Source organism: Manacus vitellinus, unplaced genomic scaffold, assembly GCF_001715985.3.
Source record: "Manacus vitellinus isolate BGI_N305 unplaced genomic scaffold, ASM171598v3 scaffold_13_pilon, whole genome shotgun sequence".
In the NCBI taxonomy this organism is placed as follows: domain Eukaryota; kingdom Metazoa; phylum Chordata; class Aves; order Passeriformes; family Pipridae; genus Manacus; species Manacus vitellinus.
In genome coordinates this window covers 13202841-13274929 of record NW_021938999.1, presented here as the reverse complement: position 1 = coordinate 13274929, position 72089 = coordinate 13202841, and the positions used below count along the sequence as shown (strand labels likewise).

The 72089-nt window shown below is 37.6% G+C and overlaps 1 protein-coding gene across 1 annotated transcript; it reads right to left on the bottom strand.

The window, feature by feature from the left end:
• Positions 1-17053: 17053 nt before the first annotated feature.
• LOC103760818 (guanine nucleotide-binding protein G(i) subunit alpha-1) lies at positions 17054-49625 on the bottom strand. Its single transcript, XM_008927357.3, has 9 exons — positions 49389-49625; positions 30812-30854; positions 30592-30733; positions 25922-26079; positions 24268-24396; positions 21463-21592; positions 20124-20277; positions 19015-19229; positions 17054-18913 (listed from the first exon to the last, which is right to left on the bottom strand). The coding sequence occupies exons 1-8, from the start codon at positions 49504-49506 to the stop codon at positions 19039-19041; spliced, it is 1065 nt and encodes a 354-aa protein (XP_008925605.1). The 5' UTR covers positions 49507-49625; the 3' UTR covers positions 17054-18913; positions 19015-19038.
• Between the last annotated feature and the right edge of the window lie 22464 nt (positions 49626-72089).

Genomic DNA, 72089 nt, shown 5'->3' with positions numbered 1-72089 from the left:
AGGCCATTTCCTCATTTTCTCCTCACCTCTATTACTGTTACAAATCGCAGCCCAAAGACACTGTCAAGTCTATATACAGCAAATCTGGGTAGTTCAAGATCTGTATGTTATTGAGCTGTTCTCTTTATAGCTTGTAGCACTTTGCCTGAGCTGCTAATGGAAGTGTCTCTGTACTGGCTCGGCCAGATCAAGAGCTGTCCACTGGTTGTCTTTCTCTCCCCGATAAATCATCTCCATTTTCTCAGAAAATAGAAGATGAAACATTCTCAAAGATCTGTCTGTGATTTAAAAGACTCATCTTCAAAAAAAAACATAACACCTCACAGATCTCAGTCATAATTAGCAGTTTGGAGGTTGTTTAGCTAGAATACTCCTTCACAGAAAATCTTGCAATATTTTAAAAAGTTTCAGGTTTTTTTAATTACTCCTGAGATGAAGAAAATATAATTTCTTTCCTCTCCCAACAGATAAGTGGTTTCATACTGATTTCAAGATAGTGCTGTCTTCAGAAAAGAGACAGTCAAAAGACCACCAGCTTGCACTGTTCAAGCAAAAGAAATACATTGTTGGGAACCCTTTCTGCTAGACTCTAGCTGTGATGACTATTTAATTATATGATTTAGTCATGCAGTATTTCCCCTTGGACTCATCTGAACACAACAATATAATCTTTTGAGGACAGAATTAAAAGCAAACCTACCTCAAAGTAGTAACGATGCCTGACAGTGAAGTGTACATGATTTACATCACCTTTGAATGTAGTTGAAAGTACTGGGTTGCAAAGAGTGAAGAAAGTTTCCAAAAGACTTGGTATATTCTTCATTTTGGGATTACTGGATCCCAAATCCCAAATGTTGAATCAGTCTTAAAGCACCCTGAAAGCACCCTGTGTTAGTGTGTGCAAGTCAGGTCTATCAGCAGAAAGGGGTCTTCATTGGATACTCGTTATTTCAGTGTTTAAGGTTTGGATACTGAAACCCTGTGAAATCCTTCATCTCTTTCATTCTTGCAGTTTCTAAAAGAGTAAATGTTCATTTGCTTTTGACATTCAGAAACTTATTAAATAGGATGAATCGAGTTGGCATCAGACATGCAGATACTCCGAGAGTCCTGGTGTGAGGTAGAACCAAGTCAGAGCTTCACTGTCTACTTCTTTCCAAGACAGAAAGGAAATACTATTACACCTGACCATGTGACAGGGCACAGACAGTTCATATGGAGAGTACAAGTATCTAAAATACAAAATACAGATGTAAGGCCTCCTGAAGAGGGAGTCATACACATATAGGAACTTAAGGGTTTGGCTTTTTGCTCTGCAAACTTGCCACAATCTACAGGATTTTTATCTTTTGAGTAGAACACTGACAACTCGATTTCTGAACACATTAATTTTGTCTATGGATGCTGGATTCACCTTATCTGGTAGGTCCATATACCACCTATGTGGATGATATGGGATACACTGACATTGAATTCTGAAAACAGTAAACACTTTCTGATTTTAACAGTGTGTATGTAACAGTACTACCCCAGTGACTCTTTTCACTCTTTTCTCCTTCAGCTTTCCACTCACAGGAAAGGAATAACTCTTAACTTCTTTTAATAAAGTCCCTTGAATGAATATTAATATATTCATAAGAATAAATTCTGTAGCACGAATAAGCTCTGTAACACCACACTATCAATAATTTCTATTACATAAGAATAGTAACATATTTATTTATGAAGAATTTAAGGATTCATGAGATTCATATGAATCTTGATTAAATATTTGCATTAAGGTAAACCCCTTCACAATAGTGTTAAAAAGCACACTGAAAAAGGTAGTTGAAAATTATCAATGCAACAAGGACAATCCCTCCTCTTAGAGCCAAAGTACACATGAATATCAAACTCCTCAAACACTAACAAAAATTTCCATCACTTGGAAAAAAGGAAATAAGAAAACAGATGGGATTCCTCAGGACTGAAATTTAGTAAATTCTGAGATTACACTTCTGTTAGGAGTCTAGTGTGCAACCATTATACATTTAAGCAGTTTAAGATTAATACAATCTACTCAGGGAAAAAAAAAAAAGAAAACACCTCCAGCAAAGCAGTAAAAGTAAGAAAACCCATTGAAATTTGGAATATAGGTTATAATTAATAATTAATTCTCCTAACACAAAAATACCATTGCTGTTAAAGTAACCTCCTTACAGGGGTTTATGGGTTGCAAATTTTATTTGAAACAAATACCTTTAGCTTGAGTCAAGGCACTTCAAAAGAAAATTTTTAATCTGTTAAAATTAAAATTATAATTTTCTACAAGATAGATTACATAATTAAAGAGATCCTGCACTTTTTTTATTGGGACAACAGAGTAATTTTTCATCTTTTTCTTCTTTTTTGTTGTTGTTTGCTTGGTTTTGTCATTTTTTAGCAACAAATAAGAATTCTGAAAGCCCAAAATTAGGTGTTTATTTGTCACTCACATTATCAGGATATTTCAGTAACTGGAGAACTGAAGGGAATAAGGACCTGAAAAAAAAAAAATTATTAACTGTTTTGATATAAGGAATGTAACATTAAATACATATGGTTTGCTACCAGCTTTATCACTTCAGGAAAAAGCATATATGGACAGTTATCCTTTTTTTTCCCCCCAAAATTACAAGAGTTGCCCATGAAGAAAGCTCAAATGACCCTGCCTTCCTATCCTTCACTGCCTCATAGCTAACCAGAGATCGTTTCTTTGAAACACAGGGTTGTGGAACAAAGATTACTCCTGTTCTCAGGGCCTAACCCTTGCTCTACAAGGATGACATCACTGCCAAGCACCAGTAAACTGAAATAAGACTGAGCTGATTTCCTGTTACTTTGTACACCCCCCTGAAAGGTACATTTCACAGTCTGAGGATGATGCTTATTTCTAGCAACACCCCTGAATGTTTCTATCGATGCACAGATACATAAGCAAACAGGACAATTGTTAAATCTCATTGCTCTGCTTTTCTGTTACTGAAGAACAAAGTTAAATAGAACACAGTGGTGGATTTATATAATACAATGAAACACCAAAGTCTGGAAAAGAACTATAATCACCCTATGTTCTTTTTTCATTAACTTTTTAATTAAAAAAAAAAAAGGCAGTAAGAAGACAAATTGAAGTCACAGCTTCTTTTTCCAAGGAGAATGATTCACATCTACAGTTATGAAAACATTACAAAATTTAGACCTTACAATCGAATCCTGTGGTAGAGATACAGATGGATAGAGACCAGCTTCAGAAGGATTTGACTTCAGAAATGCCCAGCAGCAAACCTGCCCTTTTCCTTTTCTTCCCAAGCCAACAGCACCTGTTCTGCCATGTTATTTACCATAAGATTCCTGACAGGAATTCTGCACTATTTTACCATAATTTTCTTCACCCTGTCAGGTTCAAAACAGTATTTCTTGAATTGAGACAAGGACAGAAGCTGCAGATCCTCAGGTTTGCCATTTGGCATCCCAGAATTTACATCTTTGCAGTAGCTTTCCTCTGATTTTGGGAAATCTTAAGTATTCCTTATTCTGTAACTGCATGGACTCACCACCTTTGAGGATGCTGACAGCTCCCCCCCAGACCTGTTATGGAAAGGCAAAGTGCAGAACCAGCCCTGCTGCTCTGCTTTGCTTTGATTGTGGTTGTGTGGGCAGAATGAAGAGCCAATACAGGTTGCCCACTGGGGACACATTGGATGGCATGAAAGCACGTAGTTATTGCCACCTAGGAGATGGACATCACAAAATCAGACCATCCAGTATGGAAGAAGCCCTGTCTACTTTCCCACTCACATCGTCGCTGGCCTCCACACTCCACCTTCTTCCCACAAGACCGCTCCAAGCTCCTAAGAGTGCTTGTCCTCTACCAGGACAGCCTGGATATATTATGGATCCAATGCTGCCTCCTCAGCAGAAGGAATACCTGAAAGTTTTCCTGCAGTGTCTACTCCAGGTATTTCACCACCACCAGGAAGAGCAGATCACGTAGTCCCAGATCTGGCTGAGAAGAGCAACTCCCAGCAGAAGGGATGTCTCCCCAAAGGATGATGTGGCTGTTGTGATTAATGATGGAGCAAATCCCTAGATCAGTGCAAAGGAAACAATCCAATCCCTTCAGAGCAGGCAGCAAGCTAAAAACAGGGATGGACCAGTAGTATCAAACCCAACACTCCCATCTCAACTCCTGTTTCTCCCAGTTACAGAAAAGCTCGTTCCAGGTTCTAATCTGTAGGTTATTATGAAAACAGGGAGATTTTTCAGACTGAACACAGGGCACTGCCATCCTCTTCCTCTCCACACTGGAGGATGTTTAGCAGAATTAGTATGTCTTCTGAGTAATGGCTCTTCTCCAACAAGTCATTTTTTGATATTGTCATCAAACTGAAGATTCTTACCAAAAACTCTGGTTTTGAGATCCCAGTAAGCTAAGCACAGATATCTGATATGGGCAACAACAGGCATCTTCAGACTTAAACAGTTCCTCACCACAAAAACATCTGGGAATTTAGCCTCACCTGTCCCTAGACTGGTACAACAATTCACTGTGGGTTATCCAACAGCAAGTGAAGCAGAGAAGGATCAACAGAAAAAGAAGCTGTTTCATGGGTGGCATTTGAAGGAAAGTCATGGATATGAAGAAAAGCACAGTTCCTCTGTTGTGTTTTCTAATCTGAGTCTCCAGCCCCAGAAGACCCCATGACAGGACACTTCCCTGGCTCCACAGTAGCAGGTGTCCAGGCAGAGGCCAATTAGGCTGCCAGCAAGACAGCTCCAATCTCTTCCCAGTCTCCTCCTCATAAAGGCTGGCTGGATCCTTAACGAAATTGTAAAAATAAACCTTAAAAAGTTATTTGTTTTGTTCGGAGCCTTATCTGCTCCTACACCTCTCCCAAATAGTAAGTTTTTTGCCAAAAGGGCAGCCCACATAGAAAGGTTGTTACAGAAATCCAGGCTGTTGGACAGGAGAGATATGACGGAGGAACACTTTGTCTCCTTAGATAATAGGTTGCCAGTGGTAAGGAGGAACACCCAGAACCTGCAGAGGTTTGGTCATAGCTAAGAGCAGCCTTCCAGCATGCATGCCTAAGAGCTTTCACAAAAATTTTTCCTACCCTTGTACAACAAGGATGACTTTTATGGGGATCAAATGGTCAATAAAAGCAACACATTGCTTATGCCTTGTATTATACAAGTGTCCTTATAATAAAGTGCCCTTATATGTTACAGGACATTTTGTGCACGCAGCAAGCTTTCACAGTGGAGAAAAGATCAGTGCTCCAGGCAGGGAAACAGAAACAATACAGATGAGTGCAATGTCTAGTTGTGCAAGAACGGGGGCAGGCATGTTTGGAAAAAGGCAGCCTGCGACAAGGCTGAGCCTGCTGAACAAGTCATCAGCGTGGTATGACACAGCTCACAGCTCTCTGATCCCTGAACAGTGATTTCAAGCACTTTACACTGCTGGCAGAAAGGCTGTCCCACAGCATTCTTCTCCTTACGGAGATGACAGAAAACACCCTGCATTTTAACAACGAATGGTTAGGAGCCTCTCAAAGCAAGTGCATGAGCCTCTCGGTGTCCTGGGAGAGCTGAATAGTAATGAAGAGTATGGATTGATATACTGGTACCCCAGAGAACAAGGTTTTCTTTGAGGAGAAGAAATGCATCTTCAGTGGAAAAAGGCTGAGGTATAAAAGCCAATTTGTGATGTAAGCTGTTGTTGCAGAGACTCAGAGAAACCACTGATCTTCAGCAATGGCTCACGGGGCCTGTAAAATGACAGAACAATAATTAATAGTTAATCACAAAATTATGAAAGCTGCATACAGAGATGTGTATTCCTTTTCATTTGAGAGATCCCTGATAACACCACCAGTACTGATCAACCTTGGGTACATACCTGTTATAGACCAAACTATACTGAAAGTGAAATATGGCATCACAGACTTAGGCCACCAGCAGATGGTCATCTTACTTTGAACTGATTCATCACTGACCAGTGCAAGTGAAGGATTTCCAAGATCCAGAAGGCAGTGGCAAGGCTCTCTTCCAGAGGGATCAGTTCTCAGGAGACCGACCTTTCAGCAGAAATAAGAGCATGGCCATGGTAACTGTAGACAGGTTGCTGCCTTCTCCTGTACAGTGATACATAGTGGCTGTGCATAGACTCTTCTTAGGGTGAATAACATAAGCTATGTCTACACTAGATATAGTTTTCATCAGGAATGTGCTTCCAAAGGAAACACATCCCAGGGTGGACAAGTTCTGCAAATCTGAGCCAGGAGTGCACTTACAGCAGCCAAGGGACATTTCACATCCCATGAAACACAGAGGCCTTGGGCACTGCACCCTTAGCCACAGGCATTTTACCTGCACAAATGTACTTCTCATGGTCTGACCTGATCAGGTATGGCCAAGGTGAGTGTGAGACATGTGATCCACGAAAAATCAAAAGTTTGTGTTGCAGCTGAACCATGGTACAGCCCAGGTAAGTCACTGCAGAGGACAAGGAAGAACAGTGTAGAGACAAGCCAATTGGCAGCACTTCAAAAAAAGACTTAAATACACTACATGATTATGCCTACCAAAGTTACCATAGACATAACTTTCCACAGATCCTTTCTATACTCAAGGTATGTTATAACTGTTCTGTTTTTCTCTAATGGATATAAAAGGCATGTCAGGCTGGAACAGGTCTGCAATTTCAGTTTCAGCTACAAGCTGGTTTTATTATCAGTTTTTATGAATACTTGAAAAGAGTTTCAATTTTACTTTAACAAGATTGCTGACAAATCATATTGTAAAGTGTTAGTACATAACATTTACTACCTTACACCTGGATTTGAAAAGCACGCTATATCTGAAGAGAAGCTATGAAATATATTTTTCGTAGAGAAGTTAACACCCCTCTGATCTCAGCTATTTTTTATTGCAGAGAAAACATGATAAAACAGACTAATATAAGATAAGGTTCAGATAAACACGCTTTTGAAAAGGACATAAACATACATTTTTCAAGAAAAAGGTTGTAGATCTAGTTTCTAAAGTAGTCTTTTACTTTGTCTCTTTAGAAAGTTTAGACTGTTTTTAACCTATGCCTTTAAAGAAAGGCTCAGTATTTTTCCAGGCCATGAGGATAATTAACTACTAAATAAATGGTCTGTATTTTATTACTGCAGCCAGAGAACCAGATCTCAGAAATGGCTGAGGGATAATAGTGCAGTTTTAGAGACATCATAAAGAGTAAGGCTCAATATGATTATCTCATATTCACTTGTTCTGCCTTCACGCACAACTTTGAGTAAGAAATTTACTATAATGAATGAGGTATGCCAAGAAATGGTCTTTGAGAAATCCTAAGAAGTCAGTTTTGGCCTCTGTTTTCAGTAATAGGGTAATACCCCATGCCATTCCCATCAGTGGAAAAGAAGTTCCAGGTTGTTCTTACAGAAAATATCTTAAACACAAGACAGCACATTACAACATGCAAAGGGTGTGTCTTACAGGTAGAGGAACCATATACAGTAGAACCACCTTTTCGTTCGTATTACACGATGTTATTGATTATGACAGCATTTGGATCTTATTGCATCACACTAAACAGAGACAACCTTATACGCCCACTGGACCAAATGCCATGTTAAAAAGTTGTGCTACCTAAACCATTATGCATTGGCCAACATCCACTAGAAGTTCTGCCATGTAAAAAGGTGGTTGCTCACCTGACTTACCAGCCTACACAGGGCTCTGCGGTCATCACAGGTAAGTCAGCACTACGTCAGCTGCTCATCCTCTAACCTTAGTGGAAGCAGAATTCAGTTGTGTGGGACAACAAGTTGAACACAAAAAAACTCCTGTCCATGTTGTCAGGAAAGCAATGAGCAGTGTTGCCAGATGCATTTCACTGCTGTATTCTAGTACTAGTACGTTCTGCTAGAGAAATTCCCTACCTCTGATACTGGTTTTGAGGGATGTGCTCTGATGTTAGTGAGTTTTTTTCCTGAGAAGGATTCATATCCCTCTCCAGACCAGGCTCACCTCTCAAGCTTGTTTACTACAGGAAAATCCTACCAGACTGGTAAATCATGATTATAGCTGCACAGGCTGCAGACTCCTTCAGCTGTGTTTCTCCTTGTGGAATGACTTCTTACATATTCCAAATAACTGTGGGGAATTGAATATTACCCATGTCTTATTCCCATTAAATGCTATTCCAGGTAATTCACCTCACATGATCATCTCTGGAAACAAAGACAAAAGGATTTTGCATTCATGGTCAGAGCAGGTATTTGTCTAGGAAATTAGGCAACTACCAATTCAGAATGAGTTTCTTCACTTTAAATGGGAAAGATTTAGAAAGTCTGGTTTTGGGAGCCCTCTAAATCCTCTTAGACCATCATGGCTTCATCCTCCATTCAGCATGGTTTCACACTTGGCACTCCAGTGACTTGGGTCAGACTGACCAACTGTCTTCCATCACTAAAACAGCAGCCAGCCAGTTCTCTTTTGATCAACAGGGTAAAAGTGACTGAAAACATAACTTTTAAAAGTACCAACCCCAATAAAGAAACGATTAGTTTATAGTTGGGCATAAAGCACTTAAAACCACAACACAGCAAGTGCTCAGAAACAGATGCCAAAACCTCCTTTGATCATACATACAACAAGGAGTTCAGGATTTGCATGGAAGACAGTCAGAGGCTGTGTGTGTGTCCATATGATCATCATATGGAGACTGCTACAGAAAAGACACCTACCCATAAGGATTATTTATTGCTTTAAAAGGGCTTATTTTTTATCTTTCCATGGTGTGCAGATTTGATAGCCTCTTTCCATCTGCATCCTCTCCAGAACATTAAAAACAGCATTCACAACAGGGATATTAAAATCTTATTTTTCAGTTATAACAAATCCTACAGGCACTGGCATCCCCAGCTGCTTCCTCTTCCCCAAGATCTACTCACTGCAGTTCCTGTTACCTCCCTCTGCTAATGAAAATTCCCCTAAATCAGTGCATTACTTGGCAAGTGCATTTAATGTAGCTCTAGATAATAAGTAAGGGGTAAAATCCCCTGTAAATAAGTAGGAAGGTGAACTTGTAACAGCTTCATAGAATGACCCAGCTTTCACCAGTGTGTTTCATGAGCTAATGGCCCAGGTTAGGCTACAGAGAGATTTCAGGCAGCTTACACTAAAAAGTAAATTTTGAAATGCACTCAGGGTTTCAAGCACAGTCCTAAAACAAAAAAAAAGAAAACATGTATGACATTTCTAAACTGTAGAAAAAGCAATTATTATGGTCCATAATAATCATTGTATCAGCAAGTCTATGAGTACTTAGGGGTTTCTTTATGAGTATCTTTAGCACAGCTGCAGTGCTATAGAACATGGAAAAGAGTGCAACAACAGAAGAAAAAAAAAAAACACAGAAGGAAAAAAAAGACCTAAATTAGACCCATGAAATACTTAAAATCATAGCAGGACAATGAGAAAGTTGTAGGATGGTTATTTAAGGCATTTTCCATATATTGCATAAGACTGTAGCTGAGAGGCAGAATTATGATGGAACACTTTGCAACAAAGACAGTATGAATTTATTTTAAAGCATTACAAACTACCAAGGCCACAGAACTACCCACCTGCCTCTCGAGCCTCCAATGAGCAGCAGCCAGCTCAGATCCATTGAGCAAAGACCCATTGAGCAAAACTATTCAAATATCCCACAGAAGTATTCAGTTCTCTCACTTGGCTCTTTCTCCTCCAGTATCTACAATTTTTGGCATCAGAAGCAAATTCATCATTGCGACTTAAAATATATTATGATTATGCTGTTTCACGATAACCATGCTCTGTGGTATGCCCTCCATGCTGTTTTACAGAAATAAAAAAAATAAATCAGATTTTAAATATTAATAGATATAGGAAGATAAATGATTGTACCTTCTCACCATACTTCTGATGTCATCTCTCTTTCATCAGCACACACACAGAATTCAGCAGCATTGGGCACCTAACTCAGAACAGTGTGAAGAGGTGTGCTGATACAATGGCTAACAAAGTACCTTATTTTGGTATAATGAAATGCTATAAGCATCAATTTGCTGTGTTTAAAGCACAGAAGCCTGCATAGACACATTAACTCTACTACTTTGCCTTCCAGAATAAAGCTCTTAAGAAAGATCCACCTCAGAAGTCCAGTTTATACCTCCTGGGCCACCAGAAAACTGATTTACTAAGAATCTCTTTCTGAAAGCAGCAAAGATTAATAATGGCTTTAAAGCAGAATACTGGTTGCCCATGAGGCAAAGAAATGCTTTCACAGCAGCCTTTAGTTAAAATCAATTCAGGCAAGGGACAAACACCTTGCAAGGAAGCTGCATACCTTCATTCAGGAATTTAAAAATGTTTTACTATCCAGTTAAACTTCTGCAGTCCTGTTTCACCATTCAGTCTTTCCTCAGTGTACTACCCGAATTCTTCCAGAATGAACACAGTAATCTGATTTTTGTCTGTCTCTCCCTCGTCTAATAGCATCATGAATTAGTGGAAGTCATCACTTAACCATTCTAGTATGACCAGAAACAGCACAGAGGCAGAAGAGGGTTTTGGTATTTGAGCCTATGATAATTATATTTCTGTCTTTCAATCTGCCTTTTTTTTTTTTTTTTTTTGGTAAAAAAGTGTATTAAATTGTCCATAAATCTACAGACCTCTTAAATATTTAAGCTTTGGGAATGGAAAATTTTGAGGCTTGTTGAGATGATTCAAACTGGTATTTTTTAGTAAAACACACATTTTGTATTCCATCCCCATCCATCATAGCAAAAGAAAAATTAAAAAAAAAAAAAAAAAGCTTTCCACTTTTAAACCCTTTTCATTTAAAAATAGCTTTGCAATTCAAGATACACAAGGAGAAATGGAAACTGATGCAAAAAAGAAGTACAAGAATGAATGGACTAAAAACACATGAATTGTACAGAAAGTCTCCTCAGGCCAAATCCATCCAGCTCAAAAAAGAGACAGCTAAAGGACGCTCATTCTTAAGTGAGCTCTGTAAGTTTTTCCTGTTTGCTGGTAGTTCAAAAAATAATTGATAAATTAATTTCAAATTGAATTAGACATTGCAAATGTCTAATAAATTATTATAAATAACAAGATATATTATATGTATATTATTTGGTATATTATATGTCATATTATAAATAAGATGGTATCTAGGGAAAAGGTCAGGTCTGAAAGGATGATTTTGTTACCATGTAAAAGCAAAGAGGAGGGACAGCTGTATTCTCACAACAGAGTCCTGCTGGTTTGGGTCCTTCAGGATACAAACAAACAAGTTCAGCATCTGCTTCAGTTCAGAGCAAGCAGCTGAGTAAGGGTCCTGCCCTGAGGACTTATTTTACTTAGTACAAGATACATTTGATTGATTAGGATTGGTACCTGTGATACATATTTTACCCCTTGTAGATAAGAGAAGTCAGTATTATATAAAGTGAAATTAAATTAACATGACAAGGTAAAAATAACAGTTTCAGAGTATTTACTAGTCCATTTGTTAGGGGACTTTTCTCAGATTTCAGTATTTCAAAAGTCATACTGACTTTGAACCTTAGTGTTCCAGCTGCCAGTCAAACATCCTTGCAATTGAACTACAGAAAATACTGTTAGTGCCATCATCCCCTCACTTTTGTGTATAGTATAGCAATGAGAAGCACTACCTGGCAGAGATCTACCTCATAAATGAGTTTCTGAAATGCTGGCATAATGTGATGATGTATATAAGTATTATTGGAAGAATGCAAGCTTTGGTTACCTAATATACAATTATAATTTTGCGAATTATTTTCTCGGGATCGTGTCTTCCATTCTTCTTAGATGTACAAGTTTTGTTGTTTTAAACAAACTGAGCTACACTGTCAAAGGCTAAGAAATCATATTGCCACACGCCAGCTGATAGTGATCACTTGACAAATTCTTTCATCTCACTTAAGATGTTGAACATTTAAGTGAAGCAAATTATGCATTTTTAGCAGAACTGCTCATTGCTTCCTACAGTCCTTTTGAAAATGATGGCACAACTAATTCCTTTCAAAGCTTTCTCTGAAAGTCAGTTTGTGTACAACCCTGCTACAGCACCTATCACAGTTTGGCCTCAAAGGACCTGAACACCTGTACTCCAGTAGTTTAGGATCCTGTATCACTGATACCACCCCAGTATTTCCTTCCTCTTTGCCAAAGATGGCAACTGTCAGTGTACTGGATTAAAACACCAGTGCTATGAGGAAGTGCTGTCAGTTCTTTGCTGCAATTCTACTGGAGACATGAATGCTTCATTCTGCTTCTCTTACAGCCTAAAGGAAGCATTTTATTTCAGCTCTGGTCTTGGGAAGGCTCATACAGAGCACTTGGAGTGCTCTATTCATCTTCATTTCGCACATTTACTGGGGAAAAATGAAATAACTTGTCCCTATCTCTGCACTTTAATATTTAAAACACTAAAAACCTCATTTGACAGCCTCGTAATTTATCTTTCAGATCATCTCTGAAATGCTACAATATAAAAATTTCCCATGTTGAAAAAAAAAACTCATTCAAGACTAGCAAACTATTACTCTGCAGCTATATTAGCATTTTATTCTTTCTCGAATGGCTTTTAACTAGGGGAAGATAGAGCTTGAAGGACTGAGAATCGGGATGTGACAACACACTTCAAGATTAAGTCTACAACGTACCAACAACTGTCTCCTAGCAGAATCCAAACACATAATCTCTACTTGTAAGATTGTATTAAACCCCAAGAACATTCAAGAACAAACTTAAGAGACATCAGAAAAGCAGCTGTCTCCCTCCTCCCCCCCTCTATTCACTCCGGTGGGAGAGCGCTCCCTCTCTCCTCTCCAGTTTCTTTTTGCCTCCTTTTTGCTGAGTAGCTCACAACCCTTTTCCTCAACATATATAAGATCAGGCTGCTTGGGCCTTTAACAGACAGACATCAAACAGCCTCACTTGGGAACAAGGTGAGTAGCTCAGCAACTGCACATACCTCTGTTACCTCCTCATCATTAGAGCTCCAGGCAACAAAAATAAGTAAGAACATACCAAAAAACAACCTTATGCCACAACGCTCTCCCTAAGCTGCTTTCTTCAAATGTTGGACAGAGTTGTGAAGTTCATCACTGAAAATTTTCTTTAAAGCTTTTCGAGAACATTAATCTCAAACATCTGACTGACTATAAACATCTTTTTTTGTCTCAGTAGATGATACAGTTTATGACTTTCCTCAATTTCTCAAGCAGAGTCAGAGGGCCAAAGACTGAGAACTTTACAAAGAATTAAGTTATAAGCAGAAAAACAAGGCAAACTAATGTCATTTCAGCCAAACCAACATAACTCGGCTATGAAAGATACTGGCAGAATCTCTAACCAACAACTTCAGAACTTGATCAAATGTACAAAAGTTCAACTTTTTTTTCAATAATCTTTCTAAAATTATGAAGGGTTAAAACCATATTTTTGTTAGAGATCAAAAATAGTACAAAGGTCATCATTAGAAATTGGATGTAATGAACTATCCTTGTTGATTTACAGGTACCTTAAGAAAACACAGGCCAAATTCACATCTTGAATGCATGTTCTAATGTTGGTTACAATAAAGTCATTGAATGCAATTTGGATTTTTTCTGGTTGTTGGTGTTCAGTTTTATATTCTAAATTACGCAGTTGATAACTTCAGATTTTTAGGTCTTTTAATAACTTCACCATTAATGCTTATTAATAAGAATAGAAATATAAGTTTTGGCAATTCACACCAAGTTAATACTATTCTCATGGGAAAATTCTGTGTTTTGATACCAAAGCTCTTGATCAAAGTTATACAAGGTATTATAACTTTGTGATTTATGGAATCAAAATGGGAATAGCGGCATCTTTGTTTTAATCTACCAAAAAAAACCCCAAAAAATAATCCTGGCATACAGGACAAGTATTAGCGTTTTTTTAGTCAAAACTACGTAACATTCTCAGGATGACAGTTGCATAGGATTTTTAGAACAGATTTTGTGTTTAAAAAAAAAAAATTACATTTCAAGAGAGCCACTACAGTGGAACAGAGGAAGAGTGAGAACTTGTGACCATACCTCAGCATATTTTTTTCACAGTAAGAGGTTATGGGTCCTGAGAAAAACTGTTATGAAATCATGCACAAAACTGATGGTTTATTCATTTGGTTTAGTTCCAGTAACTGCTACTTTATTTTGACAAATGGACAAACCCTTCTGGAAGTATGTTTGTATTTGAAATGTGTCTCCCACTCACTTATTTGTACTGTACTGTCTCTTAGTACATTCTGATTTTATCGACATGAGGACACTTGTTCATAAGAGGTATTTCATATGTGCTTGGTGTCACACTGTAAAGATTTCTGATCACACTGTGGATCACTATGGAACTCACTGAAAAGTTTTACCTGCTCAGGTTCCTGGTTTCCTAGACTTTTCTTCATGTTTTTCAATATAAACAAATGCAGCTTTAACTACACTTATTCTCTAATTAATCTGCATATTCTTACATTACCATATTAATAACAATCTCACATCAGACATCTGCAAGTTCTTTATCTGCAAAAGAATGAACAGATTAGCCTATTCTGCAAGGTACCCATTCCTCAGATGCCTGCACAACAGCACAACCTGTGAGGGAAAGCACAGTGACAGTGCCTCTCCCCAAACTTCTCTGTTAGTGGAAGGGCAGAAAAGGAAGGAGACTAAGGTAGCTGGGAACAGCTCGTTCTGTGAAGCTGCAGTGACTTCCAGTGACAACATATTTGGTCTTAAATGTCTTTTGTACCACTGCAATTAAAGAGAGTAAAATTTCAGATAGCACATTCTGATCGGTACATCCTTGCATACATAAATTTTTCTTTTGTAACAGATGCTCTGCCATTCCTTTCAGAATTGAGACATAGCATTTCAGAAACACAAATTGACTACAGAAGTGTATTTCTACACTATGGGCTCAACTCTTTTCTGTCCTAAAACCAGAAGGGAGTATAGCCAAAAATGGTACAGCAATACACTACCCCATACAGATCTCAACCCACTGATAGCACCTGTAAAGATAAGCCTAATTATGCCTTACTTCAAGTAAATTATTCATACAATAAAACTGCTCAATAACCCTGATCTCTGTCATGTCAGGTAACAGTCAAAGTCTTCTCACTACCACAAAAAAGAAACTACATGCAGAGCAAACCAGCCAGAAACATCTTGTCTAGAACTATAACCAACTTTGAAAAGCACTGCTTCTAAACAGACTATGGACAAATAGCTTGATAAATGCATTTTAACTCAGCCATTTTTAAATACAGCATATTTTAATGAGCTGGAAGTGTGACTAAGTGAAATTCTGCCCCTGGTTTCCTCTGTGTCAAGCCAGCTTCTTTGCAACTCCACAGAACTGAAAATGGTTGTTTTGCACCTATGCAGCTGAAATTTAATATTTCTGTTCATCAGAAACCCCTAAAGTTTTGCAAAAACTACAAGCACTAGTGTAGTCAATGACTGATAATTAATTAAGTTCCTCTTTCACCAGTCTCATCTTCCTCATTCATATGTGAGTGTACTCTCGCAAGCTATAAATTATTCAGGGATGAGCTGCTTTCAGCCTCTTGTTTCACCTTCTACACTTTTTTTTTTACAATTAAATAGTCAAGGATTTGGTGTTTACAACCCTGGCATTACTCTTTGACCCACAGGATCTTAGTTAGCAATACGAACTATAACAACTTCAAGAGATATCCACACAGTAGGACAGCCAGCATCTTGGTAGGGTTTCCTTTTTGCTTGATTTGGAACAGATACTTATCCTCTAATTTTCCCCAATTCTAGCACACTACCCACCACGCTGTTCATGCTGCAGATGGATCTCTTTTGCTCCTTAAGGTTTTATGTAGAATTTAAATCATGAAGCTGCTAATTGCATACATGGAAACAGAAACCGCAACCCAACGAATGCTACATTGTTCCCATTCTGCGATCCTGGACCCTGTTTTAGTTACTAAGGGGTTACTACATTTAACCTCAAGTTTCCTCCTAATTCCATAGGTAGCATCATGAAGTCAAATAGCAGATTTTTCAAACCATCCTTCTACAATGTTAAGCCCCTTAAAAACAGCTATTTTTTTGAAGATAGATGCATTTTAATGAGAGACTTCAACCACAGACGTGCACAAGACCACAAGGGCTGAAGAAGCCTCCGTAAAGCTCTGATTTTTTACATATACTAAATTTACAATATTTATGATAGCCTGAGGGAATACCTAAGCTAGTAGAGGGAGCTTTCCCGTGTAAGGCTAGAAAAAGCAGTTTGCCTGAACACTGCATGAAGAAATGAGATGAATAGGGAACTGGAAGAGAAGGGGGGCTCAGGTTGCTGAGGGACAAGACTGTCCTTCTCAGCCAGTGGTGCATCTGCAGCATTTCCCCACTTTTCTGCAGTGCTCTGACAGAGAAAGATGCTCCTGATGGAACAGAGATGGAGTGGAGCCTTATTGCAGCTGCAGTGAAAACTGTGTGGCTCCCCCCACAACAGAATGCAAGTCCTCTTGTAGCTTTTCCTAGAGCAGCAGCCTTGGCTGACAACTTTCATCTCTGGACAAAGACTGATCAACCAGCACAGCACATCTCCAAGGAAACACACCTGCTGGCCACCCAGCGGGTCAGAAAAAACAAGATTTTCTGTCTGGACTAGCGAGTAAAATTATTGCACCATTTTGTTCTGTATTAAGATGCAAATACTTCAGAAAGCACTAGTTATGAAATTCCAAAAATTCTTCAACTGAAGGTGTTGGAACAATAGTAAAGGAAATATATTAAGTCATTAATAAACATTATTTATTCTCATTTTTATGTTATTGTTTCTAGCAAAAGTTTTTGAATTTACTTTTGACTTCCTATCTTCTCATTTTTACTCCCTAGTTACCTCCACAGGATAGATGCAAAAAGATTTCCATCAGCACATTTAAAGAAAAACATTTCTTTCAAGCAAGGCACAAAATTTAGATTTATTTAATTTGATTAATCCCAATTTTTGTTTTACATTAAGTACAAAAACCAACTTGAACGTAGGTGTAAATACAATTCCACAAAGTAGTTCAGTGAGATTTAAAATCATATCCAGAACTGTAAAGCACAATTAAAAGCAGCCCAGGATATACAGATTGCTTACTATAACTGCTGAAAGAGCTCATAATGTATCAATGTATTTAACAACCTCCAGCATTAAGTTACCTCCTTTCTAATCTTACATTTAAAACACATTTAGCAAATCTGTACCTAACAAAGGAAACATTAAAGAATGAGAAGTGCAGGTAAGTCTTACTCAAGCTGAAGCCTAACTAAAACACACATACAATCAAAAATTAAACAACAGAACATAGACTTAAATATTTTGAACATTTCTAAGAACAAAAATGCTAATATAATATAGAAAAATAGCCACAGGTTCCAAGACTTATTTACTTCTCAAAGAACTTATGGTGTACTGTAGCTGCCTGAAATATTTTAACAATTATAGAAAATCGTATTTCCAAGTTTGGTAGGTTCGTATTTTCTAGATGACAGACATTTAAGACAACCATCAACTTATTTACAATTAGAAGCTTATTCCTTTTAAAATCTGTATTAATAAAAAAAGAAAAAAATAAATCAATTTTGGCACTATCCATAAGGCAATGGATGACATGTACCTAAGATAGCAAATCACATAATGAAAGCATAACCAGAAGAAAATGATATTCTTTAACTTATTATTGTAAGAAACTGTGAGACTTTAATTATAATTAAAGAGGAAATTAAAGGATCAGCACTTCTAAGTTACTTAAACACCCTATCCAAAAAACTGAAGAATCTTATTATATGCAACAGGAAATTGCTGAAATCTGTGAAGCAACTCTGCCATGTCTTGTGGGAGAACCCAGTATTTCTATGGTTATTAAATTATCAAACTAGTTTTATTATCAGAAAATAGCAAAATGTGTAAGGAGAACATGAATTTAGTTCTTAAGTAAACAGAAAAGACATTGCTCTGAAGTCCAGCCTTTGCTAACCATCTATCTAAAAAACCCCAAAGGTAGTTTTTCCATTCACTCCACTGAGTAAAGAACCACAGCTTCAAAAAAATATTTTATTGATATATCTAGTTTTAACAACTTCCTTTTTGCATTTCCATCAGCTCTTGTGATAGCTGAACCTTAAACTTCAATTCACCAGTGTCGCCACATTTCCACTGCAAAGACTACAAGCCCGGATTTCATAAAATGTGAATTTCATTTAAATTTAAAATAATCTTTGCATTTATCTTGAATTTATAAAAAGATTTTTTTCAAAACTTAAGGCAAAAAACAAGTTTTATTGGTTATGTTTGTTTAAGTCTGAGCAGGTGTATGAGGCTGTTTAAATATCAAAAAAAGCAAACGCCATATACAGTATTACCAACGAAAGTAAAGAATAAGGCAGCATGCACCCTTAAGATGAAAAGAAAATTTAATTTTACAAGATGTTTAAATAATTTCAAGGCAAAAAGTGTCTGTCTCCTCTAAGAGTATCTTCAGAAAACATGGAAATTTAGAGGAATGAGGAATGTTTTAGAGGACATCAACTTACTAAAATATTCCGTTCAACGTTTATACAAATACATTACTACAATTGTAAGTTTACATACAATCAACTGACATCTCAGTGTTAACTAATTACTTAAATTTACAAGACAAACATAAATAAAGCTGTTAAAACAGGCAAGTACAGTACTGATCTATCATTCAGCACAACGTATTTTGTACTTCTTTCACCTTGAAAAGAACCAGATTAGAATTGTGCGAAGTTGATCTTCAAACCTAAAAACAAAATAAAAGAGAATTAAGTATATCTATGCAGGTTTTACACAGCATGGGCATATTCCAAATGCCTAAGTCCTGTTTTCAGGCATGTAATTTACCATTTAACAACCTCTTGTCTGTTCTCAGAAGAGGCCACAGTCTTTAAGGTTATTTTTAATAATGACATCAGTTACAGCATCAAAAACAAACTGCACATTTTTTGTGTCTGTGGCACAAGTGAAGTGAGTGTAGATTTCCTTTGTGTCTTTTCTCTTGTTCAGATCCTCAAACTGACACTGAATGTATGCAGCTGCTTCTTCATAAGTGTTTGACCCTAGAAGAAAAAAAATTGCTCAGTAAGCAGGTTTCAAACTGCTAAAGAGTAACATGCATATTGTATCTTTGAAGGAAGTGGTTCTTTGGAAATTGTTAATCTAAACCTGAGGAGGAGTAATTCCACAGTCATTGCTTAAAGATACCATTAAAAAACTTCAAAGGAAACCTTCTGGATGCATTTGTAAGAATAAAACCTAAGTATTCAATTGCAGCTGTAGGAAGTCTTTCCATTTACTTCAGTGGCAGAGGAACAAGTCATTAATGACCCATCACTGATCCCTAGATTAGGATATTTTGTTTCCTGAATTCACTTTACTTGCGTTCAATTTTTATGTTTTTAAGAGGTTTGGGTTTTCCCCACACACAATTAAAAACATTTAGCATACGTATTTCTCCTAAGCTTCTTACCTCCAACATGCTATTTTCTGTACCAGAGCTTGAAGTTACAATGAAAGCGATACATAAAAAGGCTAAGATTGGTTCAAATGAATTCATCCTCATTTGCTTTGTATTTCCTGAGTAAGCCACCTACTTCAAAATGTATGTACATTCCCTGTTCAAATAAAACTCTCATGTGTCCTCAGGGTTTCCTACTCACGTCTAAGTACTAAAACAAGACAATATCAGAAATAAGAATGGGTTAAATAAATTAGCCTGAAGAGTTGTAGCAGTACCATGTAAATGCTATCAGTGGACCAGCATTATTTCACATGGTTAAAAAGACCTAGCCCTATTTTACTTGTGATCCATAAAAACAATTCCCCATCCTAAACTTCATTTCATAGAAATATTTTAGATGCCTAGAGTTATTCAACTCATGATTTGTCCATCAAAAACTATGTAATTTAACAAAAAAACCCAACAACTTAACACTTGCACCCCCCTCTACTACCTGCATATTCAGGGTAGCAAATAGTGAGAGGACTTCTTTTGATTTTTTCTTCAAAAAGATCCTTCTTGTTCAGGAATAGAATAATAGAAGTGTCTGTGAACCATTTATTGTTGCAGATACTGTCAAACAATTTCATGCTTTCATGCATCCGATTCTGTAATTGGAAAAAAACACATCTGTATTTTATCAAAGTTTGGTAGTAAAATCAGGATTCGTATTTTTGATTAGTTACAAATGAACCAGGTAAGTTACAAAACTAAGTTTTTAGCAAACAAAATCACATTTTACCACAGGGAAATACAGAGAAGCCAAAACCACCCCAAAGACCACTTCTACAAGCCCGGTTTAAGCAACTACTTTTTTTCATTTTCAGGTTTAAGTTTTTAGTGTTTACTGTGTTTTTACATTTTGCAGTACAGATATTCTGCAAGAATTGCTGAGTTACCTGAATTTTTCTTAATACTGATAAGATCTTCTGGAAATTGAAAATGAATTCTGCACCTAGCTGATATTCCAGAAGAAGAAAGAAAAGTTCTACAAGACTAGTGAATCAAGTAAGCAGGTTTTTTTCCTCTTACCATAATTCTTAACTCTGTAGAAAAATTATCCAATATGTAAGTACTTTGGCCAAGTTCCAGCCATTTAAGTAGCAGGATACTAGCTACGGCCTTCTCTAACTACATTTGACTTGAAAGGTTTTCTTATTTCTCTTTCCTCCCCAAATTATATTTTATAGGAGGTTGCAGAACACGAGGAAGAGCACAAAAGTCTGTTAATGATTCACACACAACAGACAAGCATCACTTCAGACCACTCAGACAGTAACATGCACCCTGTGCACAGTGACATGGAAGGAGTAAACCCTTGAAAGAGGAGAAAGGAGCAGAGGGGGGTGAAAGGGAGAAGGAAGAGAAAAATTTCTGCAACTGAGATCAGAGAAACATATTTAGAAAGATGCAAAAACTGAAGACTGAGGAAGGAAGGAAAAACAAAACAAAGTAGATACAGATAAGTCAAGAAAGTTCTTACTCTGTACTTCTAGCATCCCTAAAGAGATTAAAATGCGTATTACTGACAATGCATCCTCATTAACTTATGCATCCTTTAAAACATGAAAGTGTAGCTGCAAAGAATACTTGTCTCTTAGTATTCCTTCTGAGAATATGAGGAAATACTTTGAAACCTGAAGGCATGAATTCTATCACCATTCCTAGGACCTCTTGCACAAACCATACATCTTATAAAGCAGCAATACTCCAGACATTTTTATAGCTTTCCTTCCAAACTTATTCAGCTTCTATCCAACAACTGTTCCCTTCTTCAACATTGCAGTACTTGCCATTTCCTCATCTTCAGCCAAGACCAAGTCATAATCACTTAGTGCCACACAAAAAATAATTGCTGTAACACCCTCAAAACAATGAATCCACTTCTTCCGCTCTGATCTTTGGCCTCCAACATCAAACATTCTGTGAAACAGAAGCACAAAGCAGGGAATGAACTTTGGAATTTCTAGCTTTCTGCATATTAACCAATAAAATCTGAAAATATCAGATATGTAAGTCTGAGTACAACATTTTAAAAAGGACATAAAAATCTGCAACATTTATTACTATTTTTCTCAGTAAAAACCCCACTTTTAATAAAGCCTTAAAAGCCTTCCTATACATTTTAGAGAGCATGAGGAGGTATGAGATGAAAGCTGAACAAGATTAATTATTTACAATAATATATTCATTAACAAAGTTAATTGTAATCTATAAAAAACCAAAAATATACAGAGTTAGCTTTACTAAAAAGTCTAAAATAATAAAAGATACTGAACAACAATGTAAGATTCTTTAAGAGAAGAGTGGTGTCTTTTTCAATACTTGGAAATAATGCAGAACTAAGGAAGTTGAATACAGGCAACAGTGACTTTATTATTGATGTTTTCGTATTCTGAATATTAAAATATATAATTAAATTTGTAGAAAATAAATTTTAGATCTCAACTCTAAATACTGGTGAGGTTCAGCACCTCTCTCCTCTAAATCAAATTACAACTTAAATCCATTCTTCAACTGGCCATGTTTAAATGAGATTTTTTTTTTAAGACATGCTTTAATTATTTTCAAAATTATCTTAAAAGACAAAAAGAGGATTACAGAGTGAAAACAACTCTCATTTTCCCTCTAATAAATGCATTGTTTGGAAATGCAATTAAGTCTTTCATATGATACACTTACTAAAACTGACTTGTATTTTTTTTACCCACCTTTCCTGTTTTTCCCTGAGCTGTAAGATTGGAAGGTGGGGCACATGGATAAAACCTTACCAATTTAATGTTAGTGTACTACACAACTAGGTAAATTGCACTTGAAGGATTTTAATTACAGCTGTTATTTTTACAAATCGAGTGTTCCAAGTTGTTGGATTTTAATTTGAAAAAATAGAGTAAAAATAAGTAGAGAAGGAAACAAATTAGAAGGAAAACAAAGTCCCTTTGCTTTCTCATCAAAAAACTGTCAGAAACCTCGTAACCTCTAATAAGGTCTTCTACTGGGGTATACTATGGTGTGACAATGCTCATTGCCCATTTAATGTTCTACATTGGGACAATGCCATGTTAAAAATTCCTTGAAAGATTATTCCTGTTAGAATTTAAAAAGGAAAAAAGGATTCCTCAGAAGCGTTCCTTACCTTCAGAGATATCTTTGAGAGGATGCCTTTGGATATTACCCTATATAAATGCAAGGCAGCCACCTAGTCCTATTTCTCAAATAATTAATGATGGTTGTACCCCTAGGAAGATATTTTGTACCTGTATACCTTACTAATTAATACCTTACATTTTACTTGTTACTTCTGTCGTTCTAATGCTATGCTTTATAACCTCATACTAAGAGATGAATTTCTGTAAGAATTAACATTTCTACAAAAAAAAAAAGGTGTTCTTTGAAGACAAAAGTAGTAAGACATCAGACTCAACTTCTGGAATAGTCTATAGAAACAGGATGAAGACTAGCTATTTGCATTTTGCATTGAATCAATAATCAAAGTTATGCTAAGCACTTCATAGAGAAGGCTGAATTGAGGCTCAATCTCAAAGAATCTAAACACATACAGAAGAACAGGAAAGAAAAGATAATGAAAGAAATTGATACTGCACAGTTAGTCATGTTTATGTACCCTTGCCTTGCAATAATGAAGCCTTTCATGCCTTTGGTTCATCTTAGAAGTTCTTTTCAATGTTATGTCAGAGTATATTTCAAGCCCTTCCAATAACTCATTAAGCCTGTCTCCTAAAGCACAGCTACAGGTGTTTAAATGTACAACATTACAGCTAAATACTTCCACAGGCCCGTCTCAAAGTTACACATTTTACAGAAGCAGAATCCTATGGTCCTTGTAACAGCCCTGATAATCAGCACAGACTGGACCCATCAACAATAAGGAGCTGAACAAGAAACATTAGAAAGTGAGTGAGAAGATGAAGTGCTCCTAAATACTGAAGACCTCTTTTCAGGCTTGGCTGAGGACTACTCTCCTCAGGTTTTCAAGAGATACATTCCCATTTATCAGCTATTCTTTTATGGATTAATACAGATTTTGTACACTTAAACCCTAAAACAAGGAAACAAAACATATTTACACAGTATGATGGTCCTGCAGCATACCTATTACAGTACTTGATACACATTTCCATGAAAAAGAAATATTTTCCGTAAAGATACTAAAGAAACATATTATATAGATATGCTGACAACAATTTCTGCATAGTTTAAATGTGATTTCATGTAATTTAATGTGTGTTTTATTGAGTTTTCTTCTCATTCTTCCTCACCAGTAGGAGGTAGACTATTCTGACGCTTTCACCATGAATGTCAACACAGGCTGGGGGACGAATGGATTTAATTTACATAAAAAGCATCTTTACAAAATGCTTCCAATAAACCCAAAACATTTACTGAAGTTCCAACAACTATTATATCCCTTCAGAAAACTGAGTCCAGCATGAGGAATTTTTTTTTTAAAGAAGCAGAGGGAAAAATAATCTAACTTGTGGTTAGACAAATTTATTAAATTACACCATTGAAAGCCATATTCTAGAATTTTACAGGAACTGTAACAGATAGATGATCATGCTGCAAGATTTACATACTTAAAATGAAGATCTTTGAAAGTAAAGTGAGTTTCCACTATTCCTGTGGTTTTCACTCTAGTCCTGAGAACATCCTGTTGAGTTGGAATGTAGCTGGTTTGCGCTATCCTGTCCAAGTCGTTCAAGTAACTAAAGGTAAAAATAAATACTGTTTTCAGTTATTCATAAAATAGTAACAAAATAATTACAAAGAATTACAGAAGTTCTAGGTCCATCCATTACGTTGTCCTTGAATTTTATAAAATAGTTTTCTCTGATGTAAGACAAAAAATCTAGACACGTTATTCATTAAAATTTCCAAGTTTTTTTCCAAAATAAGCTTTAGAGACACAACAATATTTCATCCTAGATGAAAGAAAACTTATGCAATTTATTCCACTACAAACTGGAAATCCCAAAATGCAAACATGGTTCCACGTACATCAGTGTTGTTCGCACTAATTAGAAGAACACCTTCATCTTTGTAACCTAATGAACTACCAGTTACTTTGAACTGTAAACAAAGCCCCAAAATTACCCTAGATTTGATAATAGGTATGAAAAGAACAACTCAGTGTTTTGGCCAGAATTAATGTGTTTAAGAAAATGCCTTATACATAACAATTAACTTTCTATTGAGAATTTCTAATTACACATATTTTTTACAATAATATGCTTTCATTGCCAAAATTCTTGCAATGTAGGCCAAGACCAGTGTTTCTAAAAACCATACAAATCTTACTTGTGCTTACTTTTGCAGTTCCCATAGTAAATAGGGAAGGCATTATGTTCTACTTTCTGTGTAACAAGTTAGAAATTTTAAGGATACAACTGTATGGCTAAAAGAACAGTTTTCTTATGAAATTGGAGGTAGAGATATCTAAAACAACAAAACAGAACACCGGAGGGTACCAGAGGAGAGTAATTTAAACTCCAAATGAAGTGCTTCATATTGAATAAACTTTATACAAGAAAGTGAGAAATAACTTCAAACACTACAAATTACTTCAGAATTATAAAGCTTTAAAAAAATTGCACTATAAGCAGTGTCACTGCTATGCCATTCTTTATCATCTTAACTCTCCCTTGGTGGACTCTTTCCTTGACTGACTTACCATTACTTGCTGCCACACAATCTTATTTCTGCCACCCTTAGTTCCTTATTATTTTATTTTTTTACTGAAGTGCCCTAGCATAAAAGATACATCCTGATTGTTACCTTTCCTCAACACATTTCTAATAGAGACCATTAATTAACAAAGAAAATGCAGCAATGTTGAACTATAGGAGAAACTCTATTATGAACATGAAAGTAGTATCCTTGGTAATACAAATTCAGATCAAGTTTTCTGGACACATTCAGATACTGAAAAGGTAGTTGAGTCATGTTTTTGTAATAAAAATGCTATTAAAGCACCTTAAAGCAATTTCTGTCTTCTTTAAGAGGGTGAAACACATGGTCAGAGCATGACAAGTTCATAATTATACCACACTTCTTCCTTTCCCACCTCGAAGCCTAGTTGCAGCATTTTGACCCAAGCAGACAGTATCTTTGTCCAGATACTTCTGTGGTTTCCATCTATGGGGGAGCAGAACTTGTCAAAAGATGACACTTATACTTCTTTAACTACTGCTTAGAAGGCCAAGAGAATCTTGTCTGTCACACAGTACTTACTAGGCAGCAGAGTCATTAAGCTGGTACTCTCGAGATCTGTTGAAACAAGCTTGAACTCCACTGTCTTTCCACAGTCTCTTGATAACTCCAGCAAGCTCTGCAGTCATAAATCCTTCTTCTGCTGCTCCAGCCAACACAAAGAGCTGACGAGCATCATCCTTTAGGATGTAAACAGAGAGTGCAGAGACAAATATTGAGAAATACAACACATGTATTATCACCTAAGATATTCAGCAAATGAGTTACTTAACCTGGTAAATGTGAATGTAACCAAACAAAAAAAAAGTGAAATAAACAATCAGTTTTAGTTTTCTCAATAGGATATCAATTCCCACATTTTTCAACAACACAAAGTGTTTCAACACTAAAAATTTGTCATTGCTGATAAAGTTTCTTCTGATCAGTTTATAAATTGAATAAATTTTCATAAATAGGAGTAGTAACATATTTTGTGCTCAAGCCTAAAGTTAACTGTATTTGCTCATCAAATACCACATACTGGACAAAATGCTTACACTGCAGACTAGACCCTTCAGAAATGCAGATGTATATTGATTAACTGAAGATAACACATTAAACACTTAAGCTTCAAAAAACAGCTTTGAAAGTGACAAAACCACTTCCCAAATCTTGTATCAGGAATTAGAAAAACACTTCTTAAAACCTTTCCAGATAAACCAGCTACAAATATTCGTTACCTCTAATTATTCTACAGACACCGAATTTTCTTGGTAAAGCAATACCAAACAAACATCAAGATTTTTAAGAGCAAATGCTGGATTTTAAAACTATTTATAATGACAGGCTTTGAGAGTGAGGCTAATGGAGTACAGGATGTAAATCTACCATTCCCCTTTAACAGAATGTGACCAGTTTAGTACCTTCATCCAATTTTGACTGAGCAACAAAACTTAACATTAGACCTGTAAGGCACTGGGAAAAAGACAGCAGCTGGGTAGAGGGAAGATCTACACTAGTACCCTGCTGCAGGGAGCTGCTTGACCTTGGTTATCAGCAGTATGTGATCTAATGCCAAGGTACATCAGCCAGAAAAATCATCACACTCGAGGCTTGTCACTACTCCCCACGGCATGTACTGTTTGTCCCATAATTAAAAGAAAGAGAACAATGAACCTGAAAAGGAGAAAGGGAGAGACTTGGACACATCAGCTGGGAACTGAAAGTATTTCAAGAAAGAGGAGGATTTAAAAAAGCAACACATAAGGTTATTCCCACAAAGCAGTAAGTGAAGACACAGGTGCAAATCTGTAGAAAAATCTATTGCTCTGCTGTTCAAACACTAAGCTGTGGGAAAAAAATTTCCAGGATAAGCACATTAAGTAGTGATTGTTCTAAAGATACTGTCCACTGTAGACTTAAACAATCAAAGTTTATGCAAGCTAACAGAAAAATTGTTTACAGATAGATTAATACTGAATTTCACAGGCTGAAAACACAAAGCTTGTTCAGTCAACTCAAAGCAAACTTGAAGAGATTTAAATATATGTATATATATGCAGGTACTCATATGAAGAACCAGTATCTGATATATAGTTGAAAGTGTCTTTTGAAAGCTAGAGTTGGTAGAAATCTAAAAGAACAGTTGTTAAACAAAAATACTAATTACTGTACAAAGACAGGACAAACTGTGGACAAATAATAAAAATTCTATGGATTGCAATAATAATTATGCACAAAAACCAGAGCCCTAAAGATGAAAGGGTTGGATAGTCAGATCTCAGGGACTGTAATTTGAGCAATATGCCTGCATAAAAGAAACCTGAATGATAATTCTGGTCTTGAAAATTGTGGATGCAAAGGCAAGAACCTACAACTCACAGAAGCAGCGGATCTTGAAGAAGAGACAATATATACAACAATATGTACAACACATGATGGAAACAGCTTAGAAACTGATAGCCAATTTTGTCACGAAAAATGATGCCATTTTATGCCTAACATGGTCTGACTTTCAAATATACAAAATTTACTCTGTTTCAAATAGCTCTAATCTCTACATGCTCTCAAACAGGCAAGAGGGGAAAGGGAAGGTGAAACAAGGGAGTTGTTTTAGCTCTTTAAAAGCCCAAACATTAAGAAATGGTCTCTGTTATGCCTGTACTCCTTTTGCTAAGGATGGCAACTACCACAGACACCACAAGTGAGGCAGTATACAATGATCAAGTCCTACTTTCATTATTAACCAATGCTAGATATTTTTCTTTAATATCTTTAACTGGAATGAGGCAGTTTCCTCTCTAGGTATCACTCATATTATACCAGATTTCATAAATGAGGTAATGTAAAAAAACTGATTTAACCATCCCTCTAATTACCATAAATCTCACATTCAGAAAGTGGTCCACATTCACTAAATGTCTCTCAAAATACAGTTTCTATTTAAGTACTGTCCTGTAGCACAGACAAAGATACACCAGATTCCAGACTGATCATTATTGAAGCTGCTGGTGTAAGCTGCACTCCCTTGATTCAATAACTTGAAAAAAGAAAATGTTCAACTCACTGCTTTACCATTAGTCCTATGACAAAAATAAGAGTATATGATTTTCCAAACAGACTTATCCCATTTAGAGGAAAAACCTCATAAATTCACCCAAAAGAATCTTAATGTAATACTTTGCCCCGGAGTTACAATTTCAAGTTTTTCAAGCTTTTATTTTCCAAAACAAAATAGAATAACTGAGGTATGAATACACTTTTTTCTTTTTTTTTTTTTTTCAAGTGATACTGATATACAACAGAAGCTCTGTATTACTTTTCCCATTTCTGGCTTAATAAATGGCAAGAATCTAGTACTGACGTTCCACAGCCGTGATGCTCTGAAAAAAAAGAATTTGGACCACCAAGAATTGACTAAGTGCAATGGGATGGATGGCTATTTTAAGATTATTCCTGACAGACATTTGCTTCATCATTTATATAGCTCTCTGAAGTTGAGAAACTCAGATGACTTCAAACTGACATCATGTACAACATAGCCCTCAAAATCTTCTTGTTAGTCATTTTATCTGCTAACACCTAAATTTACTCCTCCTCCGTTTTCTCTTACTATGTATTTAGCAACATAAGTCTACCATCTGCCTCTTTGCAACATTAACTGCCAGACTCCAGAAAGAACTACACTGCAAAATACCAAACTAACAAGCACCGAGATACTCTTGCTGCCCTGGAAAACTTTGGTCTTAAAGGGTAGACTACAGCAAACATGAGAGCAAATGTAGAGAGGAATAACCAATGAAAATGAAGCTTTTCCTATTTATGTTTACAACTGAAGAGACATCATTAACATATGTACACAACAAAAATGGCTATAATTGGCTAACTGCCAACCAGATTTAGACTTCGGATACAACTTTATTACTCACTATATGTAATCTCACGAACGTTTGTCTTTCTTATGACAACCATACATACTGCATTTCACAAGATTACTAAAGGAATACTCTCTAACATTTATAAATTTTGCTTTTCAAGCAATCAATAAAATGAACACAAGACTGTCATGAATAAGGAATTTACATACTGTTTCTTAAAGGCCCTCCTCTCCTTCTGAACTGTAATTCCACATTAACATGACAGAAAAAACTTAAGTCAAAATATCCCTCTGACTACCTTACATACTTATTTCAATACATGAACAGCAAAACCCTTCCTCCATTTTTCCTGGGGGACAGCCACAACATAACAAGTTCCTGCATCGAAACCCTTACTGGTGAGCATTCCATGTTCTGACATTGATTTCTATGGAAAGGAGATAAAAGCACACATCCTGAACTAAACTCAACTATTCAGACTGACAGCTCTGGGGATCAGTTTCAGCACTGCAGTACAGACTGTACTCCGTCCTGCCACAAGAGGACAAGTAAAAACACCTAAGCTGAGCATTTTATAGAAATATTCTGAGCACCTCACCACCTGACCAGATGTGGGTGTAATCAGTCACCACAGATAAGAGCATAGGGGTAGGACTGGAGATATCAATTCTACAGACCAGTTTCAAACAGGTGGAACGGCAAATAAAACCATCAGAGGTTTGCATGTGGGACAAAAAATTAAATAAGATGGAAAAGGTGAAGAAAAGCTTAGAAAAAGGTCTCATTTCCTGGGAAAAATCCCAAGATTGGTATAATGAAAAACATGGGATACCAGCATCAGGTAGGTCCGTGTCTCTGCTTTGAGTAAAATAAAGTCCTCAACACTGGAAATCCGTATGACAGGCTTCAGTTCAGAGGTTGGAAATGTTTCAGGCACTGCTGTGCCTATGAACTAATAGAGACGTTCAGAGAGTAGCTACATGCCTCCCTATTTCAGCTGTGTTTTTTTAAGGAATGTGAAGATGTCTAACTGAAATGACCTACAGAATGTAGCAGCCCACAAATCTGTACAAATAGAGAAATGACTGCATAGTTTAACGTTTTTGAAAAACTCCCTAAGACTCAGATGTTTAGTTCTCCAAATTTAGACAGAATTTGGAAAATTGTATCTGAATCAATCCAATGCTGATTGCTCCACAGGTCACCTTGCCATGTAAAGTTTTCAATGAGACTTCGTATCTTACAAAGAAGATTTCTGGATATCAAAAGATTTTTTTCAGGAAATAGTATGGATATTTCAGCTGTATGTGTGTGTGTGTGTACTTCAATACTCACAGCCCTGATTGGATCACCAAAGTCTATCTTCAACCTCCCCATTGCTCTAATGATAGCAATAATGGACTGAATGGTGTTACTGTAGACAACAGCTTTGTATTGTTTACATTCTTCTTCTGAATAACCAGCTTCATGGATAATCCTACGGAAGAAAAAATAATAAATTCTCCGTTCAAATAAAGAGAAATATTTCTCTGTCATAGTATTTTACCATACTTACTTCATCTGCTTGACAATTGTGCTTTTCCCCGATTCACCAGCTCCTGAAAAATAAATGTGTAAAAATTCATTAGACTTTTATTAATCTTTGAAAATACATTTAGCTTCTACATTTCAATTGTCTAACCAATATAAAACCTTTCAATAGGTAAAAGGACACATTAAAAATTGATTTTTAATTAAAAAATGCATCTTAAGGTGGAAGTTTCAAAATCAAGCCATTTTAAAAACAAATAATTCAGTTCTAAAATGTCTTTTCTTTTTACAGAAGTGAACATAATCTTTACACAGTCTGCTGGTGTTTCTAATGCTAACAGATGATAAGACACTCAACTTCAAAGGGGTCTGAAGCTCAATTCCTCTAGCTGCCTTTTTAATCAAAACCTAAACAAAGTTTATAAGTTCTTCACACATTAACGGTCTTCCATATTGCAAATGAACATCTTAAAACTCTTCAGAGCTCTAGTCCTTATAACCCTCTTTTGATCCTTGCATGAATAAACCAACACAGCCAACCTACTTCTTGTTAGAACAGATGGCATAAGGTTTGTCAGTCATCCTGATACCATTCTTAGTGCTTAACAAATTAAAAAAAAAAAAAAAGACAATGCTATGTTAAAATACAAAGCTTACAAAAACAATTAGTATCTCTGTATACAGACGGGGGGGGGGGAATTGTAATTTTTGCTGTCTCAACAACGTATCTTTAGTCTGTTTCTTTCTCTAAAGATATATGAAACTCTTACAGCTGTGGTGGAGTCATCATCCCTGGAGGTATTTAAAAACTGTGTAGATGTGGCACTTGGGGTTTAGTGGTGGACTTGGCATTGCTGAGTTAACAGTTGGCCTTTTCCAACGCAAACAATTGTATGATTCTGTCCACATAACCATTATGCATGTCAAGGCCCTACTTTCCAGGAAGTGGTTTAATACCTGCCTCCCAGTGGGAAGCAGGGAATTAATTCTTCTTTTTGCTTTGCTAGTGTGTGCAAGCTCTGGCTTTTCCTATTAAAACATCATTATCTTGATCCATGAGTCTTCTTGCCTGCCTTCTATTTTTAATTTATCCCAAGGGAGAGGACAGTTATCACACAGTTGTGTGGGTGTTTGGGTTGACCCTGGCCAACAGCTTTCACGGTTGCACTGGCAAAACTGCAGACAAGTCAAAAGAAGTTGTTCTTCCCCAGCAGTCAGCATTCATTATGCTGCATCAAGTACAGTATCCAGTTCTCCTCCTCAGCAGCCAGTAAATGAGATACTGATAAACTAGACAAAAACCACTAGAAGGTCACTTAGTTGTTTAGAGGGCTGCTGCACATGGCATTCCAGGAAAAGCTACAAGGAAAGGGGTTTTTTAATCCTAGAAAGATTGGGAAGAAGGTTGGATGTGTGTACAACTGCTGCCCTCTCCACAAAACCTGTTTAAGACAGCTTAAAGCAGAAGTAAATTTGTTACTCATTACACATACGCAACAAAAAGATGTGAGGCAACCAAGAACCTGCAGCACAGGCAGTTTCACAGATATAAGGGGGGAAGGGGGAGACATGCAGGGGACCTATTCCCATGGAAGAGATTGTACTGGAACCAACTGCGCATGGAGGAAGTAGAAAGGCAGCCTTGGAGACCTACAAGATTCAACTGGCCAAGGCTCTGAGCAACCTTATCCAGTTTGACGTTAGCCTGGCTTTGAGCCAAGGGCTTAACTAGATGACTTGCAGAGGTTTCTTCTAACATCTATTATTTCATGCCAGTATAACAGAGTATTCTGTACTTGTACACTGTACAGTGATGCTTTTGAGATGCTCCTCCTACTGAACCAAATATGTAATTCAGGACAGACTCAGGCCAATTTAAGACTGCCAAAAGTTGTCCCGCCTCCCCCCCAGCACTGCTACTGATGTGGCTACACTTCCCTTCTTCCAGCATTGCAGAATGAGCACTGGTATCACGAGGAGCTGGTGAGCTCAGAGTTGAGTAGCTAAGGAATAGAGAAGGTCTGTCACATCCATCTAAGATTGCCTAATGCCATCGTTATCTAATGTCCAAGCAAAAAACTTATTTTTTTATAAATCTGCAAGTTTCTTTATAGAGTAGCAATAGCTCTCAGACTCTGAGCTGCCATGGAAATACATTGATATAAACAGAAATCAGAGGCACCAATAAAAAAGTCATTTGTTATTTAGACATCTGAAGCACTTATAAAACAAATTAACACCCAACCTCAAAATAGCTAATCATGTACTGATGCACAAATGAGTGACAAAAGTTTAAAGATTAGCTTTATTAACAAAATTACTATAATTTCCTTTGCAGTATTATTTTTATTCAAATAATTTGAAGACAGTATATTCCCCTGCATTCAACAGCAATTTTGGAGATATTAAGAAATATACTACAGCATTAAATTTATATAACCTCGTAAAGTGCTCTTTCTGTTAAAAATTTGTCACATTTGACTAACCAAGCAGGTCACTGTCAGGGCTAGTTACAGTATAAAAATGAAATTATTTTTATCTTACATGTTCTAGTCCATTTTTTTCTGAGTCAGATATGAGTGTTAGAATTCACACGTACCAAATACCTAGAATTATCACAAAAGCCCTGTCAGTAACATAACCACAAACACTCAGAATACATACGAAGAACAATTAAGTCATTTTTTATCGAGTACTCAACATCAACAGTGAGTTCCTGGAAGGTGCATTCCCCTACATCATTTAACGGAAAATAGAAGCGATTGTGTTTGGTTTGGGTTTTTCCTTTATTTGCACACTGAAATGCTTGCAGCTTTCCTAATAATCTTTGTAAAGTATATAGGAAAATTACACCTTACTCAGTGTCCCATAGTGAAAGGAAGTTCATTATTTTTGCACTCCTGAATGCAGACTTCTGTCAGGTTTTCTGACAGATGCACTTTTAACATATCTTCCTTTATCTCAGCGTACATAAATTGTCCATAAAGCAAAATGAGAACTAACCCTGTTTTAGAATGCTTTGGACAGGAGCAAGCAGTATTAAATATTACATGTGACAGCTGCATATAAAATGTCAGAGCTGACTGTATTGTCGCAACCAAATCCTACCCAAATTTAGACTGACTTGACTGTATATTCCTCAATCATCTAGTAAGGGATGTTATTTATTGCTTGCTAGTTAAGTGTGATACTTGATTTCAGCATCACTACTGTCAATAATTTGAACAGTCTTACAGGCTCTGCTACTATTTATGTATAACAAAAACATTAATAAAAAGACATGACAGTTCTGCTCAGACTAGAAAAACGGCAGCATATCAGTTCTGAATTTAAAAGAATAGTGGGCATTTTTTGTTTGCTTAGTTTTAAATGATGGTCTAAATTAACTGTTAGGTCAACACATAAAAAAATGTTTAATAACTGATGAGTATTTTCCTTTCTCTTGCACACTATGTCCTTCATGTGTTTCTCAAAAAAAAAAAAAATCAACATATCCTACGAAAATCTAATTTAAAGTGAAGAATTTTAAAACTTTTGTTCACATAGTTCATAAGAATATAACTTGAACTAAATCTAACACTCTTACTACACTTGCTTACCAGAAAGCAGGTAGATCCTTATGCTTCATTATGGAGACTGACAAAGTGTGGAAGCAAGGCACACCCAAGTTAATCAGCACAATTACATGTTTTCCCCATAGATCCTACTATAATCTGAAGGGTCTTCTGCATTAAAGTTTAGTACCTTCACATGTCAGTATTCCACAGCTAGTACTGTGCTATTCAAAGTAGACTTTTACTTTTTTTTGGATCCAGCCTGAGTTCTGACAGCACTTGGTGAATTCAGAGCCAGCACATAAACCCAGGCCCGTGACTGACCCAACTGTACCATCCACAGCTCAGGGAATCTGAATAAAGAGGGATTAAGCTTGTATTAGAACTTTTCTTTCAAAGTCATTTTCAGCTTTGGAAATAGAAAAATCAAAGCATCTTCATGTTCAAAAAACCCAATCAAAAAACCATTTAACAGATCCGCCTTGCATATAGCCCTCTGAAGGAACCAAGTAAAACTACCAAAGCTCAAATAAATTTAAGGAACAGCTAAAGCAGCATTTGATTCTCCAAGCTGTAATTTGTCCAATTACAGAAAAAACTTAAAAGACAGGGTTGGACTCGATCTGAAGGTTCTTTTCCAACCTAAATGATTTTATCACCCTATGACTCATTACTACGAAATTGTAGCAAATACCATCTTAGACAGATTGAATAATCTTTTACTTTTCAAATGGAGCAAATCTGTGTTTAAAAAGAATTAAGTATTTAATAATTTGATTAAAATTAACAGATCAGCAAAAATGGTACTTTAAACTACTCAGAGTGTCTCATGATTTATTATCCCACGCACTGCCTACATAGCAAGCATTCCAGAACTACAAATTTCTAGAACAAATGTTTTATGCACTCAGGCACAGAAACTGCTGCTTGTAAGTGCTGAGATTTTAATAGTAACATCTCTAACGTGTGACACATTTGCTAATTGGTTACTGAAGGAAACAGTCAAATACCAAAGTAAAAACAAAGGAAACTTCAAGTTCATAGTATCCCTCTTTGGAGGAAACCATTTGTCAAGTACAACAGTTTTTAATAGTATAAATATACTCCTTGTAACACTAACACAGTAAAAACCCTATAGATTTAATTTTTTTTGAGAAAAAAAAGATTAGAGCTAGAGAAAAAATGGGCTAACTTTGAACTACTGACTGAGACAAAGGAACAGAACCCACAAACAAGTAGAACAGCCCTGTATGTTGTCAGAAGAGAGATCAAGTATGGACAAGAGTAATTAATACAAAACTTTCTACAGATGCTTGCCAGCTTTTCAGCTTGTAGAACAGGACACTTAGACCAGACTAACTTAAGTACAGACACATGCAAAATTTAAAATAAAACACACTGACTCGTAAATTTTTGGATTCACCTCCTGTGAAGTTCTCTCCCCACAACTCTCCTATCCAATTCTGTCAGACACTGGAGTTTCATAGTAGTAGGCACAAGCTGAATGATGCCTGTTCCTCACTGCCACTGGTCACAGACAAGCTAAATGTCCATTGATTTCTACTCTTTCTGCTATGGAGTCAGTAATCTCTTACAAAAGCACACTGCTTTGTAGCTTGGAAGATCATGTGAAGTATAATCTCTTAAATTTATCACCTCATGACACATTACCAGACATGAGATCTAAATTAGAATGCAAGCTGCTGATCAGTGTTACTATATCCAAAACACATCAATTGTTGGGACAGGAAACCCACAGTGGAAACTTGTTGATACAACACACACCAGACTGAACACTAAATGAAACACTTTCTGACACCAGCATCCACACTCCTCTATCTCCCTGAATTTTTTTATTTTGCCCTGTGCTCCCAATCCCCCTTTTTGAAGCCACCCACACTTATCTACCACCATCCTGTATTCTAATGCTGGGGTAGCTGCTGACCCTAGCAGTTTATGTTCCTTTTCCCCTTCCCTGCTGTTTTCATATAATCAACCAAAATTGGACAGTATTCATTACTTCTAAGGTGGCATTAGTCTTGGAATTTCCATAGCTGCTGGAATTTGAATGTGTCAGGAAACTTTGAGCAAGTTAAGAATCTGTATGAATAGTATGTGGAAGAAAATATTTCAGTAACGTAGCCATGCAGTAATAGAGTGTGAATCCCAGATTACAGCACTGGTTCAAACCAGAGAAGTGACATATTCTAAAACTATTGACTGACTCAGATAAAAGATCTGAGATAATTCCCAAGGTTTCAATAGCTGCATGCTGGCTTAGTCCTACAGAAGCAGCACCATTTACACTAATAAGACACTGTCACATTTGTATATTCCCTAACAAATCAATAATTGATTACAACTAATTATATCTTTTCTAGGTCTTTAGTGTTGCTTCTAGATAGATGTTTTAAACCAATAGTACACAATAAAATAGTCAATATATTATATATAAGACATCATTTAACCAAACTGTTAAAACACTACCTCAAGAAGCAATCATGCACTAACTCATGGTAGCATTTTATGTGTTTATTGAGATCTACACATCTAAAAGACTGCTCTGAGTTTCTTAATTGTCTAGGCTGTTACTACAGCAAACAGATAAGCAAGTGATAAAGACAGTATTGATTAGTTTAGCATTGAAACAGCAAAGAGAAATTATGGTTTTATATTCAGTATAACCTCTGGAACTCAGTGAATTCTAAAAAATAAAGCTAAAGATGAAATGAGAGACTCCATCTTGCAAACCTTAAGGTAACTTCTATTCACCTTGATGCCTCAGAGTTTTTTGATTTTTTAATTTTTATAGATTTTAGAAGTAGATATGTAGTGGATGTAGATTTTAATGTATCAGTATTTCCAGTAGAAGAAACTACAGCAGCACACCACTCAGGTATCATTTCCACACTGAAGTCTCTACCAGTACAATTAACATGCATTCTTTTACTGTCTCACTGTATTATATCCCTTACCAGTGTAACGGCAGTAGCTTAATGGTTGCACATAGCAAACCCATCCTATATCAATCCCTCACAATTCCATTAGCTATTTAGTCTTCTTTTCAAGGTGGAGTTGCAGAAAAACACCTTAAGGTCTACACCAAAAGATGTAAACATAGACAAAAGTGACCTTCAAGCCTGGAACTCTGGAGGGTCTCCAAGGACTCAGCGTACTGAGAGGAGGATGAAGATGATGAAAGAGGGGTCCCAAACTCCCCCAGACTCAATTCCCGAGGGGGTGTGCCAGGGGGCAGAACAGGGCAGAACCGGGGGTTGGTCGAACGGGGATTGGATGGACATCATTATAAAATCATAGAATCTGTGTCTGAGTGCACACGTGTGGGTTTGTATTCCTGTAGGTCAAGGGCTCATTAAAGCTCTGCTCTTCTTATCTCCTACCTAAATTAGCCTGATGTTTTTTTCTCCTCAGTCTTTTAGGCAACAACAACCTTTTTATCTTTAAAAGTACGAACTGAGTTTTGAGCTACCTGAAATTTTCAATTAGTCCATAGTATCTTTTGATGACAAAAGGTTTATGAAACACTCTTTTTGTTTAGGATTTAATCATGTGATAAGCAGACATAAATTGTAATGTGCAATTTCATGTACCACACAAAATTAAATGCATGCAGCTTTTGAATACAAATTCTATCTAGCTCTTCAAAACTGTTCCTATACTCCTCAGTTCTTTCAAGTTACTAGTTGTTGCATCACTAGTATGTGCATCACTTATACCATAACCCTATTGTACACTCATTGTCTCACTCTAAAAGAGAGCAGCAGTACAACACAAAGTGTCATATTTCAGAAACTCTGCAAAACATTCAAAAGGAAATGTGGTACCTTGGAATTGAAGCTACTTTAAAAAGATGTATCTGTTCAGAATGTACAAGAGATCTCTTAAACACCAGTGTCACTGCCTTTCCCAGGGACAGTGCCATTGTACTTTTTATTTCAATTAAGATATAGGCGTAGCTTCCTTTGTGTGAAGTGCCAAACCCAGCAGGTCTGTGACAAGCTGAGACTCGAAGGTTTGGAAATAAAACTCTTACTTATGCCAGAAAATAAATATGGGAACTAATGCACATTTAGAGGTGAAAACTAGTTTGCAATCATGTTTGCTGCCTGACAACTGTGTGTGACACCACCAGCAGCTACACATTTGTGGGTTCAGGTTTATCTAACATGTCAATATTGACAACAGCTTGATAAGATTAGCAGTTGACTACTTAAATGTATTAAAGGCCAGCATCCACTACTATACTCTAAAAGACTTGGGAATCTCCTTAAAACTCAATGCCCAAAACCTTATTAGTGTTTCAAATGGAACTTCAACATACCAAATAAATTATTTCCTCTACAAAACTGAAATAAGATTTAAATTTGTTACTTAAAAAAATTAAAGCAGTTCTCTTCTTCCATACATACTAGTATGCTCAGAAACAATCACTGCATAATTTGAGATCATGGGATGAAAGAACATGATTCAAGACCTTCTAGAACATGAGTTTGAGTGGATATTGTATATGTCTCCACTCCAAAAGAGACATGCTGACTGCTCCAACAGAAAGAAGCATCTCCTTTACTCTTACAATGTTTATCAAGAGAGTCGATTTCTGCCAACAGAGTACAGCATGCCTCATCCAGACCTCCAAGTATACAGCCAATAAACCTCTAGAAATTCACAGTGCCCTGACATTGTTCTTGACAGTATGGTTGGCCTTCATGGCCTTTTACTGTTCAGTGAGCTATAACTATGATGTGCAAAGATTGCATGTTCAGCGACTGAGATACCAGAGAGAACTTACTAAGCAGGCTATCATTCATCACAATCGAAAATGCTTTATAAAACATTCCCCACCACAACAGAGGCATACTTTATGCAGGTTATTCTGGTGGAGAGATACAACAAAGGAACTTGGAATTAACAACATATTTTCATTGCAGTCTCTGCCTGCAATTCAGAACAACACTACTGTTGTATTATCTACAATTGTGACAGAACCTACTGTCCTGCTACCTCATATTACTATGTAACTGTACAAAGAGCTGGGACAATCAGAAAGCAGTGTGTGCATTTCTATCAAAACAGGAAAATGATCTCTCATGTAAATCTCCGCAGATTTTATTCAAAGCTCCACTTGTCACGTAACACCAAGGCATTATTTGAATATGCGATAAATGGGTACTGTCAAAGTTTATACCAGGACAAGTGCAATTACACTAAAAATTGACCCATTATTGTAGAAACAGAGCAATAAATTTCACATAAATTTTCAGTATTCATCCACACTTAACAGTATTTTTCATTTTGTATCTCAAGGACTAAGATCCACAAAAATAAGAATAAGCACATTGATAGCTGACCTAAATTCTCTCCAATGTCTCCAACTCCACCAAAAAACTGTATGTATTTAAAGTGACAGAGATTAAAATGTAAAAAGATCTTAGATACCTAGAACAACCTTTTTCAAATACAAATATTTTCAGAACTATTTGTACTTGAAGCAAGGAAGAAAATTCATATGTACAGGCAACCATATTCTTTTATTACATGCACATGCATTTTGCACACAAAACTATTCTCAAGTAGCATATTATTGGTGGTTAACAATACTTAAAAAAAAAAAAACTGGCTTTTTTTGGTTGTTGTAGTTTAAATTTGTATTTGACCAGTCTCATATTAAACTGAGAAAACTATGAAGCATGTAAAAATTCCAACCCCTTCCAACACGCAGTTGCACACAATAATCCCAGAAGCAAGGAATAAGACATAAACACATATATACATAAACAGCAGTCTGTCAGGCCTCAAACAAGGTCTCAAAGCCTGATATAACCTAACCTCAAAAGCTCCCATGTTCCAGAACAGTAGACAGAGAAAATAACCTAAATAGTCTCTCATCCAGGAATTAGATGACAGCCTTTGCTAGCAAACACTGAGGCACTAAAGCATATCAGAAGGAATCCCTGTCAATGTCTAAGGGCTTTATGCTTAAGCATTATATGCTTCAGAAAGTATAAAACAGTTTTGCTAAGAGTTTATCAGATTTATTAAGGATCAGTAACTTAATCTGCATACAGCTGAGAAATCCACTTTCAAAATGCTTCAAGAAATATTTAATGAATCAAGAATACAGACAGCACTTCAATGAGACTCAGCAGCTTATTTTCATTCCACCATTGTATAGAACATCAATGGTAGGTCTGAAATCAACAAGTATTCAAAAAACATTTAATAAATAAAATCTAAAAATATTCAAGACAACCTTCTGGTTTACTCCCAATTTTTACTGCAAGACCCGTAACTCCAGTCATAGCAAGTTTTAAAACTGCATTCCAATACAATGTTTACACTGTATTTTACTTATGTTAGTATAACTTTACTGTTGTCTCCATTTTCCTCTCTACTGTTTGCACACTGAGCTGGCAGTGGTACTTCTTGCCCATTATCATCTTGCATTCTGCACCAAGTGCTAAGTAGAAGAGGATTCTTCCTAGTCAAGCCTACAATCTATAAAATAGAAGAACATGAGAAAACACAGGTCTGAGGCTCCCTGGATTTGGAATGAAAACAAACTCCTACCTCTAACTTCCAATCAGTACACTCCTTAAGTTGTAAAAAAGTGGGTTTTGAAGAAAGTTTAAGATTTCTACCAACTGGACCTTGCAGAGGAACACAATTTCACATTATTCCTAAGCCAATTCTACAGTGAACTGTGACACACATATGCAGAAATTGGAAGCATCCTATTCTGCACTCACTTTCCACTCCATCTCCTGCTATGCATTTCCAGTACTCCAATTGCATATGGTATCTCCACTCCTCATCACGCTTTTAGTCAGGTCCTCATCAGACCATTATGAAATATCAGCTGAATTGGCCACTCTGGCAGCAAACTAAGTCCACACAGGACAGCCAGTTTGACTACTGAACCAGTAAAAAAAAAGAATCAAGCATTTAAAAGTGACAAGGAGAGGGCAAAATCATTCAGCCGGATGCTGCAAGAGCACTCTCCTTTTCAGCAATCCAGAGGTTCTAGAACAGCTCTGCTGCTCATTAGACAACATCCACTGCATATTTCCAGCATTCCAATTCAGATTTAGAAAGTAGGCAAGAACCTCTTGAGTTTTACTGGAAACTATTAAAAAAGACCCAGAGATTCAGAACATCCTTATGTCCATGACTGATAACAACCATTACAAGCCAAACAACTTCAACAGCTTCATCCATGCAAAAAACAACAGAGTTGTATGCAAAAAAACATTTTATCAACTTTGCAAAAGGAAGATGGGATTACAGGTGGTCATTTGGTTCCAACAGTATTTTCATTTCAAGAAACAGATCATATTAAATTCTAGACAATATTAAGAATTATAAACCTGATTCACATTTTCAACAGGAATTTTCATTCCAGTACATTGTTTTCTTCTATAAAAGCAATCTGCTTAGAGTAATGATTGTAAAGACTTCCTGTCCATTCTGGTTGCCTAGATACTGTTATATTTCACTAAAGATTTAATCAGGTACCTTTGTTAAGTATATTACTCACTTCAAATTCAACACTACATTTCTAAAAAGTACATATGAAAAAGTAATGAGGTAGAGTTAATTTCATAAGTTGAAGCACAGCATATTCAAATGGTGTTGATCCCTTTAAGTAGCTTCACAAGAAGTGAAATTTTCTAATTTCAATATCAATTTATGTAGGTACTTATAATATTGAAGTTTACATGTATCTCTAAATATAGAGTAACCAAATAAGCACACATCTATAAGTCAACACGGCAAGTTGATAAATCAAGTTGTTACCAAAACATACCAGAAATGGTCTTATTCAAAGCTTCAGTTACCAAAGTCAAGAAAGCAATTTATTTGCTTATCACATATTTAACAAGCCTCTTATTTAAAGAATTGGTTCTTAAATGCTCTATGTCAATTAACTCCATCAGTTGAGATCCTGAAAGAACTATACCAAGAGAAATTTTTAAAAATAACACAAAAATATGTTTCAAGGAAAGGGCTAACCAGCAATTTAACCAAAAGGAAAGTCAAAATTTGACCTGAACAGATAACATACTTTCAAATCAAGGTTTAGTGCATATGAGTATGTGTGACACTAGGTGATTTTTAGGCCATTTTGCTGGGACAGCATAGAGTGATACGTGATACTTCACCTTCTGTTACATATTCAAGCTCTAGATAATTCCAGAGATTTTGAAGTTGGCTCCACAGCTCTGAGATATCCAAGGGCAAAGCCATGATGATGCAAAACATCTTCCAAGTCCCCATCTCTTATACTTAGAGCTATACAGTGAAAGGATTATGAGCAGTCACAAACATGGGTAATCAGTCTACAAAATCACTCCTTCAGTTCCCACCTTGATTAAGAAATCTTATTTTGTCTTTTCTGTGCCTACTTAATGAAGAAGGAGAACAAAATATGTTTAGCACTAAGAAAAGAGTTCAAATCTCTTACTGCAGAAGCATACATTCCTGGCACACAAAAGTGTCTCACCAAATACAGTTTATTTTTGTCTTAATAGTCTAATTTCAAAATTTTAATTATCTTTCCACTCAGAAATGTCACTAACTTGAGCCACTCCAACACCTTCATTTTTCTTTACAGTGCACTCAAAACTTCTTGCTCTCAGAAGTTCAAAGTTCTGATTTTTTCAACTACTATCTATATACCTTACCAACTTCAATACTTTTTGGTTACAAAATCTCTCAGGTGAAGCCAACTGAGTTCCATTTACAGATTAATTGTGTACTTTACACAAAGCCTGTAGTCACAGTAGGGCACTGAGCAAACAAGGGGAATAGAGAGAACAGGAGACCTCAGTAAAAGCTGGACAATGACTAAGACTCAACATCAGAATAGCAAGTTTTCATCAATACAGGTTCTTCTATACATGTCCTGGGAAAAAAAACTTTTAATAGCTAATTATCCAGTCAGTTCAGATCTTTATTTCAGTGTTTCCATGGCAAAAAAACCCAAAAACCAACCAACCAACCAAAAAAAAACCAAACAAAAAAAACCCAAAACAAAACAAAACAAACAACAAAAAAAAACAACAAAAAAACCCCAAAACAACAAAAAACCCACAAAAAACCAAAACAAGCAAACAAAAAAAACACCAACAAAACCAACCAAACAAAAAAACCTCACCTTCACACTTAATAGAACACCTTAAATACCTCTTTTCTACTTCCAATTTTGTATCACGACATTTGCCAGACAGCATGTTACAGGAAACACTGCAGACAATCATCAAGCCAGACAACAAAACTGATTTCAGAATTTCATGCCCTCTAAGCCAGACACATGGTTTGGTTTCAAATTATTTAGCCAGACTTTAGGATGTGTCAACTGTTCAATTCTCCTTCTCAGAGGACCAAAACATCTAAAGGGTAAAACGTGGCAGCAAAAGAACAATCCACTTTGACAATAGGATTATATAAATCATTACAACCCAACTACAGCACAAAGCCCTGAGTTCAAGTTGTGCCAACATAACTATGCAGGGAGCTATACTGTAAACTGTAGTTTTGATGTGAGTTAAAAATAACTCCACAAGAGGAGGTTAGGTGAATTTTGGTAATATTATCTACAGAACAATAAACTGTCATATCAGCACAACGATGATACAATAAACTGTACTGCCAGAAAAAAAATAGAAGACAGTAATTATGCCATAGTGTATTACAGAATTTATGTGTGGTCTTGAAGCCCCACTGATGCTGGGAGTGGACAGCTTACCAAAAGGTACCTTAACCAGAGCCTCCACTTCAGGAGGGGGAAAAAACCAGAAAGAAGCATTACATTGTTTTTGAAAGAAAACTTAGAGGAAAACCATTTCTTAAGCTTCAGATGTTTTCTAACCTCTAAAATATAAAAAAAAGCCTTAATATTTAGTGCAAAAAGTAAGTTAAATTAATTTTCATATATCCATAACTACACTTTTTAATAAAGATTTTAAAAAGCAAAGTCACTATTACTGATATCACAACACAGCAAAAAGTGTACAGTTCCTCTTTAACCCTTTCTAAATCGACATGTACTGACGTAAATTTTGTCTTAAAGAACTAAAATCGTGATACAATCATAAATAAGGCTCTTATAAAGTAACTTCCAAAAAGAAGAAATAAAATAATAATGCAACAGAAGACTCAAATCACTAAAGATAATTTGTATTGTAGTGAAGTCTATACACACAATAAAGACCAATATGTTGATCCTTTACACCAACATTCAGATAGAAAGTGACAAGCATAAAAGAACCCAAACTGCAATTACACAAACATAACCATAACTGAATGGCTGTGCTTTCTGCACATCCATGAGCCTCCTTTCACAAAAGCAAGGGGGATTATCACACTATGAGAATCTAGTAATTTTGACTTTTGTTCTTTGAAATTATTGTTATATTTAGTACAAAGGCTGGAGAATTTCCCTGACTTAACTACAAAGTCAGACATAAAACTCCACACAAATAAAATCCTGATTTGCAGAGTCCAACTGTACCATATTAAAATGCAAGAGAGCTTTCAGTTCAGAATTCCTGCTAAATCTAAGCAGACAGGCAGAAATGGGGGCAGGGGGGTAACACAGACGAGACCAACAAGCAAAAAATCAAATTCAAACATCAAATACTTCTTTTAGGTACTACAAAACAGCTTTTCAATAAGAGGTGAACTTTGTAAATATCTGCAGATAGCTGTCTCTGAAGGCATGACAGGAAACGTTTTGTTAGAAATGTTTTAGACTAGGTTGGCATAATTTATAAAGATGAGGTCAACATCTCTGAAATGTGCAATACTTGTTTGTGAGGATAAGGCTTTTTTGAGAGCTCCCATAAGTTCAGACTTCTGAAGTCTTTCTTGTCTGCAAGTGTGGAGAAAGAGAATACTCTGGAGGAAAGGCAAGAGCAGTAATGGCACGAACAGCATAAATGTATTTTTTCAGTCCGATGTGCAATCAGGTCTGGAGGGAGGGAGGTATTGCCAAGCACTGTGAGGATCACGCTGTTGAAAAGATGAGTATGCAGCAGGAGTCAGTTTGACTGAGCAGACAGAAAGATGCAGGTCTATAACAAAAGAAAAGCAGACAGAAAAAGATGCCCAAGATGTGAAGATTTAAAACAACAACTAAATAGAATTGTTCTAGTTACTGTCTTAAGGAACAGGAAGAACTGCAATGGAAAAGATTAAAAGCTGTACTCTGTCTTAAGTTAAAAGCCACTTATCTTTAAGAACATGACATGCCAATGTTCCAATATGAATCACAAGGATCTGTTCAGGAACAGAAAACTGGCTCTGTTGGTCATGAGTATAAAGGTATCCATTGAACTTAAATCTACAACCATAATTATCCAGAAAGAAGACACATAATTACAGCTGTCAAATACATGGCCTGTGACCTCCTGGATCCAGGATCCACTTCTAAAGAACGTTTAAGGCAGATCTGTTGCCCTCTTCATTCAAGATATAAGAACCTTAACACTAAATTTGCTATATTAGGTGAAGAATGTGATAATTCACAAGATAAAGCGCTAATCCTATAAATTTATGCTGCCAATTTGAATGTACTCATAAAACCTGATGAGCTAACCTCATACCAGAAGGCCTTCTGCTAAATGAGGTGCTGCCTGTTCTCCTGCAGTTGGCATAAATTCAGTGTTATGTGCTTTAGCTAATTCGACAGAAATGCACTTGCAAATCCACACCTGATCTGGATCACATGTGTATTAACACAGCACATGGATCGGTCACACAGAACTGCCACCTCCCAGCACGAGTAGAATTACATTCGTTCTGCAATCAGTGGAATTTTTATTTATTGAATACTAAAAGTTGAGATGAGAAACCTGGAAGAGAAAACCAACTTGGGTCTACTGCTTTCTCTGCTTGGAAGACAGCCAAAATATAAACTGCTTCTCCAAAATCTCACACTAAGTATATAAGCTAAGAAACAACAACAAAAAAATACAATAAAACAAAACAGTACTTCAATTAGGACACAAAATTTTAGGAACTGTCAACTTGACACAAGTATTAGAGTGCTTAAGGAAAAGTACATACTTTGGTATGTTAAATTTTCAGTGTTGGCCAATATAATACATTATACTTACACTTTATGTAGAGTTTTCATGCAACTTAAGTATTTCTTTGTAACACACTGACTGAAAATAATATTCAATTAAATAAGCTTGTTTATTTAATAATTTTAAAAGATATAATCATCAAAATCCCGTGTAAAACCAAGCATTTTTCATCTGGCTTACAAACTATATGCTCAAATCCAATTTACTTCTAAGAATGAGGATGGCTCCCAGAAATTTTCAAAGAAAGGCTCTCCTGCTGTTGGGATAGCACATTGAAGTGCATAGAATTACAAGGTTAAAATAGTTATATGTGGATAATGTTTAGAATCCAGTATTTTATTCCAAATGACTTGCAGTCAAAATTGTATAAAGGGATGGAGCAATTTACAGATATAACAAAAGAATTTAGATAATCCAGTTCAACAGTATTTTGCACAGATTAGATATATCTGCTTATTCCTAGAGACAGGACAACAAAATATAAATGTAACATGGATCAGTGATACACAGTGTACACAAAGTCATGTTTCAGGTACAGCAATGTCACATCTCTCTCGTAATTAAATCCCCATAATTTCCTGTTTTAGAAAAAACCTTTGGAAAAGCATATAATGGAATAAATTAAATTTCAAGTTTAGAAATAGACAGATTTTATGAACATATCTTCCTTCATTTGAGCATTCTAGCTCAAGCTTCCAGTAGGATTCTCCAATCACCATATAAAAATACAGGTTTTATAGATGCTGGAGTAAATCTGATTTATGGGGTCATTAGAGCTACATGACCTTTTTCTACATAAGCAAGGTATTTTAGATGTTCCTCACACACCGCATTTTCCTGGCAGCAGACCACAATTTGTACTTTTCCTTTTATTTCAGTGTCTTTTTAGCAGAACAAGCCCATAAATAGATGTAGGAGTACAACCGAGTAGATGATAAACTATGACATGTGGGCTGAACAAGCAATTGGGAAAGTGAGTGGTGAGAAGAAAGTGACTCCAGTGGAAGTAACTCTAAATAGTTTTGCCATCGGATAAAGCATTCACACCACATTTAAGACATCTGATAGAGTTGCAAGGAACACTAACAGAAAAACTTCCATTCCAGACCATGTGAAATACACAAATGCATCCATAGGTGTATGCACAAAACCTCATTCAGAGTTCACTAAACACACAGGTAATCTTTGTTTAAACAATCACCCTAACACTGGTCCTAAGAGAAGCCAGCCTGCTTTGCCTTCATACCTCTTTTTAATAAGGTATGGGGAAATACTAAACCAACCAAGCCGCTGCTCAGAACAATGTGAGAATCCACATGTATTTGACCATTTGTTCCATATCCTAAGATTTCATGAGAGTTGAGCAGAAAATCTTTTCAGTATTAGAAACAGAAAATTTATAAAATTTAAGCTCGTAACATAGCGCTTTGTACATAAGAGCATTAAACAACTGAAAATAGCAACAAAATCCATTCTCAAGTTTAAAGCATCTTTAAATGGACTTTATCCGTATCCAAGGAATATGATGAAAAATACTACAACAAGTACTCAACTACAGGTACTACAAGTTCCATATGGAACAGCAAAACACTGACAAATCATTTCAAATGCCTTGCCAGAAGACACATAAAGCATTACTTTACCACCTTTTTCTAAAAAAAAACCCCCTATGTTCTGCAGTATTGTTATGGATCCCATACAGGAGAACCTTTCCATGCAACAATCTGAGGATGCCAAAGGTGCTCAGGAATAGGCACTGTACCAACCAAAAACCTAACACTTCCTGGAAAACAAACCAGAAAGAAAAGCTTTGTTTCTCTCACCAGTAAAATTTTAAATCTATAAACACATTTTAGGCCGTTTGTTTTTCCCATACTAGATTTGTTTCATCGACACATAAAAGTTGCTCAGTTTTTTTGTACCCTTCTAGAGCCATTTTTGAATTTAGCAACAGAAAGTTATTTAAGAGGTCTACTGCAATGTTTGTAGTGAACAAACAGGAGGCGAGCAATGCAGCAAAATCAGTGTCGAGGGGAGTGAGAAATTGAGGAATCATTTAAAAAGTTTGCCTAAAACTTCAGATCTGAGGGTGAAACTGCAACCCAACAGCCACTTTAACTCTCGATTAGAAGGATTCAGTCTGGTTTAGCTATACAGAATATACTGCAAAATTCCCTACGACATCGATTCAATGCAAATCTTGCAGCATTCAGCTGTCCCCAACCTCTACAGTAGTTTTAGTTCCTGCACAAATGTATTCTAATTAAAATCCTCACTTCCTTTTTTCCTGTAATTTTAAATGTAATCTTATCTTACTTATCTTTTACACACAAGCTATATACCACTTAAAACACACAAAAAGGCGAGCTTCAAGTACTTGTGAGCCAAACTCAAGAACCCGAGATGGCACGCAATGAGAGTCACTCTATTATACATGTAGAACCCCCATCAAGGCGGTAAGATCTCAGAAACACAAGCAAGTTCCACAAAAAGGAAAAAAAAAAATAAAAAAGCAATGCGAAAAGTTAAACGGCGCTTTGCCTTTTGTTCTTTTGTCGCCTTCTGCACTTTATTCTCATAGGAACAGTCTAGAGTATGTTCGGGTCTACAAGCAACATTTAAGAGTAAATATCCTCCGACGTAACATTTCCTTCCTCTCAGCAGATGAACAGAGAATCCAGGTCAGGAGTTTCGGGCGTTCTCCCCTTCCCACGGAAGGCAGGGCCCGGGACAGACCAGCCGTGCAGCTGCCCCTGATCCCCGAGGAATCGAGGCGGCCACCCGCCCCAAGGGGCTGCTGTGCCTCCCGAGGGAACCCGAGCACGGACCCCACGGGCCGGAGGCTCCCTCGCCCCCCGCCCAGCCCGGCGGGAACCTGCCCCTCCCCGGGGGGGGCCGGGAACTGCCTCGGGCGGACCCTCCCCTCGGCAGCCCTTACCTAAGAGCAGCAGCTTCACCTCCCTGGCCGCCTTCTCGCCATCCTCCCGCAGGTTCCTGTCGATCATCTTGCTCCTCTCCACCGCCGCCTTGTCCTCGGCGCTCAGCGTGCACCCCATCTTGGGAAAGGGGCTGTTCGGCTCCGGCGCGAGAAGGGAAGCAGGGGAGCGGCGGCGCTCGGCGGCGGGGAGGCGCTGAGGAGGGCGGGGGAGCGGCTGCTTCCCCGGCTCGCTCTTCTTCTCCCCCCGCTCCCTTCACCTGGGCGCAGGGTCGGCGGCGGCGCCGGGCACCGCGGCGCCGGGGTTCGCCTCAACAGGACAGCGGGGATGGGCGCGGGGAGGCTCTGCAGGGGATCGCGGGCTTGGGACACGGGAGAGGGTAACGGGCGGGGTCCGAAGGCCTCGCACGGGGGCCGCCTGCTGCCGCCGCAAGGCCCTGGGGCGCTGCGCAATGCGGCGGCACCGCAACCGCCCCCGCCCCGCCGGAGGCGCGCGAGTGCGCGCTCACCGCCCACGCCGGGGAAGGGGAGGAAGGAGGGGGGAAGAAAGCGCGTGCACGGCGGGAAAAGCGCGGGCGCGGCTGCTGCGCGTGCGCGGGGGCGGCGGCGTGAGGGGAACGGAACAGGATGGGGATGTGAATGGGGCTGGAAACGGGGAAACAACGGAACCAGAGCGTGAATGAGGCTGGAAACGGGGAAACAACGGAACCAGAGCGTGAATGGGGTTGGAAATGGGGGCACAACGGGAGCAGAACGTGAACGGGCCTGGGAACGGGGGCACAGCGGGACGGACCTTTGCGGCGGGGCTTGGAAGGCGCGCTGCCGCGTGAAACGTCACTGCGCGCGCGCCCCGGCGCGCTACCGGCCCGGGAGCCGTTTGGGGTCGGATTAAACGGCGCCGCGCGCGGGAGGTTCCCAGTTGCTCGGCCGGGGCGGGGGGTAGCGCCGGGCGGGGCAGTAACAACCCTCCCCGCAGGGGGTAAGGTCCTCACTCTGGAGCGCTTTGTGCCCCGTGGTTCCTGCTGCTTCCCGCTGCGGGAGCCCAACGGAACAGGCAATCAGGGTCCAACCCCACCGGCCGCTGGGTGCTGGGGTCGGCCCTCGGGAGGGACAGCAGCGCGGCTCTCTCCTCTCTGGACTTGTCAGTCAGCCGCGTTTTACACCCCGAACATAAAGCCAAACGAGCCGTCCCACCCCAGGGCTCAGAGATGCGTAGCCCACCCACTTTTAGTGGGAACTTTATCAGTGTCTCTCAGTATCTAAAGGTGGGTGTCAAGAGGATGGAGCCCGGCTCTGCTCAGTGGTGCCGAGCAATAGGCCAAGAGAAAACAGGCAGAAACTGATGCATGGGAAGTTGCACCTGGACAGCGGGAAGAACTTCACTGTGCAGGTGACCACGCACTGGAACAGATTGCCCAGAGAGGTCGTGGAGTCTCCCTTGCTGAAGATATTTGTGAACCATCTGGTTGCAGTCCTGTTCTATGTGCTCCAGTATGACCCTGCTTGAGCAGGGAGGTTGGACCCAATGACTCACCACGGTCCCTTCCAACCCGGCTCATCCTGTGATTTTGTGCCCCGTCCCTGAGCCCAGGACTGGGGCTCTCTGCAGATTCATGGCCTGTTAGGTCGTTCTGTGATTTGTTTTCCTCTTTAATATAAAACTCTTAAGGAAACTATCCAGTGTTCACAAGCTTTTCCCTACCATGCACATGTGCTGTTTGGATTACAAAGGAAAGATATCATTACCCGATAATAGGATCATGGAACAAATCAGATTAAAGAGACCTTGGGGGATGATCCGTCCTGGGGCAGCTGAGCTGCTCCACAACTGGGACCCACCACCCTGGCAGATGAGCACCAGCAGGGCCAAACACTGAATTCACTGTGGACATGGGATAAAACTTTGTGAATCTCAGGAAAACCCTTAGACAAAACATAAGACACAAGAGCCTACTAGGCAAGTCTGTTGAATTAAAATTCATTGACCCAATGAGTCCTTAGAATTTTTTGGTTTTGTAGGATCTCAAGAATTTCTGCCCCCAGAATGAGTTTAAAAAGAGCATAATTTTACAGCACAGAAGGCGTTTTAGTATTATACTACAAAGACCTTAAGTCAGAATCAGCTACTACTATACTTAGTAAATTAAAAAGGTTTTTTTTCCTGTCATGTTTAAAGGAAAAGTGTATCAAATGTTCCATTTTTATTGGATGTGTTGGATTTTGTTCTTTGCAGGGGTCTTTGTATGCTGACACTGAATAAACCATAAGCAAGGGTGTAAAAATGAAGTAGATAATGCTCAAACTGTAATTTAAATATTTTTATATTTTCTGGCTTGTAGGCATGCACTCAGCCCTAGCAAAGCATAGTATAAAATCCTTGCTTAAAGAAGTCCTGAACAACATTAATTCTTAGGACTTCATAAGACCTTTCAGACATTTCTTTTGGCCATCTTTGTTGTGTTACTGCTTCAGAGAATGGCAGAGCACCTGGGAGGTGTGACTTGCTTCTCTGCCCTCCTGAGTTGTTCAGGTACATAGTTCATTTTGTGTTCTCTTGTGCAGACTTCCACACTGGCACCATATGGGATAAAAGCTTTTACAAAACAGTTAAGCTCACGTACGGGGAACTAGGGTTTTTTGGGGGTTCCTGGCACCTCCTGTAGTAGAGACAACGATGTCAAATGCTGCTCAGGAAAGAACAGAGTCAGAGGAGAGGAAAATCATTAAGTTTAGGGATAGTTTTCTGGTTTGGAAATCAAGGACAAAGAATGATTTCTGAGATAAACAACATGTGGTTAGGATGTTGGCAAGTGAAAGTACAGATTAAGAGATAAGAAAGTAGTAAACAGAGATTATGGTAGGTGGAAATAATGTGATAATGAGAGTAGCAGATGTTACAAAGATGGAGATACTACAAGTAGGACACCCCCAGTTTGAGTGGATTTTGTTTCATTTAATGCACAGAGCACACATTTTTATACTTTTGACTAGGAGGGTTTGCTAGTGTCTCTCTCTGTCCTCCTTCCCTTTTAACACAGTCACTACTCTCAAAAAGGGTGAAATAGGCCTAAGTTCCTTTTCTTTTTATCACCCTGTAGCAGGAAAACAGAACTGTATAGTATCTGCCCTTTCACACATATAGCTAGTCTTAAATACAAGAAAATTTATTTTTTTTTTTAGTTCTTTTTAGCCTAAAAAGACTTTATTTTGTAATTAGGGACTTTTCTACTACCTTTTTCCTATTACAATCCTGTGGATAAGGTGTACCTTTTTGTACATGGACAACATTACAAAATCCAGGGCTACTCCTGAAGATCTACTTGCCTATATTTTCTCTGACATGCAGTCTGTTGAAATTTGCAGCCAATTTGAGTAGTTTTCCAGGAGTAGAAGAACTACTCAGTACAGGTTACATATGATTCACCAATATTATTTCCTTATGCAGTCTCTTTTGAAATGATAAGAGGTATGAGTGTTCACCAGTTGTTTAGTTCTACTTAGGGAATAATGGCCCAGGTGATAAATTATTATATTCTAGAGTTACTTCACATACACAGCAGCTCTCAGGATCATGGAATAACAGAAACTCCTTTTACAGTGCCCAGGAAGGCTGAAGAATGATTGTGCAAACTCTGTTAAGGACAGGAAACTCCCAATATTCAGAACAAAGTTTGTCAGTGCAGTGCTTTACAACAAATAATATCTTACATAATGTAGTGCAGTGTAGGCCTGAATCTGCATCTGGAGCTAGTATGTATCTGTCCATGATGTCTTAAAGTATTTTCGTATAATCTAAAATATTCTACTGGATAGTGAAAGAAACTACAGTTAAATAGTTAATTATAGTCTGTATTTGGGCAATACACCATCTATCAGTTTTATTCCAAAGGGTCAGAACTGGGTTTGCTCTAACTCATTGATTAGAGTTGGTTCACAGCCATATGAGACAGTGTATTCCATCCCTGCAGTTAGAACTGTACAGCTTTTACTTTCATCTGACAAGTTGGGAGACTGCTTAGGAGCTCTTTGTGTGTTTCATGGCCTCATTCCTGAGAGGGGATTACTTCAAGAGATTTTGTTGTTTTGCTTGGTTTAACAACAAATAACTGTTGTTTGATATGACCTCCTTTTGAGTTTCCATCACCAGCTCTTGAGCTCATTTTTCTGTGAGATTATCTTTAGCTGCTGCTGCATGGGCTTCATAGATAAATTTCTTGTGTTTGGAATGAAATACAGTGCTTTGTAGGGATAATGATCAGCCTTCAACCTTCTGTTTTGCTGTTTTTGAGATTTTAATTAAAATTATCTGATTTAATAATCTTATTTGCTCTCATCTTTAGCAACACAGTACATAAAATCATATATGAGAAACTGAATAAAATTTTTATGAAAGAAATAGAGGAATGTGGGCAAGAACTTGAATTTCTGCCTTTGGAAAAGTGAATAGAGCAAGGTAAAATACTTCCTAAATAAAGCATGTAACTATATGCATAATTATATCTCCGTGCCTAATATAAAATAATTTTTTATATAATTTATTTAATTTCTTTTTGTGGCAGGAAAGCCAAATGTTCCAAGGTATGGTGCAAGGTATCTTCTTCCATACTACTGCCTCAGTTTTAAAGTGTGTGTATTGCATCATGATCTTTAACCAGCTGCTTGAGTTTTTTTACAGTTGTAGTGGCCCCCATTTTTGGGGGGCTTTAATTATGATTAAATGAGAGGCCTCTCATGTGATGCTGTGGTCCCATGTGGGACCATATCTTATAGAATCATAGAATGGCTTGGGCTGGAAGGGAGCTTAAAGACCATCTCATTCCAACCCTCCTACCATGGGCAGGGACATCTTCCACTAGACCGGATTGCTCCAAGCCCCATCCAACATGACCTGAACACTTCTAGGGATAGGCCATCCACAGCTTCTCTGGTCAACTTGTTCCAGTGCCTCACCACCTTCACAGTAAAGAATTTCTTCCTAATATCTAATCTAAACCTACTCTCTTTCAGTTTGAAGCCATTCTCCCTTGTCCTGTTATGCTTCTCTAAAAAGTCTCTGTCTTTCTTTTATTTCCTTTTTGATACTGGAAGGCCATAATTAGGTCACCCCAAAGCCTTCTCTTTTCCAGGCTGAACAATTCCAGTTTCCTCATAGGAGAGATGTTCCATCCCTCTAATCCACTTTATTGCTCTCCTCCTGGAAGGCATCCTTTTGGTTGTGTTCCAACAGGTCCATGTCCTTCCTGTGCTGAGGACCCCAGAGCTGGATGCAGCACTCCAGGTGGGGTCTCACCAGAGCAGAGCAGAGCAGAGCAGAGGGGCAGAATCACCTCCCTCAACCTGCTGCCCATGCTGCTTTTCATGCAGCCCAGGATACCTCTGGCTTTCTGTATCTAAACCATTACCAACCGTAAGAAGCTGTATCTAACATCTGAAATTTAAACAGATGAAAAAAACAGTAAAACAAACCCACCATATGAATTAAATGTCAAATACCCCTCTACCCCATTGCAAAATACTTTCATTCCACCTCCAAGAACCTCTGGATTACACTGTATGCATACACAAAGCTGATTCTCCTCTCACGTTACTGTGATTAATTAATGGATAGTGGATACTTTAGATGTTAATTATCTATGATAATGCGTTCAGCAAGTCACTAATGACAGGGCAGAACTCATACAGCACCTGTGTGAAAGGCCTTTCTGACTAAGAGATTTCGTATGGTTAATTCAAAATGAAAATTTTTCTTGGAACCACAAAACAAGTTCAGCTTTAAAATTTGCCAGCACTGTAGCTGAGCAATGCTGAATTGATGAAGCTGCAGCTTTGTAGCACACTAAAACCTACACTGCTTGTTAATATGGATGCAAGTAATTATTGTCAGTGCCTTGGGAGATTCCAAGGTGTATATTGTGCGAGGATGATGCTGCTGGGAGGGGAGGAGATGTGTGCCATGTGCGCCAGTGAGTGCTATGCACATCCTAGTGCTCACTGCTGCCCTAAAATACACGGTGAGAATTCTGTTAATTTTAATGAAGGCAGTACTAATTACACTAATGTGGGAGGAAAATCAGCTTTGTGTATGCACACAGTGTAATCCAGAGGTCCTCAGAGGTGGACTGCATGTGTTTTGTTAGGAGGAGGCTCAGCAATGGGGCAGAGGGGAATTTGACATTTCATTCATGTTATATTAGCCTCTCCGAAAGACCAGGAGTCATGTGAGTATCTAAGTTGATGATTTCAGTATTCAAAACACTGTAAATAAGTCATCTACTAGAATATGATAGAGCCAGGAGCAAATGTTCAGCAGAGAGGATTTCTTTTTGCGCAGTTGTGCAGTCTGCATTTTTTTTAAATATTACCTTGTTAAATTTAATTCTAAATAGTTACAGCAGAAGGAACTACATAATCTACTGTCTGTTCTAACCCTGAGCTGCAAATGAACCACTCATGATACAGACTTCACAGTATAAATAAACAAAACAAAAACTCATTGAAAAATTGAGAACTTTATTAATAAATATTATGTTAATTTATAAGAGAAAGAGACACAGAGGCATAGATACACATTTGTTTCCATAGTGGTAAGACACACAAAATCCTGTAGAGCTTTAGGACATAGTATACCCATAGCAGAAATGGATTGTACATAAAAGAAACCCCAAAAATCAGGTAAACCTGTAATATTATGAAATACATGGCTCTTTGGGATATGGTCCAGTTACATTATGTTTTGTTCCTTTGTACGTATGGGTAAATTGAAATTATTTCCCAGTAAGTGTGAAACAGCACTGAACCACTAAGTGTTGCATTTGTAAATGTTATTGCATGCGAGTAAAAATTAGGTACATAAATAGGTATATTCATATGCAACTGTCACATCAGCAAAAATTTTAAAGTGGATATCATTCTATTTGTGTAAAGCTTCAGTAACTTTTTTATAGTGACTATTTCAGTTTTGAATTGTAGCAGATAAAGATCAGTGTGTGTGTAAAAATATCCAGCAGTAATGTTTAAACCAGTCTTTACTGTTATGATGCTAGGTCTTCATAGGTTGGTGTCTTTTTAAATGACCTTCAGATAAACGTATTTATTCAAGATTCATAAAGGTATAATGTGTGAAACAACTACATAACATTTTACACTAAGTGAGATATTCAGGAAAATTGCTGCAGGAACATTCCATTTTTCTCTCACATAAGCACAGCATAACTATAAGACAATGCAAAAACTTTTGACAGTCATATCTAAGTGTTTTCACATATACTCTGAAAGGCAGCTCCTATGAGTACGTACCTTGAACAGTCAATTTGCTTTTACTGCATTTGAAAATATATGAACATTACTTATTGTGATAAATTAATTCTATAATATATTAATACAAAATTTTAATTCCTAGTTATAAATATAGTACAAATCCAGCAATGATTTTGCTGACAAAGCATATCAACAAACCACAGAATAGGACTGATTACTTACCGAGATTCAGAGACTTTTTCAATAATTGCAATTTTAAAATAAATTGCAGGTAAAGTCTGTTGATTGAATGAAGTAGATTATGACCATATTTATCCAATAAATATTATTTGCTTTCTTTCAAATGAATGTTGCATGATATTTACATGTAAATTAAAAGTATTTTCTGTTAAGTCGTCCTTTTTATTTTTGCAAACATTTACGTGTGGGTCATGGCAGTAGTCTTTCCGTTTTAGAATGCTAAACAACTGTGAGTAGTGGTCAGTAAATACCAATAAAAATAACTCTGAATCACAGAATATGCCAAGTTGGAAGCGAGCCACAAGGATCATCGAGCCCAACTCCTGGCCCTGCACAGGACCATTCCCATGAAATATTTACCAAAGTGGATTTGTCCTTCTCATCTATGCATGATGACATAGACTCTAATACTAGACCTTGGAACTGTAGTAGAATAAAAGAGTCTCCCGATTACAAAAGGTGCAGAAGAAACAAAGGCATAAAACTGCTGCCTCCTTCCAGTGATTGTTATGGAGCAGCAACATGAAGCAGGTCTGAAGGAAGGCCTTTGCTGTGGTTTTAGGTTTACATGTTTGCAGAATCTTCAGAATGTTCCTGTTCGTTCTCAGTAATACCAGGCCCCATATTCCATCCAGAGTTATGCTTACATCTATACTTGCTTTTAGTCTTGGCTAGTAATTAGCTTTGAATTCTGCAGCTTCTGAAGAAGGGCTTGTGTGCCCTAAAGCTTGTCTTTTTTTCCTTAGCTACTCCAGTCAATCTAAATAAACCAACAAACCATAGTTTTAAGCATTTTATTAGAAGCAATTAAGTTCGTGGTTCAAATCCTAGATACACTGGAGTCAATGGAAATGTGACTATTACTCTAGAATTACTATACATAAGTACAGCCAGAATTTCTCTTTTGGAACTGCTCAAGTGCTTCAAGTTACACATGTGTTTAAGTGCATTCCTGATCTACAGCCAAGCTGCTCAGCATCTTTCAAAACTGTTTTGTAGTTAAACAAATTATGCTGACGCTTACTGTGTTGCAAAACTATTGTTTTTACTGGGGAAGTGAAGAAAGTTATTATACTTTTGTCCAAAATCTGATCCTAAATGATTTGGGAGGAAAGATACAGTCCTTGAATAGTAACATCTAAGTTTATTTCCGTTCAAAATTTGTGGGTTTGATATCTGAGTAATTTTCTCCCTTAATTCTCCTTAAATGGCCTAAAAAAAGTAGAACACTTCATGTCATCACAAAGACCTGGATAAATATACAGGATCTTCTCTAATGCAGTGGCAAGACTGGTTGTATTTTGTTGATTACTAATTGCTCTGAGCAAAACAGACACTTTCCTTATTACAGGAAATAGTGGTTTCTGGTGCTACTTCCTTCATCTTCCGAACAGGAACAAGTAAACTCATCACATAGTTGGTTATATTTCAGTGCCCCTTTGTTTGTTTTGGCATTTGCTTTGCTTTTATATAAATTAGTATGAGTTGCCTGGGTAATGTTTTTCATTCTGTTGTTTGTTTACATGTTCAACATCTTTAAAGCTTGTAGTAAAAATGGGCTGCTACTTTTTGTTCTGGTAGACTAAGTCACTTTTCTCATATCTATGCAGAATACAGAAAATTAATGGTTTCAAAGTTATTAATTTTTAATTTTCATTGTGAATTGGATACCATTATGATGTTCAGCTGAATAATACATTATGTCTAATGGTGCCTGGTATTATAAATTACATTTTGAATATAATCTTCTCCTTGAAAGCTAAATAGTTTTGCCTTCGATTAGTCTATTTATCTGTTTAAATCTTACTCACCCCACAAAAAAAACCCCTACATGTACCAGAGGAGGATTCTAACAGAAGATTTTCTTTTCTTGAATAAAGTTTGTAGAATTAATTGTGTTAACAAAATAAAATCAAACAACACAATCAATGTTTTTTTCATAAAATGCAATGTTGAAACAGGCATTACATCTATTTGTAAAATAACATGAAAATATTCTTGGAAATGTTTTGTCTTAAAAATGTTATGGTTAAAAATAGAAATAAAATATATTAGCTAAATGCTGTTGACATTATTAATACCAAATCCCAGAACCACTGTCAGGAAAGAAGATTGCTGTCATCAGTATCTGTAAGACTTGATTGTAAGTATGCATTGCACAGTGTTGAAGAAGTGGTAAAAGAATTTAGAAATAAAAACCTTGAGTAACAAACTAATTTCTTTTCCTCTCCAGTACGCAGAAATAATTCTTCCTTGTCTGTCACAAGATCACCTGATTGAATAATCTGACAAACTACTCTACGCAGTTTACTCCATCATGTTGAACTGTTGCTAGTATATTTAGGCTTTATTCCCAAGAAAATAGATGCAGTTTTAGCTTCTCTCCTGAGGGGTATTTGGAAGATCCAGAAACTGAGCAGAACTATAAAACTGAATTGTGAGCCTTTGCTGCAAGAATTTGGAGAACCAAGATTAAGAAAACTCTGTATTTATAAAACTGGCTAAGGGAACAAAAACAGGAAATGCTTTTAGATGAGAAAGAGCTATCAGGAATTTAAACAGGAAAGGCTGAGTACTGTTTGTTACTGCAGAATGCTAATGCTGTATGCAGAATGACCATTGCCCTGACTATTACAGCCTTGACAGAAACTCTGTCCAAGGTTAGGCAGTCCTGGTCAGCAGTGCTAAATGGTCTGCAAGGTACTTCACTGGTTAAAAGCTGAAAAACTGAACGAAAGTCAGGCATCCAACTATCTCCTAAATTAGTAGGACCAATTTGCAAACAAGAATTATGACCAGAAAAAGAAGAATGTTAGAAGAATGCACTATTACAGCTGGGGTCAGGGAAATCCTGGGCAAGCTGTGGGAACCAGATGAGTAGTGTGGTCCAGCTGGAGCTGATGGAGTACAGAGACAGTAATCCAGAGCTAGTCACAAATGGGGGTATGAGCAGGTACGGTGCTGACACACAGGATGGGCTGTTATCTGCAGGCCAGAAAACTTTGGGGAAAAGAAAGGGAACATGTGGCAGTGGTTTAAATGCCACCATGGCACGTGCTCTATGGTGGGAGTGCAGAGCTGTGCTGCCAGGGCTGTGGCATGACAGGAGGGCTATGGACAGCAGTGTTGGGCCAGAGGCTCACAGGGCTGCTTATCCCAGGCCTGCAGGGCCACTGCTCATTGACACTGGCCAGCTGAGATAGCAGTACAGGTCTTAGTGACTGCCCTGCTGATGGATAGGGATGGATATGTCAATGAATAATGACAGTTCACAACTTTCACTTCCTGGCGTTCACAGCAGTCCCTCACAAGGCTCAAGGCTGGGGCAGAGCTCTGGTTTCCCAACGTGCCTGCAAGCCATGGGCGTTTTTTCCCCAGAACTGCCTTAGAATGAAAGCAGATCAGTAGTGTAGGGAGCAAGCAAAAGAGTTTGGAATCCCCAAACTACATTTTTCCAAAACCCAAAAACAACCAACCAAATGAAAACAACAAACCAAAACAACAAACCACAACCCTCCCCTGCCCCAACCCTCATAACATTCTCATAAGTTCTAAACTGACCCATTCATATTAAATAAGCCTTCTCACTCACTGAGCCCTGCATCCTTTGCCTGTTGGTTCAAACTAAGAGTAAGTCCCAGCACAACTCTTGTTTTTGCTAGGCAAAGTTGGCATGAGTTTGGGCTATATTGTGCTCTCCCATTTCTGAAATGTTTTCAGTTAATATCGGTAGGTTTCTACAAGTATCTGTTCCTACAAAACCAGATCTGATGTTATTTTATTATCTATTAAAAAGCAGTGATGAGATGATAAATATAGAAATATTATTTTTTAAAAAATTATTATATTGACATTGAAATAGTGCTGCCAAGATATCCCCTGCTGCATTAGGCTGGTCAGCCTGACCAAAAATAAACAGAGAACAGATACACAATTAACTTCTTTTGGAAGTAGGAGATAGGAACAAAATAAATTCCAAACAACATTTTACTGAATTTTATTTTCCAAAAATAAATCTTTTTACTTTTGTGATGAAAATCTGTAAGGCTTTTGACTAAGTATTCTATGACGTTCAGACTGAAAATGCAGCAATATGCTTTATCCATGATTCAGACCTTAGAGGGATTTCAGAGAAGTGAGGTGGCAGATTTTTAAAACACACATAAAATTTTGTATCTTTATATAGATATGTAATTTTGTCATTTGTGACATTTATGTAAACATTTTGTCCAGATTTTCATGGATGGATGGGATTTGTTGAAAGGTTCTGCAGAAAGCAGGGCTCGTTTCTGTTCTGTTCAACTTTGTGCTTGATAACTTAGAATTAATTATAATACCATATCTGATAAAACTTGCATATGACACACAGGCCAACAAAACATTGAGTAATGATGAGGCTAACACAGTTATACACCATGTCCTAGAATGAGTGTACTGCAGAGCCTGGGAGGGGAGGTAAAAGATGTTTATGTACCTAAACAAAGAGGAAGTGTATGAAGAGGCAATTTTATGTGTTGAAGTTTCAATGAAGCCAATATTCAAATACTACTTACAGAACTAATTGGATGCACTAGAAAAAAAGGAAGTTGAAAGTCTACAATCAAAGTATAAATCATCATTAAAATGCCCAGAGAGAATTCTCTGATAAAAAGGATGAGGAATGTGAGCAGCAGGAGAAGGAACTGCCTGTTCCACGACTCACACTGGCTTGGACAGGCCCTGCAGAAGGTTTCACACAGCTGTGTGGTGCCAGGGAGCAGGCAGGGTACCTGTGGTGCAGCCACCTCCCACCAGGCAAAACTGAGGAGACCATTGAATCTTTCTCAAATCACAAGTGCACAGTTTATGGGTCAGTGACACATGGAAAATTGAACTAGATAATCTGGTTTTTATAATTCCTTAATGTCAGTATGCCTATGATAAAAAAAATTAGGAATTAAGTGTAACAAATCTCTTCTAATCAGAGGTTACAAATTGCCTCTATGTGATCTTGCAAAATAAAGATTCCCCAAGTGAAGCTGATTCAAAAGCAGCATGACTGTCCCTTAGTTAAATTTACACTGTATGACTTGCCATGGATAGCTGTGATATAGAATTCTGTAATTTGAATGAAAGGAACCTTTTTTTAATTCTGAAATGTGGTGGAGATACCTGGCAATTTTGATGTTCCTTTGAACTCCGTTTTAGCTCATTGCTAACCGAATGGCTGCTGGGCCTTGCAGATATAGTTCAAAGCCTGATTTATGTTACTGATTAAAAATCATCTAAAAAGCCGCTGGAAAAGAGAAGTATGGGCATGTAAGTATGCCATAGGGGTCTATCCACCAGCTTTACCAAGCCTTTTACCGGATCTGGCTGCTGAGTTTTGATTCTTATATACTAAAGTTTCAGATCTTGGTGATGGTAGAAAAGAGAAGCTTGTGTTGGCACTAAAAACACACTTCTGTAGTTATATTATTGTGCAGAGTAGTCCAACTCCTCAGTCTTTCATCTGATATCTAAACAGGAAAGTGTACATATCTGAGAAATGTGACAATGAGAAAGCAGAGAGAGAACAGATGGTGCTTTCCGGTGGTGGCATTATGGGTGAACATGTGATGCAGCTGTGTGACTTGACCTGGAGATTTCAGAGACACTGTGACCAGCACTGACAGTGAGTTGGTTTTGCATCCCCACACTGTGCAGTGCAGGAGCAGGGCAAGTTCTGAGCTAAGGGGGCCATGCAGGGGAAATGCTTTGCATTATTGTGCTCCAGGGAGGGCTTGTAAGGTCGGGCATACTGCCTACCTTGCCTACACTGCAGAACTGGATCCCTGGCCCCTCTGGCCCCCCAGCACAGTTTGAAAGTGTCCATGTGACCCAGAAACCCTCTACTAGTGTCCTCAGTACAAAACAGTAATGAATGTTCATGGCTTGCTATGCCCTATTTAAGGCCACAATAAGAGAGCAAATAAGCTGGATTTCGGGGGTGAGGAACCATTAAAAATATCATAGTACCATGGCCTTTTTCTAAGGAATAAGCATTGCAGTATTGCCCCAGCAGGCCAGCCTATGCTAACATAAGTGTTACTTTTCACACCAAACTTTTTGATTTTAACTTCCTCTTTATATATGTGTTGTTCACACATATGTATTGTTTATTCACAAGCATGCCACAGCTTCCAGTGGGTTGAAGCAGGCAATGGGGTATCTCTATTCATGCATTTCTGCTTTTTAATAAGATCTATTCAGAGCAAGACAAAAGCCTGATTGAATGCTGGGAGAAATTTTGTATCATAGAGTCATTTAAATGTGAACTAGGACATTCTCCGGACAATTACATAAAAATGGTGAGTGACCCTCTGTACAATAGTTGCTTTCAATGTTATCCAAGGCCAAGACAGGCTTTCTACAGTTACATAATGCAGATGGGTCGTGATCAGCCAACACAGAAATGTTTGGCATTGTGCAAAATGAGAATCACACTTGGTGAAGTTGAAACCAAAAAAAAAAGACAAAAAGGTTTCATTTTCAGTATGCTGATCAATTTTCTAATTAACAATATTCAAATCTAGAAATATTTGGAATCATACAATCATTAAGACGGGAAAAGACCCCCAAGATCATCAATTCCAACATTTGAAATCTTATTTGTTTGTAGTTTGAAATCCAAATACTGGTAGGAAGATTGGGAAAGGCCTAAATACGAAATCTGGAAGGTCTTCAACCTTTGACACACCTGCTTGTGAAAACATCTGTAATATATTGTAAATGGTTTGTGAAGCTACAGATCATGTCTGCTATTGATCGATATGAAATAATTGTGTTTTGATGTAGAGATATTTGACTCTAAAATAGCCATAGACTAATTTAGTTACAGAACTGAATTCCAGAATTCAGAAATCCAAATAATTTAGTTCACTGCAAGTGTCCTGCCACCTCTGTTTTTCTTCCTGCCTTTTCCACTGCAAAAATGCTGCTTGGGACTTTGTGTTAATGCTTGTTTGCTCTTTCTTATGCCAAAACAGTAATTTCACAGAAAAATACCAACAACATATCTGAAAAAATGCACTTGCATTGGTAAACACCACATTGCAGCAGTGTGAGTTTTCTCCCAGTGGTGATAAGGTCTTAGACTACATGGAATTGTTTCAGTGTATGTAATTTGTACTGTGAAAGCCAAAGGCTTTACAAACAGATAAGTATTTATGTTTATATATATATCTAAAAATAAAACCAAGTCACACTAAAAAATCTTCTTTGTATGTATATAAATTTTCTACAGGGGAGTAATAGCACAAGCTTCTTTGATATCTCTGCTATTAGTTTTTCACTGTAGCCTGAAGAGAAATCCCTTGATATTGAAGGATAATTTACAGTCTTCCTTTGCATTCTTTCTTTCTTTCCCTTCCAGGATGGTGGCAAGAATGTTCATTACTGACATGCAGGAATTGTAATATCATCTCAAATTAATTATCCTTTTGTGGCATCCCTCCTTTAAGAATAACTGACCCCTATTGTTTCCCAGTAGATATTCCAAAATACTGTAATGGGCAATCAGGTAAGAACACATCAGCAACGCAACTTCTTGTAACTGAGACTACTAAATTGTTTGTTTATACAAACTGGTGTTGCAAATATTAGTATATTGATTTTGTGTGGCAAAGACTATATTTTATTATTCATTCTGATTTATTTTTCCTCCTTAAACCTTCTTATAGCCACAAAAATACTTTATAGTAGTGAAGAAGTGAATTATGAGTTTAATTAAAAACAAGATTTCCATATCTACCCTTAGGTTCCTGCTTTTAATATACATAAACTGAATTACAGTGGAGAATTTTATCAAGAAGAGGTTTTTTTTTAATGGTAAATCAAAAAAAAGCCCTTTATTACTTGTCATGCAGTCTTCTGCTTCAAGGCTAGCTAGTTTGGGTTGCTACTTCTTTTTGGCAAGATATGTGCTGTCAATCTGGAACAAGTATACAAAAGACTGAATGTAAGGAGAGTGAAAATTAAATTTGATTCAAAATAATACTGAACAGTGAAAAAGTTTTGTTTAATACAAAATGTTTTCATAAAACACAATCAGTGCCTCTTACCAACCTGATTGTCTTGAATGTGATACTAATTAAAGTCTTGAGGCTGTTTTTGTTAGAACTTTATTTTCCAGAGTCTAGTAAGCTAGGGAATTATCCCAAAATGCTTCCATCTCTCAACACAGTAAATATGCAGAGATTTAAACCTTAACTCTTTCATGAAGCCTTCCTTACTATTAAATAACAGAAAAGAGAAATGATAATTTGATCTTCTTGGTAAAAGTGGCTTGTTTCCACACCCTCTTTTTACTCTCTCAAGTTCATTCCCTCCTCATGGGCTCCTTGGGCTGATGGGGAAACAACATAAGAAGAGCTACATCTTTTTGCAGAACCCTGGTACCTGGTGCTTAACTGAAGCAGTGCATCATCTCTGCATGGAACTGTGTAATGGGGGCAATCCCGAGCATAAATTCAGGCTGGGTGGAGAATGGATTGAGAGCAGCCCTGAGGAGCAGGGTGTTGATGAGGTCGTGACGTGCTCAGCATGACACAAAGACACAACGTGCATTTGCAACCCAAGAAACCAACAGCATCCTGGACTGCATCGCTGGAAGCACGGCCAGCTGGTGGATGGAGGTGATTCTACCCCTCTGCTCTGCTCTTGTGAGACCCCACCTGGAGTATTGCATCTAGCTCTGGGGTCCCCAAAATAAAAAGGACATGGATCTGCTGGAGTGAGTTCAGAGGAGGCCACAAATATCATCAGAGGACTGGAGCACCTCTGTTATGGAAACAGACTGAGAGAGCTGGGATTGTTCAGATGGGAGAAGGGGAGGTCTTTCAGTACCTAAAGGGGCTACAAGAAAGCTGAAAAGGACTTTTTACAGAGGATATGGGAACAAGATTAAGGGAATTGTAGTACTTTTCAACAGAAAGGATATGAAGATCTTATTTAGACTCCTATCTTGATTCCACTAAATTTATAACTAATATTTAGAGAATTGCAGTGAACTTCTGATAATGCTCTTGCTGCACAGAGTATTTGATAATGGCCTTTATCTACTTCAAGTCAAAGCAAAAGTGCAGGCTTACAAGTATTTAATCCTTTTCATTTAGTTTTGGTGAATGAACCTGTATAGACATTGATAAATAAATATAGTGTTTAATAACACAGTACTCTTTTCCATGTTTTTCAAAAGCAGGCTGGTCATTAGCCTCCATTTAAATTTCCCCTGTGGTTCTTCACAGTTGAAAACGTTATACTTCACTAACCTTTTTGGGGTCACAGCTTGTTTTTTCCAATTTTCTGTCTGTCAACCCTCTTTGACTTAGTTACTCCACTCCATTATTATATATAAACCTGTCCACCCCTACTGTCGTGTTGTTACATAAAGTTTACTGAAGGCTCATGGTAGACAGCAAACTAACTAACACAGAGCCTACAGCCCACTGTGTTCTAAAGAACCATCCACACTTAATAATAATAATACAAGATACCAAACACTTCATGGTGACAGAGATATCATTTCTATGTTCCAGCTGTTATCTAGCAACATTGCAATTCATTGCGAATGTGTACATTAATCAGCTTAGTTCCTTGTACTAAACTCTAAATATAAGGTGCCATTTTTATTAGTAACAAAGACTGAACATGGAAGCAGAACCTTGGCTAAGGAAGCAGGAAAAGAACATTCAATCCCTTGAATAATGTTCTTAGCATACACATATAAAAATGAATCCTTTCTCATAAATATGGGATTAGTTGTGAATGATTCAAGAAAATAGATGAATACTAACTGTTGTCAGCTGTGGAGAGAAAGTGAAATTTCTTGATATTAACAATATTTATTTGTTGTAAAAAACACTAAAAGAATAGAAAAGATATGGCAAAGGTTTGTCAGAGAAAGAATCCTATTGACTTGTTTACTTGAGAGTTTAGCTAAGTGGTTTCCCCTCACATTATGTAAAGGAAAATTTTTAAAGGCCTCTTAAGTGTAAATATAAAATTGCATGAGGGAAGCAGCTTGATGAGAAGAACATGATATCATTAAATTCGTATTTATTATAAAATGTGAGCAAAGCCAATGTTAAAATCAGTCAAGTTAAATGAGAATTTGCAAATGCTTGATGAAACATGAATATGGAAAAAATAATGCACACAATGATGCTGTCCAAAAGTGTCACAAGTGCCATATCCCCTGCTGTTTGCGCTGCTGAAAGCATTCAAATAACACCTTGCATCTCAAATCACAATTACTAAGCCTCTTCTTTTGCTTCGGTGCTGAGAAGAAGAGGGGGATTGCTATGGAGACAATATATAGCTAATAGCTGGAGGGTAGGTGGAATAAATTCAATAAATAAACAGTCACAGCAGAAAAGAAGGAACGAAGGATGGCAACCAAGTCTGACAAAAAGCTTCTGATTATATACTGAAACTTTGAAAAGGAGGTTGAAATCAAATATTGTCACTAAAAACTGACAAAGCCATTGAATCAATCAGGGAAAAACACCAGGGAATGATCTAGTATTCAAAGTGAGAAGCTAACAGAGAATCATAGGCTCTTTTGCTAAACTCTGCAGCTGTTCCTATGGCTTTGAACAGGTATCTTATATTATTACATTCTCTGAGCATCAGATTGCTATGAAATCCCTCTGGATTTTCAGTCTGGACGTTGTGTGAATGCTTTCCCTCTCTATTTAGCCAGTTCGTTTCTTCCTGTGCTCTTAAACCCAGCAAAAATCTGGTCTGGTATGACGAGCTGACTCCAAGGAATACAATCAATCTTACATACCACCTTCTGATTTTATAAAGCAATTATATGTCTGAGAAAGGCCATTAAATAATGCATAGTGTTGCAGATGACATGGAGTTAATGTTAATGGAAACACTTAATGCTGTTACCATGGTTAGTGTGAAAAACGTGCCCAAAAGGGGCGGGTGCTGTTGACTGCCACTATTGATTCCAGCCAACCTCATTAGTTGTGCTTCTCAACAATTCATGAAATACTGGAGAAATGCCTGCAATTGTTCTTCTGTCAATTAGAATTAAATATAACAGAAGTGTAATCTGGTTTTTGTTTTTGTATCTCTGCTTTGTATAGAGCTCCTGCCCAGAGTGTATTATTTACTGCTGATCAACAGAAATATTTTAATGGTAGGAAAGGAAAACTCTGACTACAATTGTTACCTTCCACTTGGCTTTCTGGGACATCTGGCCTGGCTTCACATCTTTCATGGCAGAGCCAGATCATAAATAGTTTTCCTTCAGCGACTTTCCCCCTTTCAATCCAATGGCTTTTAATCATTAACTTGTGCAGTTTGATATTACCTTTCCTCAGATTCACAGCCTGATTCTGGTTCTTTCACCATCCAAATCTCATGTCTCAGGAAAGGAGGAGAGTCTTTTTGGTAGGGGTGGAGAGAAGGATGGAAAGGCTGAAGGTTGTTGAGGGTTTTTTATTAGAGCCTCAAATTCTCCACATCTCTTCTGTCCCAGTTATTTGCCTAAACTGTAACTAATCAGCATGACAACCTTCTTAATTTTAGGTGTTATTTGCAAGAGATTAGCTTTTAGCACATAGCCCTGAGTTCTATGAGTTCATTTTGAGTTCTTCATTATTCTTCGGTGAAATAATACGAATCTTTTCATAATTTGCAAATACAGCTGATGGAACTATGTTTAGAAAATGGTATTCAGCTATTTTTTCTTCCTGTTATCAGCCAATATCCTTCTAACCAAATATGACAGTGAACTGTAGCAGTGGAGAAGCAGATATACATTGACTTGCTCCTCCTATTGCAGATGCAATAACCTACTGCAAAGAAAGTATAATGTTTTCTGAGGGCAGTGACACGAATAGATCCAATAAATACTACTTGCCCGGGAAACTAGTGAGCTATCCACTTTAATTGTGGTCATAATTGGTGGAAGTGAGGAACTGGGTGTGCGAGGTTTTGGACAGGAAACAGGAGGGAGTCGGGACTCATATTGCTAACACATCTTCATTTTAATGCAAAAAGTGTCAAGAAGAGCTATATTACTTAGTTTCTTTTACAATGTATTGGCTTGTGGCGGATGTGAACATGCATTGTACAATTCTGTATATAGAGAAATATAAAGAATCCTCACATTCTTCCAGGACAATAAAGGCTAGATGTGCACAGTTCACTGAACCCCGGTGTAGCACTACCACTATTCTCTGACTACCACCTGTCTATCTCAGCCCCCACTTTCCATGTCTCTCACCTCTATTCCTTGGGTGACACTCTAGACACTACAGCAGCTTGTTACTTGATCTGTTCTTGGTACCTGTAGGAGTTCTGAGAGAGCACTGTGTTAATCCTGTCTTTGTCTATAGTGGGCTTACAGTGTATGCTGGCATCTGTGCTGCCATAGTGGTTAAACATCTCACCAAACTGTACTCCCTTCACAAATTAAGATATTTTTTTCTTCTCATTTTATCTGTCTAGAAGTCAGGTATCTATTCTAAGCAATTTATCTAGTCAGTGTTACCTCCATATAAACAATGAGAAGGAGACACTTCTGAAAGACAATTTGTCTCCTATTATGTTCAAGCATTTGAGGATTAGATGAGTCACCCCTAAGACTTATCAGTCCCTTTACAGTGATTTCAAAGGAAACCTATATGACTAGCCTAGATTACGCCACTTTTCAGATAGGAGCTTGGGCACAGGAATCCCACCTAACTTGAGTGACGAGGAAATTGTTTGAGAAAGTACGTCAGTGAAGGAAGCTGAAATATAGGGCTGCATAGGAGCTAACAAGCAAAACAATAGAACTACTAAAACAATAGGTCCACATCACTGTAGTAAAGTGCTGTAAATGAGTTTGTAGGTCAATGAACTTTGTTACAGAATGCCATACTACACCCCCAAAGTGAAGACATTACCTGGTATGTTAAAATTCTTGTGTTTCCATTGGAAAAAAAAATTCTCAAAGTTAAGTAATGTCATGGTATTTTGTATTTTTTTATACGAACTGCTAGTGTTCTACAATATTTTAATAATGTTGAGATATGGATATCAATGTCTAGGCACAGTAGTTCTGTGAGCAAATTATCAACTTTACAAATAAACAAAATTCCACTAAGTACAGCAATACTGATTTATGTCAACCATGATTTTGAAACTATGTATTTTGATTGAAAGCTTTGAAAAAAAATTCCATAATTTAAAAAGTGCAAAGAGAATTCTTAAAACAGAAATAATCATTCCATTTAACTGTCCAAGATGAAACACAGTTGCATCTTTTCTTCTTTTATGCATTCTTATTTATAGCACTCAGTAAACAACTGGCATATTGTGCAGCTTTGAATAGTGGCTGACACTAGTTCAAACAGATGATCTTGACAGCATGCCCAAAGAAATGTTTCATCTTTACAGTCTAGAAAATATTAGATTTCTTCTGTGAACTGTGTTTATATAGATAAGTTTTTCAAATTAGGAATTATTTATTTCATTGTGGGTGCATTGTTCAAGCTTGTGGCCCTACAAGAAGGACAAGGAGTTCTCAGAAAAATGAATGGAGTGCTGGCTGAACCTCACTGCTCATCTGAAATAGCATGAAAACTACTAATACAGCTGGAGTGGCTGACTCAGTCCCACCTTTTCATCTCCAAGAATGGCATTAGCTGCTAGGGCTGAGAGCAGTAGGAATAACCAAATCCTGAGACTTCCCAAACAAAGCTGTGTGAGCCATCTAGGTCTGCACCAGAGTGCTGGCAATGTACAGACTGCAGCTGCAGGGGGAGTAGGGATCAGGCTTTTGGGTTTTGAGTGAATATATGCGAACCACATAGGCTTGTGAGTCCAGGGAGCATCAGCTCCACAGGCAAACTATGGAAATAAAATAAATTCGAGATGCCTGATGTATCAGGCTGTGGATGTTTTAAAGTTTGTATCATATTTGTATGTTCGTACCAAAAATTTGAGGCACCTAGTCTGGAATGCTACTGACAGTAGAATGGAAAAATCAGGACTCCTAGACTTTCCTTTCTTGTGCATTATACTTATAGGTCATTGACTTTGTCTATAAACGTAAAATGGTTTGGTCGAATGAGTCATGTTTGTCAAGCTCTATTAAAAAAAATAATAATTTACTCAAAGCAATTCTAATTAGTACAGAAGTATGTGAATAGACCAAATTCGTCTGATAGTTTTCATCCCAAGTGTCTGAGTTAACATTGATTCTTTTGGTAATGGTCCCCTTTAGCAACAGGGAGAAGGAATCGAAACATCACATTGTAATAGGCTGCAGCCCAAACACCTTCACAAAACCATGTGGACAAGGTGTGTTGGATTTACAGTAAACTGACAGGATCAGCAACAGGTTCTGCACATGATCTTGGTGTTCTGGAAAAATCAACAGCTGCCAGAGCTTGTGTTTTCCATCAGTTTTGTAAGAAATGCTGACCCTATGATACATCTAAGTATAAATTAGACCTATTTTAAATGAAAAAATACTAACTCCTCTTGGAGTGCTCACTCCAAAATAACTATGAAATCATGCAATATCACACAGCCTGACATTTCAATTTTTGAAAGCATTCAACTGTTTAATAAAACACTGAGGAGTAATATTTTTTCATCACATGCAGTGTTACATTAGCTATATACATTTAGTTATAAACACGAGTATATCTATTAAAATGATTTGTTGTGATAATTCAGACTATGAGTCACTTTCAGATGCATGGGCAGTCTGTACTGGCTGATATGCTATTTGAAGGGCACCCAAGTTGCCCACTACTGTGCAGAAGTGTGACACGCTGTGGCACACACAAAATGCAGCACAGCCTAAGGGGAAGTTTTTAAGTTGCTGTTAACCAGTTGTTCCTGGTCTCAACTCCACCATGTACTGGATTTATGACTTCAGGATTCTTTCTTACTCTTTGACCAGCTTTGTACTAATTGGTTTTGCTCGAAACTGCCTCTGGTTGCTGTCAGCCTGACAGCTCCAGTTTTGGCAGCAAGAGCTGGAACCTTGTCACCTCCAAGGTTCTGGTGATCAGTAACAGATAAATCAGACCTGAGTCCTGTAGACCTGCTCTGACTGAGGGCTAAAACTCAGAGAATCTATTTTAGAATCACCTAGTGATAATCACAATGCATTATATCAGTCAAGTGCCCAGAGTGCACCACAGCCACTGTTTTTTGTTATTAACACAA

What these genes read in the sequence shown, in the direction of transcription:
- LOC103760818 (XM_008927357.3), bottom strand. Translation starts at nt 49,506, where the DNA reads ATGGGGTGCACGCTGAGCGCCGAGGACAAGGCGGCGGTGGAGAGGAGC. An exon ending in ACAATTGTCAAGCAGATGAA is followed by an intron (nt 30,734 to 30,811) that starts GTAAGTATGGTA and finishes TTTCTTCCGTAG; the next exon opens with GATTATCCATGAAGCTGGTT. An exon ending in TTCAAAGATCTTCATTTTAA is followed by an intron (nt 21,593 to 24,267) that starts GTATGTAAATCT and finishes TCTGTTTCACAG; the next exon opens with AATGTTTGATGTTGGAGGCC.